Here is a 71,818-nt window from a genome sequence, read left to right on the forward strand (position 1 = left end):
TAAGCAAGACACGAGAAGTAATTCTGCCACTCTACTCCGCACTGATTAGGCCTCAACTGGAGTATTGTGTATTTCAGGAAAGATGTGGACAAATTGGAGAAAATCCAGAGAAGAGCAACAAAAATGACTAAAGGTCTAGAAAACATGACCTATGAGGAAAGAGTGAAAAAATTGGGTTTGTTTAGTGTGGAGAAGAGTAGACTGAGAGGGGACATGATAACAGTTTTTAAGTTCACAAAAGGTTGTTACAAGGAGGGAGAAAAATTGTTTTTCTTAACCTCTGAGGATAGGAAAAGAAGCAATGGGCTTGAATTGCAGAAAGGGAGGTTTATGCTTGACATTAGGAAAACTTCCTAACTCTCAGGGTGGTTATGCACTGGAATAAATTGCCCAGGGAGGTTGTGGAATCTCTGGCATTTGAGATTTTTAAGCACAGGTTAGACAAACACCTGACAGGGATGGTCTAGATAATACTTAGTCCGGCCATGAGTGCAGGGGACTGGACTAGACGACCTCTCGAGGTCCCTCCCAGTGCTATGATTCTGTTCTGCCTTCAGAGGTGGGTTTAGCATGGGGATGGCTGTTTGCGCTCAGACCGGTCCTTGGCCAGTGGAGCCGCAGGGTGCTCCCGAGCTCTGTGCTGCATGCTGCGTGCTCTCAGGTGTTAACAGAACTCGGTCCCTGCCCAGCGTATGGGCCCATACATCCCAGGCTCCAACCCACTGGGCCTCTGGGCTTGGCCTAATCCTAGAGCCCAGCGAGGAGCTTCAGCGCTCCTGCACATAGGCATTCTCCGCCCATGTTGGTCCTCGGCTGGAGCTGGCCCAGCTGCTAGCTCGTTGGCAGGTCCGGTGATGGCATCGTTGCCAAGGGGATGTTAACGACTCCCCTCTCCAGCAGCACAGGCCCATACTGGTGCATAGATTGGGCAGGCCACGGACAAGCAGGGGAGGAGATTTGAGTATCCCTTGCCTTTTGGGCCATGACTAGTGTCCTTTTAGCACCAGGCCCTGTGCATCTGCTGGTAGCTCTGGATGGAAGGAGCCATAGCCCCACCTGCTCCATCCCTTGCCCCATGTTAGGAACATCCACCACTCCAACAAGTACAGTTAGAAATGAGTCTGGGTACCTATGGATCCTCCCTGCCCCTTCACCCCCTTAGCAGCCCCCCAGGGTCTCCAGGAGGGGTCTCCCACCCAGCGGCTTGGAGAGGGGGGTACTTGTGGCCTGTTGCCCCAGTTCTGAGCACTCCTCATCAATGAGGTCTCTGCCGAGAGGAGCAGGCTGCATATCTGCCTTTATGACCCGTGAGTCAGGGTCAAGAGGAAGGGGCATGGAGCCATCCCGTGGGATTGATGCAGAGGGTTCAGTAGAGCTGGGCCAGTCCCCCAGCGCTGGGCATGCCCAGCTGTATGAACCAGGGAACACCCCCACCAACACGGCAATAAGCAGCACGGCTGAGCTCTGAGCCCGTGGAATAGACAAACCACAGAGCCCAGTCAGGAAGAACCAGCGAGCACAGTCGAGAGCGAAACTTGTGCGTAGGTGCTTTTCCAAATGGAGCCGTCCTGCTGCCTTCATGTTCACAAATGACCCATTGGGTGTGTAAATGTGAGTGGCTCCACTGCACAGACTCCACAGCGACGTAGATGCAGGGCCGTAGTTAGAACTGGGCAGCTATCTCCACACAGCTTCCAGGCACAGCTGCTTCCGCACACATTTCAATTTGCTTCATATCAGTGCTGGCTTCCTCCAGATATCCCAGTGAAGGAGTCGATTGGCTCGAGTGCCTGTGGAAACAGCCCTACGCTGCCTGGTTGGGTTTTCTCATGATAGGACCGGCATGGCCAGGGCCGAGCTGTGCTCGGGGCTGTACAGACACATAGTAAGAGACACTATCATGTCATAGGGAGGAGCCGTGCACACGCGAGATACAGACTAAGAACTAGCTGCAGACAGTGCCTGGCAAATACCTGGGCTGAGGGGAAATTCCCATGTGAGCATAAACTGGCTGACAGTGTGCGACCAAAGAGCCTAAATCGTTCGGCTCGCCCCACGTGCCGTGGGTCACTGGCTGAGTGCTGCTGGCAGCCAGACACCTGGGAGAAGTGGGGTTTGTGGGGTGAAGGTTTAGGGCCTTTCCCAAGGTTAGCTCCTCTGTTGGACCATGCTGTGAGTCTCCTGCCCTGAGCTGCGCGTCCTGCCTGTCACGAGGCATGGTCACAGGGCTGGTTCATTCGCCTGAGGAGCTGTGCCCATCATGTGTTCCAGGCCCCATCACCACAGCAGCATGTCCCACATTGGTTCCACATCTGCGTTTGCCAGAGGGAGGGCCGGTGAGGCCAGCAGCCCATAGACCATAGAGTCATTCAGAGGGGCTGTCTCAGGGAACGGGGAGCCGCCGTTCATGCAGGCTCCCTGCTGTCGTGAGCTGGGGGCGTGAAAGGCACGATCCACCCGGAAACGTAGCCCAGAGCCAGGCGTGAGGAACCGAGCTGCAGTTTGGTGGTTTCCGTGACCATTATCCCTGCGCTTCCTGGGGCAGGGAAGGGGCTGGGGGGCTTTCTCAGCTGAGCTCATCCACCAGTGTCCCAGCAGGGAGAAGGCTTTAATGAGTGGGGAAAACCTGCTTTACTTGTCAGACCCCAATCGCCCGTGTCAGTGCCCTCGGCTCTGCTCCCAGGCTGTTACTGGCCGTGGCGAATGGCTTTCGCGGCTGTGCTGGGGACCTAGCTGTGTGCTTCGCCTGTGGCAGTCACGCGTGCTAGTCAGGGCCGAGGTTATTTACTGAGCAGTGATAGTGACGGGTCAGGTTCAATGATTCCGTATTTCCTCCTCGGCCGCAGTAGAGGGGCTGCTTGAGCTGTGTAACGAGGTGCCCGGGGCAAAGGGGGCGTTTGCTCTGGACTGAGGTGTCCGGAATGGCTTCTTCAGCCTCTGCTTGTTTGGTTACTTTGGAGGAGAGGGTGTGAGCGACCCTAGTGACCAGAGCTAGGGCCAGGGGAAGGGGAGTCAGGACTCCTGGTTCTAGCCCTAACTGCCACTAGGGTACGTCACTTATTCGCTGTGTGCTGCGTTTTTCCCATGTGTCCAGCTGGCGTGATCATCCTTATGCCACTTAACTAATTGCAATTACCTGGCGATCCTGGGCTGAAAGATGCCGCAGAAGAGCAAAATATTTCAGTCTCGATGAAAGAGCACGTGCTCAGTTGATTGGTATTGGAAGTGTATGAGCCACGATTTGCCACACGATGGCAGTGTTACCCTGCACTTACAGCTCTTCTCAGTGAAACCTCTAAGCACTAATGGTCAGGCACAGGGCATTTCCTGGGGATTAATGCTGCTTGGGAGGAGCTGATGGCCAGAGGTTCATTGGGGGATCCCAGCCAGCCATAAATCCTCAGGAAAAGCCCTGGGCTGTGGCTGTTATTGCTGTTGGAAGATGGATTTCTGGCAGGGAAGCGCTGTGTCCTTTGGTCTGTGCAGGCAGGGCATCTCTGGAGACAAATGCCCTGGTCACGAGCCAGCCGGCCAGGCTGAATCCTGCTGAAAGTCACGCTGGGTGTCAGAGCGAATCACTGCCCAGAAAAGGCCTCGGGAGCTGACGTTAGAAAGTGGCTTTTTGCAGGGTACCCTGAGTTCTGCCGCACCCAGCCAGGGTCGGTCGTGTTCTCGGGGAAATCAATGGCAAAGCTCTCCAGGGGCCCCCTGCACAGAAGTGCACTAGCTTCATGTGAGGTTTGATTTTCCACATGGACACTCTTTTGTTCCAGCTTAAATCCGGTTTATTTCTGTTTATTTTAAATCAATTAGGAACCAGTTTAAGCTAAACTGAAATAAGTCCCACTCGGGGTGAAATAAGAGCGTCTACTTGCGGGATTGCACCATCTAACTAAACTAGTTTAATTAAACTGGGGCAAGTTTGTGTACCCACTCCCTGAGAGGAGAAATATTTCTCCCAGCTGCTTTATGTGATAGATAATATGTTCCAATTTATCTCAGCACAAGGAGCTACTTAACCTGGAGGAAGGAATTCCCTGCATCCCCACTGATAGTGCTGCTGCTGGTTCCACTGGCCACACCAGCATCACTCTGGGAGCTTGGCTATGGACCAGTGCTTGGAAATGCTAAAGAGCATTTGTTCCCACTAACTGAGAATTGCTTTTCCATTTATTCCTTAGCACAGGTCTGGATTATAATCTTACACTTTGAACTAAACTGAGTTGTTGGAGGAAAAGCGAAAGAATCAGCAGGGCTTGGGACACACCCCTGCTTTCCCTCAATGAATGTTGTGCAGAGTATTGAGCTGGCAGCAGATAGCAATGCTACAGACTGAAATGGCCAGTTTGTAGTGGAAGAGGCAGCAAGTGTGACCCTTTGCTGCATCCGGTAGTGGCCTCCTCTGGCCAGTGCACTGGGCAGCGCTGTGGGAGCAGGGCTGTGGGCAGGCTGGGGAGAGCTCTGGGCAGAACACAGAGGGGCTTGGGCGCATGCATGGAGCCAAGAGGCACAGTGCTCACCCAGGTACAATGCGTCGCTCTGTGTAAACAGCTCTGGGTGCCGCACCAGGGAGCAGGGCGTGTCCCCTTTTACCCTGCACCGGGTGGCGAGAAGGGTGGGTCTGAGCCCAGAGCTCCGCGTAGTGCTAGTGCCGCAGCTTTAGCCCACTCCCTTGCAGCATTGTCACTCTCTCTTTCTGTTCCGCTCTCTAGTATGACTACAGCTTCAGGACAGAGCAAAGTGCGGCTGCCCGGCTGCCCCCCAGCCCCACTAGAGGTCAGCAGATGCCACAGTCCTGAGGAGCGAGGGAAGGCCGGCTCCCTGGAGACGCGGCGCGTGCGCACAGATACTACTGATGGCAGGCGAGCCCTGATGAGCAGTGTTACTGGAACCCTTCTCGGCAGAGGGACACTTTTCTAACGACTTGCCTTCCTTCCTGCGCTTTCCCCCATCATTTTGTACATGTTGTTTCTGAGATTTGGACTGTGTTAACCCTTTCTGCCAGGCGCCCTCACCCCTTAGCCCTGCTGGGGCAATTCCTCGTCAGGAGTCCCTTAGTCAGAGCTTGACAGATGGCTTCCTCCGTTCTCCCTGCTTTATAGCACCTGCTGCAGCATGCTCACTGCAATACAGATCTGGAGTGAAATGCTGCAAGCCATGAGCCCCAGCTTGTGGGAATCTGGAGAGATTCCCAGCAGTGAGCCCTGCTAGGATAGAGTGTTTTGGGAAATGAGGCTAAAAATACAGCCAGTTAGTCCACAACTCACAAAATGCACCAGCTTAGACTGGGAACTGCCCCAGCTGCCCCTCTCAGTACAGCAGGTTCTCTGGTTTGTGCAGGGTCAGCGGTCCAGGGCCCGTTCAAGTCCTTAGATTAGCAAGCTAACCCTGAGTAATGGTAAACCCTTCATCTGCCTCTCCAAGTCGACTGCCCAACAGCTCGCTCGTGGCCAGGATACACCTGAGACCCTAATGGTTTTTGTTACTTTCAGCTCACGTAGCCAGGGTCGCTCGCTCAGTTCCACTTAGGGCTCTCTCCCAAGTCACTGGCAAAATGGAGTAGCTCGAAGAGCACAGGGATCTCAGTGGCGCCTCTCCCTGGCACAAAGGCTGCGTGTCCATTGCCTGGAAGTAGAGGATCGTGGCAAATGTTGCGTAGTTCTCTCTGGCCTATGGAGAGCAAGCCAGCCAGACCTCTGCAATGCCATCCTGACTTCTCCCAGCCACCCGAAAGCTTTGCCATGGCACCTGCCCATAAAGTGCGCATTGGAACCTGCCAGTTACTTTGGCAGTTTTCAAACATTTGCCCCTGCTGGCTGCTAAAAGGAAAGAGATTTGTGCGCCCCGTCCCTGCACACTGCTGCACTCGGGGAGGGAAATGCTAAAGCCTGATCATGTTGGACAAGGCTGAGATAATTCCACTGGGCAAGTGTCTGATGCATTAAACCCTGACCTCAGCATGCTCACAAGTGGTGTCCCTGGCTCACTCCTGAGTCAAATGCATGTCTTGGTGAAGTCTGTTGCTGTAATAAGTTCTTTAGAAGCATTCATCTGAGCTCTGTGCTGCTTTTCAGGTCTGCTGTGGACAAAACTACGTTACAGCAGCGAAATGGCATTTTTTAAAAGTAAGTGTTAAAGTGTGCAACTTTTTGTATTGTAAAAGACAGATTGTCTAACCCTATTAAAATGCAATTGCCATAGTAACAAATACTGGTATTGTAGCTCTGGGTTTGGGTTATTCGGACCCGCTTTGCACTGCTTTTGACTTTCCTGAGTTCTCTAGTCTAACGGAATGTTGACTAATAGTAGGTTTTGTACTGTTGGTTTGTGTATTTTGTATTTGTACATATGTAAAATATTTCTTGTCAAATGATCCATTTCTGGTTTCAAAGCACTGTACCATGTTTCTGGGGGGAAATAAGTGCAAAACACCATAGCATTCTGGGTAGAACCCGATTCAGGTTCTCTGCTTTGACTCTCCAGACCAGTCTCTCTTTTACTGACTGCCTCTTAGAGCCCAGCTCTGTTGTTGGAAGAATGGGCGTATATGGTTATAAAAGGGTCAGGTCTGAGCACAAGATTTAAGGCCTGTAATATTTGGCATCAGCTGTGTAGGCCTGGGTGACTCCCAGAAGGTGCTCCTTTCCTTTAGGGTTCCAAAGTGGCTTTTAGTTCTTATTTTCTGCTGCAGGAAAGCAAAGCCAGCCTTTACTGCCAAGCTTCACAGAGGCTAGATTGATGGTGCTGACATCAACCAATGAACATATCACGGAAGCTAGCGCAGTCAGCCTGGTCATTCTGCTCAGGTTCACTTGAAGTTCAAACTCACTCCATACTGCAGTCGTTTGTCCATCCCATCCATCTCTTGTGTTTCCGACCTTTCAGCTGTCTGTAACTTGTCCTGTAGTTCATTGTAGATCAATTTGTAGCTCCCTCCTTGGCTGAGGGCAGCTTTGTGGACGTATCAGTGCGTAGGCGTGTTAGTCTGTATCCACAAAAACAACAAGGAGTCCAGTGGCACCTTAAAGACTAACAGATTTATTTGGGCATAAGCTTTTGTGGGTAAAAAACCTCACTTCTTCAGATGCATCTGAGGAAATGAGGTTTTTTACCCTCAAAAGTTTATGCCCAAATAAATCTGTTAGTCTTTAAGGTGCCACCAGACTCCTTGTTGTTTTTGTGGACATAGTAGCAGGTAGGTCAAGGTTTTCTGCAACGTTGGTCCTAGCCTAAGGATGATAGTTAGTGTCACAGAGCTGCCCCTCCCTATACGCTGAAGCTGGAGAATTAGGAGCTTCAGATTTAACAGCAGGATAGCTAGTGTGGTCCGGAGTTCTGCCATATAGGTCTACCAGATGAAGGTGAAGCGTCTCCTGTGGGAGCTGTCATCCCAATGGACAGTTTCTTCTCATTCCAGGGGAGGCCAGACCCAGCTGCTCCATTGTAGACACATTTCAGTGGGCAGCAGAGGCTGCTAAGAACAGGCCAATGGCCCCGTTGGTTGGACAAAGCTTGGGTATTCCTGCTCTAAATCAGAGCTAAGCCAATATCTGTGATTATCAAACGCCTATCGATACTTGGGGCCACAGAGCATTTTCTTGGCACCCTTAGGAATTTCTGTCAGAGGCTGCAGCATTTGGTTCAGCAGACTGAGCTGTGGAAACCACCCAGCTTTGGTGAAGCTGAAATGTTGGGACTGCTTTTTAAAACCGATCTGGAGCTTTGCCATCCTGTTTGTGGGAGTAGGTTAAAGTGCATCAGTAGCTCTTCGCTCTCAGAAACTTGAGTTGATGCTATAAGCTGCTTAGCAACAGTGACAGTGCATTTGTCCTCAGCACCTTCTGAGAGACGATGCACACACGACACATGCCGAACTCTGGGACAAGGATTTGTTCAATGGAGGCTTCCTCCTCCCCTCCCTCTCCCAGCCCTTGCAGAGCTGTTTCAAAGCTGTTTCTCTGCAAAGAAAGGCTGAAAATGAACATTTGACCTTTACATTTGTGCTTGTGCAGTTTGCCAGTGACATGTCCGAGATTTTCTGTGCCATAGGCTTGGCCTGCACAAGAGTGTAGGGCAAATGGGGTGTGTTGGGTCAGGATCCATGGATGGTTGGTCAGAACTTCTCGTGCACTCTCAGACCTGCTTGGATGGCTGTGAGTATTTCCTTAGGCAAGAGGGCTGAGAGTGCAATGCAGGAAGCAGTCTAAGCAGATTGACGATAGTGCAAGTGATTTCCTTTGGAACTCATTAGCTATGGGGTGCTCCCCCTCTCCTTTCCCCCCCCCTCCCCGTCTTTGCAGGCATCACATCAGTATTTCAATAGGCAGGTTTTAATTACTGAACAGTAATTTTCTTCTTCAAAATAACTCCATGCCGGGCTGGCCCTGGTTCCTAGTGGTTACTGCCTTCCACTGGCAAGTGGATTTCCCATTACGTGTCTTACTCCCCACACAAGGTGTGAGTTCTCCAGCATTGGCCCGTGCAGTCCCAGAGGAGGGAGTGTGTCCGCTGCTCTGCACTAGCCCTGAGATTGAGATAGGAGTGGCTGCAGAGGGGTCATGACCAGGCCTCCTTGACAGAAGGTGTGGGGGTGAGTGGATGTAAAACAGAAGGGCTGATTCCTCCTACCTGTAACGAGTATGTCTTGGTCAGCCCACATCTATCCCCAGAGCAAGCTAAGGCGTGTGCAGCTTCCACTTGGAAGAAGAAGAAATTACTTTGCCAAATAATCATGAAATCTCCTGACACTGCTGAGGAGACAGTGCTGGGGAAGTGGGGGCTTGCTTACAGTCAGATGAATTATTAACAGTGATGCACTGCCCTGGGATTTCCCAGGGTGATGCTCCCCTAGCAAAGGGCAGAACTGCAGCAATGTATGCGGATAGCTCCTGGGCCAGCCAGGGAACTAGATTGTGAAATCCCATGTAGTAGTAAGAGAGAGGGACGGATTTATTCCCAGAGTGATGTAGCCTGTGAACATTGTGATAAATGCGTGTAGTTAATTAGCTGATACATTCCCTCATCACATAGCCATAGTCATGTGGGATGAGACTGCTCCTAACCCTCCTTCCATTGCTGCGTCCCTTGCCAGGAGTTCGCTCTGAGCAGGTGCTTTGTAGGGACAGTCTGTTGTGACCCTGCTGTGCTAGTTAGAGATCAGTATTCTGTGGTGCTGAGTTTATTTGGGTTTTTCACCAGTCTTCTAATTTCTCAAAACTAAAACTATCAAAGACAGAAGAGGCTGAGCTGGTCTCAGCACGTCACAGTTTGTAGGCTTGTTGGCGGCACCTCGGAGACCCCGTGACCTGCCCCCACCCCTGTATCTCCAAAGGGGTGTTTAGCCTGAGAGAGGTAGGATTGGGTGTGGCTGGCAAAAGCCATTTCTCAGCCACTCTCCCCCAAGCAACCTTTGTCTTCCTCTGCCCTTCCTCCCCTCTGGCCCACGCTCCCCTCACCTTTCCTTTCCTCCCAGGCCTCACCTGGCTGCATCTTCACACTCCACTTTTTGCGAATTGAATTTCCGTACAGATTGCTTAAGGAACTGGATGTTCTGCTGATCCCACGCTGTGGCCTGGTTTGTCCATCCCAGATATCTGCTCGCCTCAGTGCTGGGGCATGCGTCTCACCAGCATTCAGCGGCAAGGTCCTGACTGGCGAGCTCAGCTTGGGCCAAGGGCAGCCATCTTGCTGGGAAGTGACAGAATGCATGGGAGCTAGGGATAGAGATGGCGTAGAGCTGAGCTCCAAGCTGCTCTACGGGGGCCTTAAACCACCTGAAGAACAACACTGAGGTTTGGTATTTAAAATGGTTTTTTAATAACTTCAAAGCCATTGTTGAATCTAATAGAACTGGATTTGTGGCCACTTTCCCTGAGCTCCCAAGAGCTGAGTGCAAACAGCTCCATAAGATGGCTGCCTCCTGCACTAGGCTTTACCCCTTTAAAAAAAAAATGAGCAACTGCCTTGGAGTGAGAGGAGCTTTGCTGGTGGATTCTCACTCCATGGAGCTGAGCAGAATAACTCCAGCTTTCCACGGGAGGAGAGAGGCCTTGTCCCCGACACTGACTCCTCCAGGATTTATGGTCCCCGTTATGAGTTTCCCATCATGCATATAGGGAAGCATCAGCCCTGTGCTGAGGGCCAGCAGCAGGCCAACATGTCCTCCAAATAGCTTAAGTGGGACATAAGTGATGCCTAAGTCTTCTCTGGATCCTCTGCATAGGGCTGAATTCTGCCCATCGCAGAGGGGGGTGCATATCATTGTATTAACTATTACCTCAGCCTTTGCGCCTTGAAGAACCACTTTAAGGTAAAGCTCTCTCTGTGGCAATGAAGAGAGAGGATAACAGGACACACTTCAACACTGGTAATTCTGAGCCATAAAAGTCAGACGCGGTTGTCAATAGGGAAGTGTGGTGCTGCTCAATTTCATCTGTTCATTTGGTACAGGGAAACCAAACTGGTTGAATCTTTCTGGGTTGTTTGTTGTGAAACGAATTCCTAACAGCAGCAGTTTTAACTGTTGTGTCATAGAAATGGAAAAGAAAAACCTTTTATGCAGTTGTGAAATGTTTTTAAGATGCTGCATTTTTGTTGGGCTATTGGAAGTGAATTTACTGTGCATTAACCTGATGAATGTTCTGACTTTTTATATTTATTTTAGATCACCCTCCTGTATTTTACAAAGGGAAGTTTCATTGTGTGATAACGTCGTCTGTATTCTTAATATAATTTGCTAAATAAAAGTTTGTTTTAACTGGTTCACTCTCCCTGATTTTTTTTCTCTCTAAAATATGAATTTTAAGAAACTTAACACACCCTTAGGAACAGAGGTGTGTGTGGCACGACTCTGGCCTGGAAGAGTGAGAAGGCATCATCGAGCTCCATGAAGATCCAGTGGTCGTCAGCCTGCTGTGGAGGTAGGACACAGAACCATCTGTGGTGGTGTTGGTTTCAGTGATGAGGACATCTTAGGCCATCTGAACTGAACTTAGCTCCTCTTTCCAACCCCAAAAAGCCGTCAGATAATAAAGACTTTAGGTCACAGATGATTTGTGTTCATTTGGGCCAGTGCCCTAAAACTGAGAAAGCAGCAAAGAGTCCTGTGGCACCTTATAGACTAACAGACGTTTTGGAGCATGAGCTTTCGTGGGTGAATACCCACTTCGTCGGAAGCCTCTAAAACTGAGAGGCTCCTAGTGCTGCAGCTGCTGGCAGTTGGCCGCTTCTAACTATCAAGGTGGACAGGTTGTGCCAAACCACTTCTCCGCCTCCACCCCATCGGTCTCATCACTCTTCACATCAGAGTCCAGATCTGAATGCTCTGAAAATAGTTGAGAGAAACCAAGGAGAGCAGTGAGGTGAATTTACACTTATTCTGAACTGAACCACTGTGTAAATTCCTTGGCACTGCTCCATGGAGTTGCCTTTATCATTTCTTGATGAGATTACAAGTTGGGTTGATAAAGGCAGTATGTCGATGTAAAATAGTTCTGTAAGGCATTGACACCACACAACATTTTGATAAACCAGAACTATACCAAATCAACAGGGCACGTTATCAGTAGGGCCCTACCAAATTCATGGCCGTGAAAAACACGTCACAGACCGTGAAATCTGGTCTCCCCCTGTGAAATCTTGTCTTTTGTGTGCTTTTACCCTACACTATACAGATTTCACGGGGGAGACCAGTGTTTCTCAAACTCTGGGTCCCGACTCAAAAGGGTGCTGCAGGGGGGTTGCAAAGGTTATGGTAGGGAGATCGCAGTATTGCCACCCCTACTGTGCTCCTGCCTTCAGAGCTGGGCACCGGAGAGTGACGGCTGCTGGCCAAGGGCCCAGCTCCGAAGGCAGCAGCACAGAAGTAAGGGTGGCAATACTGTGATCTCCCTACCATAACCCTGCAAACCCCCTACACACACACACACACACACACACACACACACACACATTTTGGGTCAGGACCCCTACAGTTACCACACTGGGAAATTTCAGGTTTAAATATCTGAAATCATGACATTGACGATTTTGAAAAGCCTGTGACCGTGACCTAGACCAACATAGACTGTGAACTTGGTAGAGCCCTAATTATAAATGAGGCTTATAGATCTCAAAATGTCATTGTCAATGGGAAATCATCGTCAAGCAGGTATTTCTAGTGGGGTTCAGCAGGGATCAGTCCCTGGCCTTATGCTATTTAATATTTTTATCCATAACCTGGAAGAAAACATAAAATCATTTCCAAAAGAGTTTGCAGATGTTGTGACATTATCTGGATCTATATGGTCATATTTTAATATCATTGCAACCACTGTTATATATTTGCAGCAAATCTTGTACAAAGGTGTCAAGTGAGGTGTCTATGCAAAGGCTATGATTTGCTGGTTATGATTATGCTATCTGTATGCATGTATCATTTTTGTATTTGAAGTTGTAAGTATTGGCTCTATACCTGGATTTCAAATGTTTGCTCCTGGGGTAACACCCACAAGGTAGCCAGCCAGCACATCTTGGAGGGACTATTCAAATTGAGTGGCCCATCAAAAGAAAATTTAACTGACAATGGACCATGGGAGACGCCTATCTACACTTAACAGAATTTCCTGCTGTAATTAGGCGAAATGCATGGACATGTGACTTGTTGCTGTAAGTTTCCACAGTGAGAACAATGGGATTCCCTCCACATGGCTGAAGCTGTAAAAGACCCTGAAAACCCCTCCATTTTGCCCCTTTTCTGCTCCAGCCTCTGCACTATGAACTTACATGAATGGAAGGATTCTAAGCCAGGAACTGAGGACCTCTCAGTGATTTGGAAACCAGAGACTTGGCTTAAGACAGCAATTTATTCCATCACTGCTACAAGCCTGAACCAAGAACTTTGCAATTATTGGTGTATTTGGTTCTGTTCACCAATTGTAACTTTCACCTTTCTTTCTTTTTATGAATAAACCTTTAGATTTTAGATATTAAAGGATTGGCATCAGCGTGACTTTTAGGTAAGATCTAAGTTATATATGGACCTGGGTGTATGGCTGGTCCTTTGGGATCAGAAGAACCTTTTATTTGATGCAATTGGTTTTAATAACCACACATCTCTAAATCCAGTGGTTTTGGTGGTGATACAAGGACTGGGATGCCTAAGGAAACTGCTTTTATGACTTCTTGTTAGCCACTGTGGTGAAACAGGCGTTTACTTTTGTTTCTGGTTTGGTATATCTTACGGAAGAATATCCATCAGTTTGGGGGGGTGTTTGCTCTATTTCTCAGCAGTTTGTCCTGAATTTGGCATCCTCGGTTGTGGCCCACAAAGGCACGGTAACAGATGTCCCGAAGATTGGGGGAGTGGTAAATGATGAGGACAGGCCACTAACACCGAGTGATCTGGTTCGTTTGGCTGGATGGGTACAATCAAACATCATGCATTTCAGGGAGGTCAAATGTAAGGTCATACATCTGGGAACAAAGAGCATCGGGCCATACAGACGGGATGGGAGACCTCATGGGGAAATCCAGGAATCTGTGCTGAGGGCTTGTAAAAGATATTGTTCTCCCTGACTCACAGCTGAACAGATGCCCATGCATTCTCTTAAGGGAAACTGCGCTGTTAAAGGTGCTTTCTTCTGAGCGAGGCATGCAATCAAGATCCTGACCACTTGGTTACGAAAGATCAGAATGTATCTAAATTCCAGCCCTGGTCCATGCATTCGGCCTCCCTAAATTCACTGTGAGTTGTATTCTCAGAGCAATTGCCCACTTAACAGCACAGTGCAAAATGTAGTTATTGCTGAGCAGACAGCTGGATATTTTAGCGAATCTACAGCGATCTTCAGACGCTGTGCGCGCTGTCCAGTGTGCGAACCATATTTGTAACCAGCCCGTCAAGGGACAGAGCAACACCAACTTCTGAAGCAACCTATCACATGACAAATCCTTGGCCCGCTCAGGCCAGAAGCAGCAAAGTTCATTCAATCACACACTAAATGTTTCTACTGAAGGAACATCTTGGTGTTAAAGGTGTTTTCTTAACAATGGCAGACTTTCTCTATCTTGTCCATTTCCTCCTGCTGCTACGTATTTCAGACTCATGAACTGAAGAAAACAATAAATATTTCCAGCAGTTAATAAATATTTTGTGTGTGCGCACATCAGCAAAACTAGCAGAAACGCCTCTATTTAAGGTTGCCTGGCACTTTCATTATAAAACCCTCTTTCCAGTTGCCTGTAATTTTGCCAAACTTTAATCTTTCAGGCTGCAATTTTCCATGCTGGGTGTCTGCCGTAAGCTGGACATTTTTTAAAAGTTTCATCTAAAATGATTCAGCCGATTCTAAGAACCAGAGTAGGGGAGATGGATTGTTTTGCTAATGTTAAAGTCTTACAACCATTTTGTTTATCTCCAGGCTGTGAAACGGGAATTTGAAATTTGATGGTGGGTGTCACCCTGGTGTTAGAGAAGTGCCTTTTTCTGTCCCTGTGAGTTACAAGCTTCTGACAATTGTCATTTGCATATGCTCATTAGAGGCTTGTTAGAGGCTGGCAGCAAATTCGCTAAACAGTCCATCTGTATAGAGTACGCTTAACCCCACGGGTGGCATGAGGATGCTCCAGTGTGGGGCTGCAGGAACAATCAGTTTCACACATACAGAATGGGAAGAGACTGTCTAGGAAGGAGCACAGCAGAAAGGGATCTAGGGGTTATAGTGGACCACAAGCTAAATATGAGTCAACAGTGTGATGCTGTTGCAAAAAAAGCAAACGTGATTCTGGGATGTATTAACAGGTGTGTTGTGAGCAAGACACGAGAAGTCATTCTTCCGCTCTACTCTGCGCTGGTTAGGCCTCAACTGGAGTATTGTGTCCAGTTCTGGGCACCGCATTTCAGGAAAGATGTGGAGAAATTGGAGAGGGTCCAGAAAAGAGCAACAAGAATGATTAAAGGTCTAGAGAACATGACCTAGGAAGGAGGCTGAAAGAATTGGGTTTGTTTAGTTTGGAAAAGAGAAGACAGAGGGGACATGATAGCAGTTTTCAGGTATCTAAAAGGGTGTCATGAGGAGAAGGGAGAAAACTTGTTCACCTTAGCCTCTAAGGATAGAACAAGAAGCAATGGGCTTAAACTGCAGCAAGGGAGGTTTAGGTTGGACATTAGGAAAAAGTTCCTAACTTTCAAGGTGGTTAAACACTGGAATAAATTGCCTAGGGAGGTTGTGGAATCTCCATCATGGAGATTTTTAAGAGCAGGTTAGAAAAATGTCTATCAGGGATGGTCTAGACAGTATTTGGTCCTGCCATGAGGGCAGGGGACTGGACTCGATGACCTCTCGAGGTCCCTTCCAGTCCTAGAATCTATGAATTGCCCCTCCCTTCTGCTGGGAGTCGCTGTGCTGATGGGCTCCAGAGCTGAGAGCAGGAAACTCTACCATGATTGGTCCATTGATGGGCTGGTTGCAGATGTGGCTACTATGCTGGAGAATGCATACAGCTGGATACTTCAGCACATCTGCAGCTCTTCTGTGCACTGGATGCACTCAGGCAGCACAGAGGGATAAGCAGCAGAAGGGAGACAGGCCTGGACAGGAGTAGAGGAGACAGGGGCAGACGAGCCTGTAACCACTAGCTACACTCCCCTCCAAAATTTGGAACATTACCCAGGATTCGTGAGTCTCAACATCTAGCAAACGTTTATGAAATTCACTGGCAAAATGTGTCTCTCATCTCCCTCTTGGTTGATCTACATTGATAACAGCCTACAACTACTACCAGTTACTCTGTGAGCTCAACGTCAGAGGCTTGTGCTGTGGATCTAAAGGTCCCTACCCTGTTGACGACCCATGTGGGGTCAATATGGTTCTGCAGGATGGAATTTCTAGGTTTTCTTCAGTTTGCTTTTTTTAAAACCTTAGAAATTGCACCCCAAAAACTGTTAAAGTTGAAAAATCAAACACTCAAAAGCTGGAAAAGTCAGAATTTAGGGATTCTGTGGAAAAACAGTGAATCACATGAATCATCTACATATTTCCTGTCATTGAGCATGTGCCAGTTGTATGTAGCTGTGACTGTGTTGGGTGAATACTTCCAGTCCATTGTCTCTTCATTACAAAGTTTAGCGACCTCAGAGTCCTTGTAATTAAAAATGGTATTACAAAGCATCCCCAAAAGGGGGCCAAATCAAAGTTGCACAGGCAACCATAAATCTGGCTTTTCCCAACATTTCAGGGCTTGGCTTTGCAATGGAAACAGTCCTATAACGTAAGGGTGTGTGTGTGTGTGTGTGTGTGTGTGTGTGTGTGTGTGTGTGTGTGTGTGTGTGTGTGTGTGTGTGTGTGTGTGTGTGTGTGTGTGTGTGTGTGTGTGTGTGTGTGTGTGATGCGTCCCTCAGTCCTGTACTGAAAACCCTTTGCTGTATCAAGAGCTCCAGGATTAGCACTAATGCCGTTCACAGTGACGTGTCGCATTGGGGAAGCTCCGGCCTCACACTGCCAAGGATTTCTGTTGGCCGAAGTGGCACGATGCAGCCTGCTCCGTATGGAGCGTGTGCAATAGGAACATAAATTACAGGACTAGGGAGCACTCTGTGCATCTTGGGGTGGGCTCGCTTGTCACCATTCCAGAAAGCTCAGTCAACAAGAATTCGCTAAGTCCAAACTTTCAACCTCCCTCCAGTTCCCTGGCCACCGCTTCCTCCCAGCACATAGTGACTTGGCAGCACTGTGGCTTTTCTTCACCCAAATGGCCACCCACAGAGCCACTCTCCGTTCCAGCATTTCCTATTTGAAACTGGACAGACACCGTGAATCCAGGCTGCATGTGGCTCCAGGTTGGTCCCTGCCAGAACTTGAGAGCTCTCTCCACGCCAAGAGCTGCACTAATCAGCTCAGAGTTCCAAAACCTTTTTACAAATGTTATAAACTGGAATTCTGCAGAGTTTTATAATTAACTCTGAACTACAGCCCCGCTCTGAGTTATGGGGCACTGCCCGGCTCTTACAGTTCACTGCTTCCGCTGCACAGAGCTGGGCTGCACTTCGCTTGTTGACTCCCCGGTGAAAAATATTTTAGTTGCACCAGAGGGATATTGCTGGGGCTGGCACTGAGCAACGAGAGACGGGGACTGAGTAGGAGAAAACATTTCCTAAGGTGAGATCTGTTCGATGGTTGGCTCCTAAAGGGAGTGGGAAGAGGCCTCATTGCTGAGCCATGGTTGGAACAAAGCCTTGAAAGACATCCATGGTATGGAACAGCCCTGCCTTGCTTGGGCAGGGAGGGAGAGAGGGGTGGTAACATGGCTCTTTTATCTCAAATTGGGATGATCAGATTTCATCCTATTTTTTCCCTAGGAAGCGTAATGGAATAAGCTGCTCCTCAGCTGCGCTGCCTGGCAAGTGTAACTTCACTGCTTGACGTGTCCCCCATGGCTGGAGAAGGAACTTCAGGTCCCGACTGACCTCCCTCTGGAAGGCGACTGTGGGGTCACATGGTGTTTGGACTGAACAGCTGGGAACGATGCGGGGATGTGGCCGGCACATCACAGCCGGGCGCCACTGGAGCCTGTCCCCAGAGGGGTCCCAGCGCCCCTGGTGTGAGAGTACCAGGGCACAGGCAGTAGCTATGGTAATACCTGCCCAGAACTCGGTGCTTAAGCCTGGTCCCTGGCACTGAGGAACTGGGAGTTCTGCAGAGACAACGTGCCCAGAGGGAGGGAGAGCCCCATGTCACTCCAGAGACTCCTGCGGCAGATGTGCAAGGAGGAGGGTGGAGGTTTGCCATGAGGCGGAGTCCGAAGCAAAATGTTTGGTGCTGCAGTGGACTCAGGGTCTCCAGGGGAATTTCTCGTCTCTGCCCAGAGGGTCTCTCCCCAGGTGCTTCTGGTGCCAGCAGCTCGGCAGTGCAAATTGCAGGTGGCATCTACATCTCCCGGAGCTGGGAGTGGCCCAGTTGCGTATGGTGGAGGGCTTTATGCGCGGGACACTGCCTGGGCATTGTCTCGTTGTGAACGACAAGGACTAACAGCCATACGCTGGCCTGGGAGCAGATCTCCCTCATTAGCGACATATCGCTCTCCACAGTGTCCTTTCACCCAGCACTGGGACAGCGCAGAGGCATTGTCTGGAGTTGGGACCGGTGTTGTGAGTGGATAATGAATGTCCTCAGGACCCTCAGAACAAGTGCAACCTTCCCCGTGTCACCGTGTGGGTGGGGAGCTCCAGAACCCAGCCTAGGTGATGTGCCAGGGCTGTTTCGCGGGTGCAGGGTGACCTGCCGGTGTCAAGCTATGGCCGCCCGTTTCCATCCGGGCTCTACGCTGAGGTAAATGTTTACAGCTTGCGCTGCCACTGCAGCCCCCCGCTGCAGAGTAGGTGAACAGCCAGGAGGCTGACAGCAGAGATTAACTGAGTGCGCATCACAGGCTTAATCCCGCTCCTGTCAACAGCTACAGCCCACCTGAGGGGTATCAGTTATATTGGCCATAACAGGAACATGTGTCTGTGTATGGACAGCAGCAAAACTCCAACCGCGGGGGGCTGGAGAGACAGGCAGCCCCAGAATTCAAGACATGCCCAATGAAGAGGTTTGTTTTTCGTGCTGGAGATTTACTTCTAAATTGTACCCAACTCAACCCAGTAAATTGTGACCTTTGGCTTCTTCTTTCACCCCACTCCCTCTTGGTAACTCAAATATTTAGCGTCATCTTTGAATTCAATCAGATGAATGCCTGACTCTGAGATTCTCTTCAGGCATTTTATTTTAGAACCTCCTTTTTCAAATCAGCACTATTTCCCGCACCAAAAAATAAGAAACTTCATCTTAGAATTGCTGTGAGCGCCTCCCTAGCACCTGCTGAATGGGCAGGCCAGTGGGAGGAGGTGGGTGCGTAGGATGTAAAGCAGAATTAGCCCATCCCACACTTCTATGATTGAGTTCTTCTCCTACTGTCCGTATGATGCATTTAACCGCGAGTCCTTTCTCAGGAAGAGTGCTGTGCTCCGGTAATGCCTGCGAACGTCAATGCACCTCTCGCTACTTTACATGGCCAGCCAGCTGTACTGCCTTCGAAGTGTGAGGTTCTGCATTTCTGGGCAATAGAAGTGCAATGTTCTCACCAGAACGAGAGTGTCAGAGAATCACGCAGGAATGTCTCCAAAGGCCAGGGCGCAAGTCGCTTTCATTCAAAGTCGTATTTGTGTTTGCACACACACACGTACAGGATGCAATACCCTAGACCAGAGGTGGCCAACCTGAGCCTGAGAAGGAGCCAGAATTTACCAGTGCACATTGCCAAAGAGCTACAGTAATACGTCCGCAGCCCCCGCATCAGCAACCCCCTCCGCTCCCAGAGCCTCCCATCCCTTCCAGCCCCACCAATCAGCACCTCCCCCTCCCTCTCCACACCTCCTGATCAGCTGTTTTGTTGCATGCAGGAGGCTCGGAGGTGGGGTGGGAGGAGTGAGGGCACGACAGGCTGAGGGGAGGGGGCGGGCAGGGGGGCAGGGCCTGTGGCAGAGCCAGGGGTTGAGCAGTGAGCACCCCCGGGCACATTGGAAAGTTGGCGCCTGTAGCTCCAGCCCTGGAGTTGGTGCCTATACAAGGAACCACAGGTTGGCCACCCCGCCCTAGACTTTACCAAAATCTCTGTTCTCCTGGCTTCTCCTAGTCTCCCTCTGCTCTTTTCATTTCCCAATAGAGCCATTTTTGTTGAAGTATTTTTCAACCCAAAACAGTCTGTCTTTCCCAAGTAATTGATTCCCAATACTTCCCCCTGAAACAGTTTCAGCCCCGAGGCTCTGTTCTGAAATTACTGTTGTCACTAGGTTCATCGCTGGGGGACAGGTAGCTACAGTGGAAATTAACACCCCACGGTTAGGAACTGCACATCTGTTGTGTGGGAGCAGGAGAAACTGCCTCAGCGGATCACCTTGGGACGATGGAGCTACCTTCGTCCGTTGCTTGGCAGAGTGAGGTGGTAGAAAAGCTTTCACTGGGCATGTTCTGATATGAGCTCACACACTTCCCATAGTGCTGGGATTTTGGGGAAGGAAGGTACTTTCCTGTCTGCTGCAAAACATAACCTGCCGGAGATGATAAAACCAGTGCAAGGGCTGCAGATCCCTGCCTGCCATGCTGCTCCCTGCCAGCAGCAAACATACAGAATTCTGAATGAAATTGTCTTTTGTTATAAAAACCTAAGCCAGTTTGCTCCATAAATCTCTGCTCATTGAATCATCTTCTCCCCTTCAGCTGAAGTGCTATTCTCCGTTTGATGTTTCAATTACTCCTCCTCAATTCCTTCCTTCTGGGACAAACTACAGACTTTAAACCTCCACCCTGAGGGATTTATTGGAGCAGAATACAGAGCTCAGTTGCTTGGGTCAGAGACATGATTTTCCCCTGAACTATCAAGGAAGATTTCAGTCTGTGGCTGCTTAAGGGGGTTGGACAGGAGGGAAATGGCTGGCTGAACTCAGTTCACATTCCACTCCTGATGGATCTGGAACTTGGCAATCCTCATACTAGCTGCCAGGAAAAAAAAAACCCAGGCACGCATACAAAATACCATAACTTGCTGTGCACTTAATGGCACAAAACTGAAATGCTCTGAGTTTCTATAATCAATAGAGATAATGAATTGAGGATTGCATTCAAATGAACTAGTTATCTTCCATGTGCCACCAGTATTTACAAATACTTGTTTGCGGTCTCCTTGCACAGACCTGTACCCGGTGCAAGTGTAGCAAAGTCAGACTTGTCTCTGGTTCTGCGGTTTGTTTTCTAAGGAAATGGAATAAATGAATTTGAACATTGAAGGCCGACTTCTGCTCTGTTTGATACTCAAACCACTGAGCGCTGCAATTTGTCTTCAAAAATGTCACTGCCGCCCAAATTTTAACCCCCAAACAGTCTTTGTTTTGTAAAAAACAAGGAACTACATGCATGAGAGAGAAAGCCAGCTGAAGGACTCTGGAGGCCTGGACACACACTTTGGGGATTTGATTGGTTGGTTTTGGTTTTCACTATGGTTTGTTTTTCCTACAGTATTGAAAATTAACTTGCATTGGAAATTTTTTTCAGATATTTGCCTTTTTAGCACATCTCTCTGAAATGATTGATAAGCCACCTAACTGATTGTCATGGCCCTGGAGAGGGAAACATCTTTTGCAGTTTAATATAAAACCCTCTCACTTCTCAGTTAATAAGTGTTGAAAGAAGCATAAATAGAAATAACACAGGATTTCCATGACTAACAAGATGACCACATCAGTGAATGTTGTTTGGGGTTACAAATGACTCAGCTTTTGCCTCCCTAGGGTAAGATGTTTTATTCCATTGCAAGAGAGGCTGCCAACACTACTTTGAAGGTCTGACAAACTCAATATAACTTGTGTTCAAAACTCGGAAATGTTTGAATGCACAGTCAAAAAAAATAAAAAAAAAACTTTTAAACTCTACTCCATGTGTGCAGATTTCTTAAAGATAAAGGAGCCCACAGCTTTATCCGGCTATTGCTGACTCTTTTCTTTTCAAAAGCCTTTTCAGATGTTTTCACTTTTCTGCTTGCTTTGTTGAAAGATGTAAAAATTTAAGACAACCACAAAGTAAACATTTCAAAACTTTCTATTTTGAAAATTAGTGACATTTTCAAAATCCCTTGAATTCCATTTTCAGAAATGAAGATAATTTCTTTAATTTAGTTGACAAATCATCCAGGTAGATTTTTGTTTATTCACAGCCTTTCTTTTATTTTTCAAAGAAAATAGATTTATTATTTAATAGAAACACTAGATAAGTAGATGTCTTTTTCAAAATAAAGCAGGTTTTCTTTATTAGAGTGAAATAGTAATGAACTCATCTGCTTCCAATATTTATAAAGAGTAGAGAAGGCCATTAATTCTACTGGTTGTGAATAAAACCATCTGTGATTTCTTTCCATTTGATGTGTTTTGGTTTTAATATACATTTTTCACAAATAAGTGCAGGGTTTTTTTGTGAAAATGTCACATTCAGAATCTCATAAAGAAAGAACGCAAAGAGGGGGAAACGAAATGTTTTGTTAGCTAAGTAATTTCTCACCTTGCATACAGAATAAAATCCATGCCAACTTTAACACATTAGGCGACAGAATTACACGTTCAACTCTAATGCAATCCATGACATGTTACAAGGCAAATAGAGTATGTTTTGAAGCTTGTTTTCCTTTGGGAATTAAACAGCACGTTTAACCTAATCTGTCCTGACACTTGAATTATAACATGATGAGCTTCTTCAGAGAAGCATAACAGTAGATGCCTCCTTTAAAAGCAAAGCAGAAGTTAATAAAATGGACTAGATGTCAGGGAAAAAAGTCTAATCAAATCATGGTGTAATTCTCTAGAGAACACAGGTTCAAGTTATATTTTTTTCCACCAGAAATCTTGGAAGTCTAATGACATACTTCTTCCCAAGGTGAAATTTGACCTCTAGAATTTTGCTTGATTAAACCAAAAACTGTGAGAATACCCCAAATGGGACCACTTTGTAGTTTGACTTATGAGTGTTGGATCTAAATTAAAATGAGTATTCATCCAGCTGCTCTGCCAGACGTCATTTTACGCACTTCCCAGCAACTTGCACTGTGGAGTCTGCACTGCATTGTAGTTGTCCTTGTTGTCATGCTGAATAACTGGTCATGGTGCAGGTTACACACACACACACACACACTCTCCCATTTCCCTCTCTCCCTCCTCAGGAAACTTTGCTGAGATGCAGTGATGGTTAAAAAACAAACCCAAGGTAATTTTCTTTAATGACTCTCTTGACAAGCCCACTTTAAATGCTGGATGTTCTGCAATGGGTGAAGCAGATATCCTTGAACTATAGGATTATACTACAGGGGCCTGATCCAATGTCCATTGATTTTAATGGGATTCTGGATCAGGCCCTCATATTTTAATCCAACCCCATCATGACCATTTGGAGAGACTTAAAACATTATGTTGCACAAAAGGGTAAAACTTCTCAGCTGATGCGCTCTGTAGCAATCCAAATGATGGAACTGTGACAGATTAATTAATCCCAATGATACATCAAGCAGAAATTCTGCAAAAGACTCTTGCAGCCTGGTCCAGGGAGCAGAGGGTGCTCGAGCTGTTAGTGGGAAGGTCTGAGTTGGTGCTCAGCGCCATAAGCCCAGGAAACTCTCACTAAAACAAAGCCGCCCCTTAATAGGCCATTTCACAAACAAGCTCCCTGTTTCTAGCACACTCTACATGCGTTTTATGTAGACCACCTGTTTGTTAATGTGACCTCCTTTGGTTCTAAACAGTGAGAGATCAGACAGGATTTGCTGGGACCCATGAAGTGATCTATAGGCTTCAGCTTTGCTGCAGCTGAAGCTAAAGTTATTGATGTCTATTAGCAGTCCGGTTATTAGGGGAAAGCAAAGAGGGCTTTCAGGGAAACTTGCATTAACATTAAGTAGGACCAGATAACTTTGGCGCATGTGGTATTAGGCCTAAGCGATTGTACTGATGGTGTGTTAGTGATGATACAATACCTCACTTAGAAATTACCATTGTCATTAAGGGACTGTAACAAGATGCACATAAGCCCATATGCAAAACCCTTCTTATTTAGTTTTTCTCTCCCTCTCTGTTATAACTAGGACTTCAACTTCCACAAGTCCAGAGGTCCTGCTCAGGAAGGCGTTACCCAAGACAGATCTGCAGCTCTCCTTCCCAATGGATGCCCAGTCAGCCCAGAGTCTTCCATTTCATACTCCCCTATTCCCATCTTCCCAGCCCCTCACAGAAATCCCTCCTACCTGGGCAAATCATGAGCTGGAAGCTCAGAAAGGTCAGGCCTGTGGAATTTCCCTCATCCAGTGACCCTCTGTGCCCTGCCCAAGAGGATCTTACAGCCCCTCAAAGGAGTCCCTGACACGTTTCTGACAGACAATGGCTTTTGGATTAACTGGAAATTCTCAGGAAAACATTTCCATTGTCCTCAGTTATTTGGGGGATTCTTATTTAAAAAATGAAAACCTCTAAAAAAGGAAGGCAACAAAAAGAAAGGGGCAATGTTTTTCTGTGTCTGTTGTTGTCCTGTGCTATGGGTTCTGGCTGAGTCACTGCTTGTGCTCTCTGCTCTTTCCTGGAGCTTTGGTTACACATATTACACAGAGTTTTTCTATTTTCAGCTTTGTTTACTCTTGAGTCATCTTCTCTTTACCTTTGTCAAAGCTCACAGTGTAAGCAAGAGCTGCTGTGTGGCTTAGGTAAGATGAAATGCCTTTAGACGGTAGTTTGAATATTATAACGTTATTTTGCTAGACTTATTTGAGTCCTGCTGTTGTGGGCTGTAAGAGCAACTGTTAAAAGCAACTGTCTGTGATTTAAAGTTTAAAACTAACCCATCCCAGTGTCTCGGGGCTTTCAGAATGCTGTCTCCAGCAAGCATTGATGAGCCCACTAACAACATAGAGAGGATTTAAGAAAAAAGAAAGAAACCTCGAATTGTAAAAAATAACATATTGTTAGTTAGTTTCCAACACGTTCTATTTATTGTACACAAAGCAATGGACATGGCTCGTGCAGAACCTTATGTGAAGGACAACCTGTTGCTGTCTACGCGTTAGACATCTAGAGTGGCCTATCAGACAAGCTAAGGAAAGCAGGCAGTTCTCTGTGTGGGCGTGTAAGCCTCTCCCCCTGAAGTCTTTAATTGCAATGGGATGTAGCAGTTTGTGGAGCTGGCAGCTTTCCTGCTGGGGACTGTGGGGCCATCATGCTGCTGCCAATGGATTTTCTTCTGGATTCTGCAGCAGGAGGCCTGCGCTTTTCTGTGGCTGCCTGAGTTCTGGACTTTTCTTGAGAAAATTACATCAACGCACATGCACAAAGGAAAGAAAGAAAACAGGCCTTACTGGTTCAGTATTGAATAGCAGACTGATAAAAAAAGGTCTTACTCAACTTGCTCATATTTTATTTTTTAACTTAGTTGTGGTCCAGAATTGAAGGGGAGATGCCTGTCCAGACAATGGGGCTCAGTCTGGCTGTCCAGTAGCCACCTGATGCATTTGCTGGGGTAGCTAGTTGTGTTTGCCTAGGCATAGGCACCTGTGCGAAGCCAGCGCTTCCAAGGGTGAATGAGATGATATTGGTGGGGGAGGCTACATTACATGTGTTTGTTAAAATTCAGAACAATGGTAGCCAAATAAAAGCAGCATAATTCTACTGCTTAGTACCAAATGTGTGTATGTCTAGAAACCCAGTACTGTATCCTTTGGAAATGAGCACTTCATACATATACCTGGTTTACTCACATCCCTAAGGGACTGGCACAACCCCAAAGGGGAAATACTGAGGGGAAGGACAGGCAATGACATTTAATGGCTGTTGTGGGAGAGTTTGTGTCTCCTCCCTAGAAAACCTCTGCTGCATGCATCACACATCTGCTACTTTTCATGCCAAGTCTCTGACGTATTATATTTGCACATTCTGGCCCTAATATTGTAATAGGTGCCAATGAAAAACCATTCAGCAACTCACTGTATGTGAGAAAGAGCTGGAAATTACAGTGGGAAAATGTGTGTGCGCGTTTCGAGCAGTGAGAGCAGAGTCAGATACACATAGGGTGTGGGCAATAAAGCCAAAGATCCAACATGACTCATTAATTCCCCCTTTCAAATTCTATGTCACAGGTTGAAGAGTGAAAGATGGGTGTCACCGTGTGGCTGGCCCTTTAAGGGAGTTGAGCCCAGCCTCACCTGTGATGGATCAGCTGCCTCCCAGCTGAGACAGATCAGCTAGGACTCTGGTGCTATAAACCCAGCAAGCAGGGCTGTGGGCTGGAAGGGTTCTGGTGGAGAGTGGAGTTGTGCCTGGGAGCAGAGTGACTCCCAGGCAAAGGGTCTCTAGGAGAATTGGAAAAGAGCTTCCAGGAAGCTCCTGGGTCAGGGTGGGGGGGAAGAGCAGAGTCTGTGGCTGACCCTCAGGCAGGGGGCCTGGAGTGTGGAAAGCTGTAGGGCATAGATAGGCCCCTGGGGAAGACCCTGGATTGGGGGCAGGGGTGATTGATGTAGGATTTGTTACCAGGTTTATGCAGAAGAAATAAAGCTGAGGCCCTGAGCCAAAAGGCCTTGCTCCGAGCCTGGGTGTGGCGGCAGGGCTTCCTGGGCTGAGGGAGCAGGCCTGGGGCTGACAACAGAGCAGTGGGAAAATTAACTTGTGTGTGTGGAGCTTAGTTAAGGTCAATGAACACACAGACAGCTGCTCCCTGGAACAACCAAGGACATTCCAAGAGGTACCCAAGACCCTGCTCAGGCACCCAAGCAGTGTCCCTGCTAACTAGTGCCTTGCACGCGAGGTGCTGTGCGCTCCTTGGGAGCTGCCAGTTAGAGCATTTTGTTTCAAAAGTATAATCGGAGTCAGTATGGCACAGGCCACACGCTCCCTTTGTTGCTGAACTGGACAAATTAAATTGTATCAGTTTGGGGTGGAGGAGGGGCTAAATACACCCATGTTAGTTTCATTTTCACCTTAAAATGTGACACCTTTGGTGCAGGTGGCTTCACTAAGTAGGTCACAATGTCGGTGTCTCAGAGCAGAGCCCTAGGTGCTTTTTCATGGCCCGAGGTTGCGGGAACACTATGCTTGGCTTGCGTACTAGATACACTGAAGCTGAGGGTGCTAGGCTGTCACTGTCTGCACACAAGGTGCCTGAGATGGCCATAATGTCTGTAGGTTAGAACTGGTTTATCATGCCCACAAAACACCCTCAGACACTCAACCAACAAGCCAAATGCCCAAAGCCAAAAAGTACATGGTAGAAAAACTTCACAGCATCTGGCCAGCCCCTGCTGGATCTTTCTGTGGTCCCCAGATCACTGGTAGGACACATGCAAAACTTTGTTTCAAGTACAGTATGAAGAGTCCGTTTAGGGATGGGGATGGGGATTGCAGGTTAGTTTCCCTCACGAGGGGAGACAGGTATTAGAATGAAATCTGCCTCCTCTTGCCAGGGCTTCTCATGAGAGACAACTGTGGTGCTTGGCAAAAATAGCTCTGCAGCCTGTCTGCATTTCCCAGCAGGGTGCAGATTCATGACATCCCTGGTTTCCTTGGCGTGCAAACTTGTACCTAATTTCTTCTAAAAAGGGCCCGAAGGAAGTAAGCAGATGTTACTATTAAAAGCATTGAGTATCAGCAGCTCCTGAGATAGTCAGTTCCTTAATTAGCTGATCAGACTGTGGAAAGCAAGGTGTTTCCCAACTTCTTTTCATTTCAGTAATGAAAATAAGACCTCCAAGGTTAAAAGACGTCTTTTAAACTGCACCAAGTTTATAGGTTGCAAAATGTTCTTTAATCAGCATTTCCTTAGAAGGCCTAAGCACACAGTCACGGGAGTAGGTGGGATATGAGGTGGTACTGCTGGGAAACATTAGCAGCTCTAATTCTGAAGCATTTGCTGCCATTTCTAGCGGCTGAATACTTGGTTTCTCTTCACAATAAACTCATTCAAAATGGTCTCTTTAAGCCTTAAACCCATATATATCACGATGATTCGCATTAGCTCTGCTCCCAGGAATCTAAACACTTTCCAACATTATTTTAACATTGTGAAAATGAACCCTATTTTCCCCCCCGCCCTCCCAGTTTTTCATTCTCCATTTGACATACTTTCATCCTCAGGTGTTTTCCAAGTCTGGCAGGAGCCAAAATATGCAAAAGTGGGCATCATAAAGGGGCCTTGAAAGTTAGAAAGTGTCCCTGGGTCGCTTCTCTGTCTTTGCTCCAGCCTCATTGGCAAGCCTGATGTCGGGACCCATCCATGCCTAGAGATTGGCTGGCAACCTGCTCCTACTATAAAGAGCGGGGAGGGGAAGGAACAGCAGCCATTCTTCAAATTCCACAACATCTGAGAGTGGGCGTGGAATTTGGTTAGTTCTTTCAGTTGAAGGGATATTTAGAAACTGGAAGGCACTGTCAGTTCGATTAGAGTAAATGGAGGACAGGTAAGATTTTGAGCAGAGGTAGCAGCGCTACAGGACAGTGGGGCATTTCTTTAGGTGCTTTACAGTTAATATTAAAAGAGTTTTTTAGATCCAAGACCCAACCAGTGTAAGCTGAGAAAAACTTTCCTGGTAAAGTTTGGTTCTTTATGCTCAAAATGTGACCAGACAAAGTTTAAGGGGAATATTCAAGGGGAATGGGGTGTGCGCAGAGGGCAAGTTTTACTACCCAGCTCTCCCTGCCCGCTCACTTACACAACTTTCAAATAGGAAAAGCCAAAGCCGCCTCCAGCTGAACTAAGCTTGGCACAGGCTGGGGAGGGGAGAGGCACCCGTTCGAAAGCTCCCCCCCCCCCCCGAGGAATGTAGGGCAGCAGCCTAAGCAAAGCCCATGAGAAGGATTTAGCTGTGGATTCAGCAGTCCAGCATCTCTGCAACACTTCCCTCTTGCCATGCATCACCTGGGTGTATAATCATGGGTGGATGTATTTGAGCATGGCTATAGTTATAACAGCTGACAAGTAGTAACTGCTAGAAATATGTCTGTGTGTGCACCAGTGAGGAGGGGGCATGTTGTGATAAATTGACCCTAAGCTGAATTGTTTGTTTCTGATTTTAAAGAGTAAAATGTTTGGGTCTTGGGGCAGTGGTGCAACTGCTGTTTGTGTGTCACCATAACTTGGGGGTGGGGGATGGGGTGTTAGTTTTGTAATTTTTTAAGGCGGCAATTTATTTACTTCACTGCTGCTTTCTCGAGGGCTTTCTGACATGCCCTTCATTTTAATCCTAATCTGTGTCATTGACTAAATGTACCTAGTGACTCACCAAACAGAGCCCAAAATATTTGTCAGAGTTCTAAGAAGTGTCATTGTTTTTCTCGGTTTCCTCAGCCTCTGCCCCTTCTGGCTTCAGCCAGGTCTGGAAGCAGAAAAAGTGAAATGCAGCTAGTGAGGCTCTCATGAAATCTCACTGCATGGAAAGCAAGGCATACTGCAAAACCCCTGTGGCAGTCTGACCGTAAGAGCTACTGATCTACCCACCCATGGCTTTCCTAACATGCTTACCCCTGTGGTACCTTAGGTCCAGCCTGGTTTATCTGAGTCAGGATACTTTACTTCAGGCAAACCTCTAGATTGCTTGAGGTTCTCCATCACTAGTGAAGTACTGTGCTGCTGAAGGCTGGTGGGTATAGGTCTCCCAGGGATCTTTCATGGTGCTAGGAGAGCCATTGTCAGCTCAATGGCAGCTTATCAGAAGAAAAACGGAAAAGGATCAAAAATAGAGGTTGAACAGAGATTCCCTTTCTCTCTGAGTGTGTCTGATGTTCAGTGCTCATAGCAGTACGGCTCCTGGCACCACATGCATTGCCACAAATATCACTGAAGCTTTGGGGTTGCTTTGTTAAATCATTTGGCACTGAGCACTAACACACAGCTTTCCCTGAGATAGCATGGCTCCTTGGGATCTGGATAGCCAATGCTCCATCTGGAACCCAACCTGATGAGCTACAGGTCAGCCCTACCTTCACATTTTCCTTCCTTTTACAAGTTTAAATCAGACATTGGCCATTCCTGGGGCTGAGATGTGTGAGGGGAGGAGAGGATTTCGTTTTCTTTCTTTTCTTTGTAAGTTGCCTGAGAAAACAGTCCTGGGATGCGTGAAAGCATTTGGGGCTTCTCGTGTCAGTAGAGATCAGGACAGGGATGATTCTATTCTATTCTGTAGAGATTCTTACACCTACAGTCTTGCAAATCTGCTTTATCTCCACGCCCCATGTTTGCAGATTAGATGTGGATACAAATTTTGTATCCACGCAGGGCACTACTTATACTGGGCTTGTCACTGTAGTATCTGAGCATTCTGTAGTCATGCATTAAGTGATGGCACCGGCACGTGTATCATGTTTGGTCTCTCATCAGCTCCCTGGGGGGGTGGGGGGAGAGTGTGTGTGCAGTAGAGAGTTTTGCTTAGTCTCACTTAGTTGTCCCCTGTTAATTTCAGAAGAGTTAGGCCTGATTTTCACCTGGGTAAATGAGCTCCAACTGTGGCCCTTTATGCAATAATAATACTGACCAGCTGCACCTCACAGAGGTGTTGTGATGTGTGAGCAGTTTCTGTTAGCAAATCACTTTGAGATCTTTAAGCGAAAGATGCTGTTGTTCTGCAAATGTGCCATTAAAAGGTAGAAAATTTAAAAACCGGAAATGCCGTGTTTTTTCCACCACTTACTGCTTCCACATATTCAGGAAACTCCATGTCCTGTCATTGCAGACATTCTCTCTATGCTAGACTGGGGAATGGACCTGGAAATGCCTTGGGCCTCCTCATTCTCTCAGTTGTGCATGTGCAGCCCCCTCAGACATCCCTGGAAGTTACACACACATACACCTGACAGGCTAATTGGGCAGCTTGTGGGAACTGATGATGCTCAGCATTAGAGAGGAACCTGGCAGTGTCACAACTAAGGCCTGGTCTACACTAAGGGGGGGGGGGGTCGAACTAAGGTACGTGACTTCAGCTACGCGAATAGCGTAGCTGAAGTCGAAGTACCTTAGTTCGGGCTACTCACCCGTCCAGACGCCGCGGGAACGAAGTCCGCGGCTCCCCTGTCGACTCCGCCACCGCCACTCGCTCCGGTGGAGTTCCAGAGTCGACGGGAGCGCGTCCGGAGTTCGAACTATCGCGTCTATATTAGACGCGATAGTTCGAACTCCGAGAAGTCAAACGCCGCCTGTCGACCCAGCAGGTAAGTGTAGACCTACCCTAAGGATTCAAGCAAATTCATTCTCTCGAAAAATGGTGTGTGTGTCGGGGAGGGGGGGGGGGGGCGATAAGTAGCTAAATATTTTAGTTTAATTTTTAAAAGAATATAAAAACATCTTTATCTCTAAATATCCTTGGCACAAAAAAGAAAACATTCACTCTTATCAGATTCTATCATTTAGCATTTTCTTACATAGTTATATAACGTTCAGGAAAAAACAGTTTTCTGGACATTGAATAAATGAAACGTGCACATAATTTTGTGGTGGGAGGGAAAGGGAGCATGCATGCAAATATGGGAACTATCAAAATATTATTCATACAATGAATGCATTATACAAAATGAAATTATTATTTTTAATCTGGTGCTGCCAGACAGCTAAGAGGCGGAAGGCACCTTTGTGCCAGACCCTTGGCTAGAGCAGAGACGTGTGTAGTGCACGTTGGGGTGGAAAGGTGGCATGTAGCTCCCCTGTGCCCTCTCCCAGTCCTGCATATGTTGTGTACAGGGCCAGCCCCCAGCCAGTTTAGCGCAGTCCTCGGCTGATCTAACTGAGACCAGCGGCTAACAGCCCCAAGGGGCTTGGTGCACATCGGAGCATCCTCCAGCCATGCCCGCTATGCTGGCACCAGGGTGGGGGACACCATAGGAGCCCGTGTATGGTTCTTTGCCACTGGAGGATCCCCATTGCACTGAAGTGATCATCTCAGAACTGTATACGCCCGCTGAAGGCCAGAATCTGCTAATATGGCACAAAGCACCCATAGCTGTATCGCAGCATCTATCTCCAGAACAACACTCATCTGAAGCTCACAGACAAGGAAACCAAGATACTTTACACATTCCCACTTGTCTCTCAGGTTCCAAAGCTCAGAATATACTGAAAACACATGGCAAAATATGGCTGTACATCCCACAGGACTGTTCTGAGCTATACAAGGGGTATACTGTGACTAGCCTTCTCTAATGCAAACACAGACTTGGAAAGACTTCCTAATACAAAACATTAAAATACGCCTGATTTGGGAAGCTGTGGGTTGGCCTCCTCAGTCCCAAAAGATAAGCCTGTTTGTAACCCAAGTCTGAATGACGTCCCTTTGCAGACAAAAACAGAACCAATTTCCCATATGATGACGCTTTCTCTCTTTTAGTAGAGTATCGATAAACTGCAGCACAATCAGTATAATTTCATACTGGCATGCGCCTTAGAACTGTGACTTGCTGCAAAACTCAAGCTATGGATTCATTAAGAAGACACCACCCAGAATAAATCCAGAAGGATTAAAGTGGCAATTCTGAACTATTCTGTTAAAACGTACCATGCCACATATTGCATTTGGCTGTGTGCATGCTGGTTAGGTCACGGAAACCTTATAGTGCATGAAAGCATTTCATCTAACTGAAAACAACACTAGATAGAGGCATGTTTTTATATTCAAGGATCTATTCTGGAAAGTGGAATTTTGTGATTTAAAAAAAATTCAGGAGTCCATATATAGTTTTTGTCATAACACCAAAAGGGAGCTAGTGCAGTCTTTGTCAAATTAGAAACAGGCTTGAGTATTAGTCTTTACGCTGATGGTACTCAGGTATTAATCCATTAAAGTAATCAAAAGAGCTTAAATAAGAATCTGAAGGCTGCAATATATATGTCACTGAACAAGCTGTAAAACTTCCTGAAAAGGTGATTTCAAAGCCATATTGCCCAAGGTTGGCAAATTGCATATTTAATTATTTTGTCAGTCCCTCTTTCTACTCTAATCTTTTGGTAAAATACCTTTAGACATATGAAATCAGTTAAGATAATTAGGCTATGATGGAATTAGGTGTTACTTGATTTTTAAGAAAGATACTATCCTCTGCCTTGGTATAAAATGTGTACAGAGCCCAAAAGCTAGCCTGTATTGTAATGTTTTCTTTTCTATAAAGATCAAAGGTCTTTAGCCCCTTTCAAGATGTCTGCAGAATTTGTTTCCTAATTATACCACATTTACTTACTTGTGTGCTGGGACATCACAGTTAACTCTTTGATTGTAAAGATGATATTGGACCTTCATCCAGATGACGGCTGGCTAGCAAAACCCTTGCATCTCTAAATTGTTTTTTAGATTACCCTGGCAACTCTAATTCTACTATTTTGACACAGTGTTTGCTTTATTTTTAATACCCAAATCCTCTCCAGAAACAATTTGTTTTTCCTCAGTACGAGTTTATACTTTCATTACTCCCTTTTACAAGTTTACATACTCTTCATGAACAAGAGTGAACTAGTCAGGCTTTGATTTGCCTGGGAGCTGGAATTGTTCTGACCCAATTGTTATGCTCTTTCCATGAGGTGGTGCCTGAGTTTCTATAAAAGATTTGGAATTAGAATTTTTTGGCTCACTTCACTGACTTTATTTTTCCTCAGCAAGAGAGATATAAAAGCGTGACAGGCCACCCCAGCAATGTGAAAGCAGGCTGGACGGTTTGCAGTTTCAGTTGTGAAGTTACAAAAATCAATTTGATTAGAATAGCATGAAATCTATAAAATAAAAAGCTAAAACATTCATAGGAAAAGTCTAATATGAAACATTTTTAAACAATGTGTTTTATTTAGTTTTTATCCATTTCCTTTCTCATATTCTTTTGAACTTTTTTGAATCTTCTCATATGTTTCCTAATTACATTTGCCTTCATGATTCCCGTCTCAATATTTTTTCCCTTCTACTAAAAGTCTTTTAACATGAAACATAAAAACACCATGCCCGGCCTTTTTGAGAGAATATTTGGAAAAACAGTCAATATAATTCAGAAATCACAAGTGCCCACAAAACAGTGGAAAATGAAGCTAATGCGTAGATACAATAAGTGAGTTTATTTAAGATTTTCTCCTTTCTGGCAGCTCCAGAAACCTGAAAGAGACTGTTAGTATCTTCCCTTTATTTGAAGATTATAATTCCTACTATTTAACCTTTTTAAAATGCTACTGACTTAAACTGACAGGAAATACAAATTACTCTGTTTGGACGTGATCCTCCAGGCCCTAGAATTATTAACTGGTGTTAGCAGGCATTCGGCACATAGAGGACTGGCAGGATTGGTCCCTCTATGAAAAACAAAAATGGAATTAATGTTTCTTTCCCCCCCTCCCTTTTCCCCTGGAGGGTGAGTACGCTTTGGCATAACAAACATTTCTCTTGGTAGCAGATACAATGTGCTCCAGGGTGAATATTTTTCAGAAATCTTGAGAAAAATTACCTGCTGGCAAGGCTGAGGCAGACCCTTCTTGCATCTAGTGAAGCAGCACTCCTAGGAGTCTGCGCCGTAAGATGTGACAGAAAACTGCGAATAATGGCAGCCCATTATTACTATTGGCCTAGATTTCCAAAAGTGACTGGTGATTTTGGGGTCTACCCTGAAACCCCTACGAGGGGCCTGATTCTCAGGCGCTGGCACTCCGCACTTTCTGAGAGTCAGGCCCTTCTAAGGGGTCTGAAGTTGAACACTGAAAATCACCAGTCGTTTATATCTTGGCTTTTATTTAGACCACCTGACTCTCTTGCTAGGGTAAAATTCAGCTCTGGTGGCATCTCCATGCAGGAATGGAGATCTCGGGGACTGGGCTTTGTCCATCTGGGCTCCCGAAGCACTGACCGACTGTGCATTTGTACGTGCAGCCATTCCTTCCCCCACCACTAACACGTACTATGCTGCACCAGGGGCCGGAGAGAAATTTCGTCTGCCTGTGGCACCTTGTCATTACCAAGGCCGTAAGCTCTTTGGTGCAGGAACTGTCTCTTTACTTCAGGTCTGTACAGTGTCTGGTGCAAAGGGGCCCTGGCTGGGATCTGGAGAAATGGCTGTTTTACACATTAATAATCCTGTGGCTATTTATCTGTTTTCCAAGAAAAATGCAACCTGCTACTGCTTACTGACAAGTTTAAAATAATCCCCACCTCTTCTAGTAGCCAGTCCTAACGGTGGAGTCAAGATTTCACAGTACTTTTCACCAACAAGATCTCATCCAATTTAGAGACAAACTAAAAACTGAATGGATTTTACAGAAATATCTGGGAAAGGCAAGAATATCTCCTGTCACTGTTAATATTCTCCAGCTTCCCTCTGAGAGGGGGCCAGGGTGGACAAAAATCAAGGATTTTTTTAATTAAAAACATTAGATTTTATAGTTTAAATTGTTTTTCTATTTAAATGATGTTATCCTTTTAAAACAATAAAACTATTTAATATTAAGTTTGAAAGAATGACAACTAATATAAGGCCTAAACTTACAATCTATTAAAGTAATTTAAATTATTTTTTAAAAACAATATCCAAGCAGTACATGTTTGCTGCCCAAGTTTGAAAGAAAGACCACTGAACTGCTGGAAATCCTTGAGTAGGCATCTGGAACCAGAGTTTGTTCAAGAATTAACCCAGCTTTTGACAACAGTAGCTCAGAGATAATATTTTCATTTCAGTTTATTCAAGTAGTTTAGTTCAATGACTAGTTCATTCAGAGTTGAGAAACTGATAGGAATTTGAAAAAGCAGGAAAGCATGTTTTCCTCTTCTAATCTCTGAGTAAAAATGAGGTGTGAGGATGAGATCTATTACTTCTAAAATTTTGAAGGCTACAGTGACCAGAAAGTATCAGAGGGGTAGCCGTGACCAGAAACAATCACAATAATTCTCTAACTATATTTACATAGTTTACATTTACTTCCTTTGTTAATAAGCTGGTTAATTTTAAATGCAAAATATATTTTGATAAACTTTCTTTTGTCCTTTATTATATCCAGCACATTTGAGGAAGTTTTATTTAACCAATAAACAATTTTAGAATGCTGGTTTTTTGCTTTTTAATTAAATTTCAATTTCTATCTAAATGTAGCTTGACACAAATTAATCAGCATCTAGTAAATAAGAAAAGCATTATTCACCATTTTCTAACATACTACAAATGTAAAAATTAAGAATCTGAATAAATTTAAGTTATGGTACATAACTGCTTAAATAAATGTGCACTGGTATCACATATCCTCCCGGTTACCAAAGAGTAGTACCAAATGTAGTGGAAAGGCTGTATCTAGTTGCTAAATAACCTGTTTTAATGGTTACCAAGCAATGAGAATCTACCTTTCTTTAGGAAAATAACTAAAAAGTACAAATGCAAAAGAAGATTAAAATCCATCATTTAAATCAAGGTTTCCTGTTGCTGATTTAAATCACGATTAAAATTGGTGTTTTAAATCACCTTCAATCCACCCTGGAGGGATTCAGTGCATTGCTACACATGTTGCTGCTTCCCTTGGTCTGGCTGAATCAGACATTCCTAACTGACTGCAAACTCTGTCTTCATGAGGACGTGGTACACAGTGACTGTGGTGATCATTCACTTTTCCGTCACATCTTTCATCCCACAGAACATCAGAGTCTTTTGCCCTGACGTGATGTTTTCGCTCTACAATTTGTAGTGGCTTCTGACATTGACTCACATGCAAATAAATAAATCCATGGGATTTCTAATGTCCTCCTCACGCAACAGACTGATTCTGAGGTTTCACCTGAAAGACCTCCACATGGCAACCGACATGGAGCTCTGGGTAAGAACCAGGGCTGAGCTGACTCTACTGATATTGTAACCATTGATTCCATGGAGTTATCACATTACTGATGCTTAGAGCATCACATGACTGCAGCAGTAGTGTCATTCCCCGCTGCTCAGAGGGGCAGATGATTGCGCTTTGATAGCCTATAAGAATGTTGTGGTGTTGTCTATCCTGTGATGCCGTGTAGCTAACTTGCCATGCAATGCTGTCCAGCCTTCAGCTCCAGTTTTTTCATTGTTGTTGTTTGCTTTTTGGTAGGGGCCAGGTGTTAAAGTTAGAGGGAGCAAGGAGAAGTGCATCTCGCCTGTCTCTACTCAGAGCACAGGGAGATTTCCCCAGCCCCCCGGCAGGAAGAAGCAGCTCCCCTCCCTTGTTGGCTGGTGCAGTGAGAGTTCCCCTTCCTGTTTCAATCTACTTTGGCCCCGGTAAAAGCCCAAGATTCATGTCCTGATTGGCCTGTGAGCGCTGCCCTGGAGCTGTATCCATCGGGCATGGAGTGCTCCCTGAGAAGCGAGGACGTTTGCTATTTGTAATAATTTCTTTAGTCCAAGGGCCTCAGTCTAGCCTCATGCTATGTTCTCTTCCTTCTACTTCTCTGGTTTGAATGGTCCATGAAGACACAACTTCTAATTCCTTCCCACCCACTATCATCATTTTGTCTTTCCCCAGACCACTTCCACCTCCTCTTCGCCCCAAGCCTTTTATCAGCAGTGCTCAACTGCTGTCAAGGAGTTCCACAGCCCCCCAAAAATAATTATGGTGTGAGTGTCTGCAATTGGATTGCCATGGCTGCGTCCTGGGGTCACATCAATATGTGATGACATCACATAGTGGCATAATAATATCACCATATTCAGTGCATTAGCTGTCATAAAGCAGTGAGAGGAGCACGCTCTCTCTCTCTCTTTTTGGTTATTTTGGGTTCTGCCGCTCCACATGTATCCATCCTGACTGCTCAAAGGGTGGCAGGACTGGTGGCTGCTTTTTGTTCTTCTGGATGTCAGGTGCTGGCAGTTTCCATACCACTAGTACATATACTTAGTGCTCACATGTACCAGGCAGTGGATATAGCCCTCCTGTGATTGGGGCTCATATCACTCTGAGTCCTGATGGCACCAAATAGCTACACAAAGCCAATTGCCCCTGCTTTACATTGTCCAACACACTGTTATCCCAAGCAGCCTTCTCCAGAACCTGATTCATTGTGTGTAGGTGAGCCTTGAATTAGGAATTGCTTCCTGCCTCTTCGGAACTTCAACTAACCATAAGTCGTCCCTATTGTCTGAACTCAAGCTATTGTCAAACACAGACAGCAGGCCTGCTGTCTTCCACCTTTCCCCTTATACGTGTGAATACCAATGTCCCAACTGCCTGGGACCGCTCTTCATTATAGTCACATCTCGGCCATTTGTTTTCTGGGCTGCTGCTGTTCATCATCATCTCATGTAACTAGCTTAGCTCCTACTCCTACTCTGAGCCTCTTCCCTGATCCTGGTGGCCTGTGCAACTTTTTCTGCTGGTCCTTCAGAGATGCCTTGCAAACGACAATGCATCTTGGTCTCATTCCCGGAGAGCGGAATGCCACAGGTGAGTCCAATTACCACAGTCTCCCAGGCTCTTAGGCCCTGGTTCAGTAAAGCACTTTAGCATGTGCCTAATTCCTTTTGCCTTCAATAGGATTAATCATGAGCTCAAGTAAAGCATGTGCTTAGTTCTATTGCTGGAATGGAGACTTCATTATCTTTACCCTAACAATTATTTTTCCATTCTTTGCGCAGCATTAAAGTTAACTATTGTTTCCCTTTCATTTTCTCTTTTACTCATTTCAGTTGGTGTTTGCTTTAGGAATCCAGCATTCTTCTCCCTATTTTCCATCTTACCCTTGGCCTCAGCTCTTTGCACAGACACATAGTGGCTGGTGTTCAATCTTTTCTCTAACATTTGTTATTTATTCAGGCAAGACTTCAAATTTGTCTTGTTTCATTATTCTCAGTTTGGGAGTGGTTTTCTCCATAGCACTGAATATATTTTTCCATTTAATCAGTGATTAATTATTCAGCTTCTGCTCTTCCGAAGCTCTGCATCTGTTGGTATGTCTGTTTGCTATTCTTCTTTTCTTTGCAAAGCTTTCAGTTTCAGCAATGTTGACTTTTTAACTTCATGTTGCACTATCCCACATATTGGCCCAATTCAGTAGAGCATCAAAAGAACTCAAGTGTCTCCTTAAAGTTAAACGTGCCTAAATGCTTTCCTGAATCGAGGCCGCCTTCTGTCCAACCAAGACATGGCCAGAGGGATTTCAAATGAAATTTTCATTAAGAAGCCTATGTCACTTTTCATGGAACAATCAGAACATTCTACGGTCCTTGTTTTGTATCTGGGTAAAATTTTCCACAATGCCCTGCACACGCTGCGAAGAAACTGAGGGATGCAGGAGCCCAAGTCCCATTGAAGTCAAAGGGGTTTCCTAAGTGCCTAAGTCTCTTTTGAAAATGGGACTTGGGCTCCTAAGACTCAGTGCGTTTGAAAACATTTAGCCTACGTCTTATTGAAGGACACGTCCAATTGCTTCATTTGCCTGCTTTTCACAAACTGTATTTGGTGCCGGATACTCAATGGGCTGCTGATGGATTTTTGATGAAGGAATTTCATGTGGTCTCTTCTTGAAAAATTTCTGTGTGAGCTACCAGAAATCCCCAGGCTTGTATCTGAATTCCACCTGTAACACTGCCCTTTTGTCCATAGTTTGTGTAGCCTAGTAAACAAATATTCATGGGGAAAAGAATGAGTCTTGACGATAGAACTGTCATTACAACTGTCTGTCCCTAAACAGCTGGACTTTCATGTTCAGGTAAAATATATAGAATATTTAATTTTGCAGACTAACTTGTCTGCCTCAGGGTTTGCTGGACAGCAATGGTTAATATTAACTAGCTAATCTTTAGAAACGTTTCCCCCTGGAAACATCTCCCACTTTCCCATACCTAGTGGTATAATTCTCTGCTTCTTGACATTGTTAACATTCCAGTAGCAGTAGATTAAGGAGACACCAATAAAGGGATTGTGGAGCAACAATGAGAGAGTTTTAATATATGCACATATAATTAATTCTGTCTCTAGGTTGGAATTCTACTGACATGCAGTGTTCTTATTCCTCCAATTACAATGATGAGCCAGAGAGCACCTCCTTTTAAAACAAACTTTTGAGAGAAAACCATACAGAATTGTTCTTCTTTGTATAAATAATTACAAAACTCTGCTATATAACAAAAACTTTTTCAAAATGAGGAAGTTTTAAAAGAAATCTACTGCCTTTAAAACTGTCGTTTGTACTACGAGGCTGATAATTATTTAAAGTAAACTTTAACATTTATGTCTATTAAATTTAACTTAATTGAATAAATGAATACGAAACATTTAAGGTTAGGAAAAATAATTGTTTATAAAACATACATTAATTCCATGAACATTCTTATAAGTTCACACTTATTTTTTATTTTGTAATAAGGAGGAAAGAATCATGCATTTTTCCCAATGCTTTAAGGCATTTTATAATTGGATTTTATGCCATAACTTAGCTTGTACGGTTATAAGTATATTTAAAGATATGTTAAATTCATCAAGCATTCACTTGTTAAGCTGGTTAAATATAATTATAAATATTCAAGCATTTACCTTGTTGTGACTAGGTGCAGCAGACACCCTTAAGGTGAGACTCAATGATGTTCGTATGCTGAGCTGAGAAGAAGCCCATGGAGGATTAGGGTGTGTTAAGTCTCTCTTCAGACAGGTGCACAAACACTTCCCCCTTGTAGGTGCTACCTGCTCTTTACTGGACATTTATTACAAGTCAATGCAATTTCACAAAGCACCTGCATGCAATAAAAACCTATTACATGTGTGAGGCCTTAAGGAAATTAACAGTTCCTCCCTAGGGATGCATATTTTGTTAAGATGTTTATTACAGATGAAGTGGTCCTGGGGTAAAACATTAACAAGTTGTAGAGTGATAAAAGGAATTTTATCATTTCTCAGTGACATAAATAGGAAGAAACATTTAACTAAATCTATAAAATTCCTGTTTCCTAATGAATTTGCTTTAACTATTTATTAACTGGATCAACTGGCTGAGGCCACATTTGTTTGTTTGTTTGTTTGTTTTTTCAAAAAGCAAAATAATTCTATGACCAAATGTGCTCATCAAAATCTGCTACCAGAAATAAAGAAAGAAAGAACAGTTTGCACAGAGGAAGGAACATCAATAGTCTGTTGTGAGATTAAGGAAAGCACAACTTTAAAAATCAGTTTGCTGTTGTCAGATTGATTTAAGCATTAGATGTAAATTTTACCTTCAGTATTAAATTATAATAATACATTGAGCTCTTACATATCATCATATTTTGTGCCATAGTCCAGCAATTTATTTTTGGTTAGGATTACAAAAGCATATTATTTTTTTAACACCAGATTAACCAAGTTTGTCTGTGCTCCATTATTAGAGATGAAAGCACTGAGTACTGCCTTTGGACTAAGAATGCTGAATCTAATTGAATTATATGAATGTAGTTAAATGTCTACTTCAGAAAGGCTATATTCACTTTCAAGATTAGTTACTTCAAGAGTTAATGGGCTATTTAAACAACATAGTCCAAGAGCCAAACACAGGTGGGCTGTGTTAATAACTTTATTTAAACCGCTTTTCCCCTTTGAGAGGCACAAGCCATCCATTAATGCATTCATTAGAGTTTATGGCATAGTTCTGCTTTTTTCCTAATGACACTATCCAGACTCAAACTTGCTCAGCTAATTTAGCCCAGCTGCCCTTTGCCTCTCAGCAACAGGTCTCTTGTTCTTCAGTCATACATGCTAAAGTGTCACAATGATTAGTTTTTGTTGCATTGCTACTCTTTGCAATATTGTTTTGTGTATTCTTTGCATCTGAGCCCACTTTTCCTTTGGGTATTTTCCATATGGCTCTGGGGAAATGCCCCACCGGGCAGCCATTGGAAAAGGCAGCACAGTGTAAGAGCTAAAACCAAATTCCCGACAGTGCTTGCATTCCAATTTGATTGAACATAGCAGTTTATTACTTGCCTCTAACTAAAGAAGCTAACAAGATTTAATATCCAGTTCTGCTGCAACTATTTGTAACAGTTCCTTGCTATTGCCACACCTTCACCAGTTGCCTGACTTTTCAAAGTGTGTTAAACTGAGTCCAAAGATGTTTGTCCCCAATGACGTTAGAGTTGTAAAATATATAATTGGGGACTGAAGTGCTCACTTCCACCAGTAGCTAAAACACAGGTAACCTGTGTCTGTTTAGTAACTAATTCCCCAGGTACTAATGAACATCACAATGAATAAGAATGACCAATGTGTCACTCTCAGATTAACAGCCAGGAATTGCACATACAGAGTATAGACTCAGCCCTGTCAGCTGCTGAAATTTGCTCAGTTTATTTGGGGACTTTTTATCAGATTAGGGTTTGCAGGTCTAACATTCCTGGGATTTGGCTTTCAGGCAACTTGTATCCAATTTGAAATAGCCTTAACTTGCTCAGATCTCAAGCAATGCTGCGACTTCCATTCTGTTTACTGCAGCTGCTGTTCCAGTAAGATCATATGCCCCCTAGTGTGTATTAAAACCTGACAGAGGTAACGGTCCCAGTGGACGGCGTTGGGTGAATTCTGGTTGGTGCTTGATAAAATATGTACGATGTTCCCCAAGTTGGCTCTAGTGTTCTTTTTCACCTGAATTTAGAAAGAGAATCTAATACACCTCTATCCTCGGGAGCCAAAAATCTTACCGTGTTATAGGTGAAACCGTGTTATATCGAACTTGCTTTGATCCACCAGAGCGCGCAGCCCCACCCCCTCGGAGCACTGCTTTACCGCGTTAGATCCGAATTCGTGTTATATCGGGTGGTGTTATATCAGGGTAGAGGTGTAGTTGATACAAGTATGCAATACACTGTAGGTATAAAACATGGTCTTATTTCTATGGAGGTGAATGATATAAATAAAGAACCACTACTGCTCTACTCTGCCAACGTCTCTCTATTGAGGAACTTCCGTTTCTAGTGTTAGATTGTAAACTCAGTGGGGAGGCAGATGTCATTTTATTAATCTGTAAAGCACATGCGCCCCCTGGCACTGTATAAGCAATAACAGTAATGGGTGCTGCCTATTGCATTGCTTTGGGAGAGACAGAAGTCTCCCCTTCTGGCAGATGTCGTCCCTCTATCGCGCACTGTCTCTGGCGCCTCGGAGGGAAACGGGCAGCGTGCACGGCAGTCCAGGCTTGGAGGTGACTGGGGTTCAACCAGCAAGACAAAAATTGTGCTGACTGGCTATGGGGAAATGCGGGGGGTACGGTGTTTTCTTAGGGCCTATCTGGCATCTTTATGCTGCTGCTCCTTTGGCGTGAGCAGGGAGCCAATCTTTGGAACCTGGCAGGGCTATTTCCACTGGGATGGGGAATCGACAATACGAGTCAGGTCTGTTTATTTACAAGAAATGTTCACTCAGTCCTGCTTCCCTGAACACACCGAAACAAACAGCGGGCAACTCCTTGCTCAGAAATCCCTGAGGCTGCCATGCCAAAGAGCGCTGTGCCCGGGCTGCATTCCCCCCCCTGCGTCCTGCCAGGGTCCCGCTCACACCCCTCATGGCCTCCTGCCTCCAGCACATGCAGCTGCTTCTGTGTCCTCACAGCTCAGCTTTGATCTGCCATGAACAGTGCAGAGCCTTGGGCATGGCCTCTGCAGTGTACAGGGGCTGAACGGCTCCTTCCGCTGGGCCTGAAAGAGTGCTTGGCTCCAGTGGCTGTAGCGAGGCCTGTGATTATCTCTGGACTCCCCTGAGGGCAGCCATCAGCACCTTTCCGAGTAACACTATAGTCGGTGGATGCAGGAACAGCCCTGATGATTGACAGCTGATGGAGAACTCTCTGTGCATAGCAGAACTCACTGGATTTCCTACACCAGCTGCCCCCAGTCTGCAGTGGAAGGGGTCATGCCCGGCATTCGGGGGCAGTCTGTGGGTGGAAAGAAGGCCTGATGGAGCCAAGCTCTGATATACCTGGTCCTCTATGGGCAAACAGTCCATCCTTTATACCCATGGCATAGACAAGAGCAGGGCCCTTGGCGATCAGGGAGCCACAAACAGTTCCCTGCATATGCACCGGTGCTTGAGGAGCAGAGCCCCTGCCTTGACGAGCTCACAGTAACAAAGGAGTGCATGGAAGGAGGAGTGTAACACGCAACCTCTCAGTGCTGCATGGGCCACCCTGTGCACAACGGGGTGGTTCTAAAGCAAGGCAGCTGGCGGGTTCCTGCATGAGCACTGGGAGCTCAGGGCAGGGCCCTGTGGGTGAGCAGGGATGCAGGGATGTGAGGACGGGGCCCGTTCAGTTCTCTTGCATGGTCTGACGGTGAGCACCGCCCCCTAGTGTCAGCACCATGCTCAGAATCTGGCTGTGCTCTGGTGGCCTGGTCTGTGGCAGGAGCTGCAGGCCTCACTCCACCCCCCATCCTCCCGTCTCTGCCTGTGCTCACCCGCATGCACCACACGCAATCAGAGCCCCAACAATGGCTCTGAAGCTGGGTTTGAACACTGCTGCATAAACACTTCAGCTCCTTCTCCTGGAACAATAAACATTCCTTGGCAGCACTGGGCTGCAGTTTTGGCAGATTTTCTTTAAGCTCCTGCTTTGTGCCCCTCCCATCTGACTGGTGGGCTCCAGGCCTGGCTGTTTGGTTGAACAGAAGAGCCTGAGGTAGTGAGGTGAGCTGGCCGGGACAATCCCCTTCTAGCTCCCAGCTGGCTGCAGAGCCTGTCTCTGGGATGATGGGAGCTGTCTGAGCGCCGGCAGCATCTGCACTGCAGATCCATTGCCCCAGTGTGTGCAGCTCAGACGGGGTGATAAGGTTGTATCCACAGAACGGGCCTGTGAGGGGGTGTCCGCCCCACCCAAGGCTTGAAGGGGTTTAGGGGGCCAGGTGGGCCAATTAGCTCCCGAGGCTGCACCTGGAGGCGGAGCCTGGGAACAGGTTATTAATTAAAGGAGGCTCAGCAGGACTGGCACAGGAGGGGCCTGAAGAAAGCCCAGGAGCTGAGAGCAGCTGTGGGCTGCAGGGAAGCCGTCTGCAGTCGCTCCCTGGGCCGGCAAAGCCAGAGAAGGGAGGGAGGGAGGCTCAGGGGAACGGCAGCGAGGGATGAAGTAGGGCAGCCTTTGGCTGCTGAGGAGAGGGCCCCTGGCTGGCACCTGGAGGAGAGGGGGGGCTGGGGCTCCTGCCAACCAGACACTGGGGAAGGGGCACAGACCAGGCAGTGGAGAGCGGACAGCTGGGGACAGTTCGCCTTGAAGATTGTGATACCCAGGAAGGGAAGGACCATGGTGACCGGGCCAAACGGCCAAGTCACGAACAGGCAGCTGCAGCTCCTGGAGCAAGAGGGGCCTCAGGGTGAGAGGACGATGGGTGGAGAGACCCAGAGGAGGGCGCAACACCTGGAGAGAGCTAATCCCAGGGCGACCAGGAGGAAGCCCCTCTATCGGTGAGTGGATCCTGTGGCAGGGCCACAGAACTAAAGAAAGGAAACAGAGGAGGATGGATTCCTCCAAGCGGAGCAGGCTGCAGGAGCCAGAGCTGCGGTAGGTCTGGCCATGGGGCGGGGGGTGCAAATGCCTGTGTCTCCATGGGGAGGAGGCAGCATAGGCCATCCGGTCACATCTGGCGTTACTGCCACTCATTCTAAAGGCCGGTGTGGAAAACGATGGCCCAAAGAGAGGAGTGCAGCCTCCTCCGAGCTCTCGGCTCGACCCACACTGATCCCAGCCTTGCACAGAGGGAGGTTTCTGCATGGCAGACAGAGGGACACGCAGCTGATGGAAGGGAGGTCTTTGCAGAGCCGGGAAAGGCAGGAAGTGAGACATGCGTTTGGAACAGGGTTGCCAGGTGTCCGGTTTTCGTCTGGAACACTTGGTCGAAAAGGGACCCTGGTGGCTCCAGTCAGCACCGCTGACCAGGCCGTTAAAAGTCTGGTTGGCGTGGGGCTGGTAGGCTCCCTACCCGGCTCTGTGCGGCTCCCTGGAAGCGGCGACATGTCTGGCTCCTAGGCACAGGGGTGGCCAGAGGAGCTCCGTGCGCTGCCCCCATCCCATTGGTTGGGAACCACAGCCAATGGGACCTGCGGGGGCGGTGCCTACGGGCAAGGACAACACACAGAGCCCCCCACGCCTCCATCTAGGAGCCAAGGGACATGTCACCACTTCAGGGAGCCACCTGAGGTAAGCACCTCCCGGAGCCTGCTCCCAGCACCTCCTCCTGTGCCCCAACTCCTGCCCCAGCTCTGAACCCCACCCCGGAGGCCACATCTCCTCCCACATCCCAACCCCCTGCCCCAACCCTGAGCCCCTCCCGCACCCAAACTCCCTCCTGTAGCCTGTATCTCTCACTCCCTCCCATCCTCCAACCCTCTGCCCCACCTCGGAACCCCTCCTGCACCCTGAACCCCTCGACCCCAGCCCAGAGCCCCCTCCTGCACCCCAAACCTCATCCCTGGCCTCACCCCAGAGCCTGCACCCCCAGCCGGAGCCCTCGCCCCCTCCCACACCCCAACCGCCTGCCTCAGCCCAGTGAAAATGAGCGAGTGAATGTGTGGGAGAGCAAGTGACAGAGGGAGGGGGGATGAGTGAGTAGGGGCGGGGCCTTGGGCAAGGGGCGGGGCCTCAGGGCAGGGACTGGGCAAGGGTGTTCGGTTTTGTGCGATTAGAATGTTGGCAACCCGAGTTCCGAATTCCCATCAGGGTGCGCTCCTTTCCGGAAGATGGCAGGCACGAGGTTCCAGGCAGGCAGGCTCTGTCTGTTGTATTAAATGCAAAGTACATGACTCAGTGTCTTCCTTGCTCCTTGTCCATCTCAAGAGATGCAGAAATGTTTTACTGGGAAGTAGAGACGCTCCAGGACTGAAATACCACAACGAGCCTAGCAGGCTCCAGGTGTCTGGGCAATCCAGTTCTTCTGGAACGCCCGAAACGCTGTGTATATGATGGGTGGGTGGGTGCGTGTGCATGCAAGTGTGTGGGAGAGAGAGATCCTTTCCAACTTCTAATGACGCTCCAAATCCATTCATAAATGCCTTCCTAGCACGCCTCACTTATCTGTGATCAGCAACATTACCCCATTTCTGCTGTTATTCCTCCTCGCTGCTGCTGCTGTTTGCCATTGAGGGGGGAGAGGTTCCTCTCTGAAATGGCTCTAAGCTGCAGATAAATAGTCCCTACTGGTTTGTAGCAGACATGCCTGCATATCTCTTTGTACCAGGCATGGGTGTGTAATATTGTCACCGCTTACTATAATGTTTCCCGTTTAAGCAGCGAAACACATGCCAGGAAGTAGGGGCCGGATTCTTACAGGTGTTTGGGTGCCAGTGAGATCTGCCTAGGCGCCTGGCTCCCACTGAAATCCAGTGACAAGGGGACCCCTCAGCCAGCCTGGCCCACTCCTGCCTTACGCTGTAGGCAGTAGGCTCTCACTGCACACAGGCAGGCAGGAGGTGGGAACTGGCTGAGGCACGGTTAGGTCCTGGATCCTGCAGCAATGCTCATGCAAAGTGATTCTCAGGGACTATCGTGTCCAGGGTGCAGGGGCCTGGCTACCAAGGATGCTCACAGCAAAAGCTGGTGACAATGAGCCTGTGACCAAAGCGACCCCACATCTGCCAGGCCAGATTTCCAATGAGGCGGCCCCGGTGTTCTAGGGGCGCCTCACCTCTCTAAAACTGTGTGCAACATGGAGGTCAGCCGGGGGGTGGGGTGAGAAGATGCTGTGCCTATTGGCACATAAGGTGCAAATCCAGCCCGGCCTTCAGGCATCCTCCTTGGCTCTAATCCACACAGGGCTTTTTCACTGGCCCCTGAGCCCAAAGGCCATGCAGTTCAAGAACGACCCCAGTGGCTGCACAGCAGGTGCAGCATGGGAATGGAATGGACAAGCCCATGCATGTCCTCCCTGCCCCCATCCCCCCTGCATTTTAACCAGTATTACCTTTGGCACATAATCGAAATGACCTCATTGGTAATACAGGATCTGCCTTTGAGTCCCTCACAGTTACTGGTTCCTCAGCTAGTCCATCCATTTCTCCTCTGAGGCACCCTGCAGCGCAGCCCTGCAGCAGCTGGTCAGAGCTGTCATCTGCAGGCTCTTCCGCCCCTGTGGAATGCGTCTGGCAGGGCTCTGCCCAGGTCACAAAGCCACTTCCATGACTGGCTGTCTGGGTGGCAATCTCAGCCGGAAGGCTACTGAGTCAATGTGCCCGGGAGGACGGCAGCCCACCCAATCTGTGCGTGGGAAGCTAGTTTTACCAGCGCACCTGTCTTGTGGAGAGAAGGTCTCAGGACTGTTGTCTGTCTGGCACCTTTCCCCACCATTAACTCTCATACAAGAGAAGAGCGAAATTGACTCTCCATTTGTCACTCCAGGGTGCTGTCTAAAGTACCGATTGTGCTGTGGCACCTGGACAGTGGTGTAAAATAAAGCTCTGGGTACATGCAGAATTGCACCTGAATGACTGAGGAGCAGAGGTCTCCTTGTGTCTCAGTGGGAGGTGTGCCCCTGAATCACACAGGTTCGTCTGAGAAACCCTCCCAGACACATCCTTATTCACAGCTCCTAGACACCTCTCGCTTCCCACCAGTTAGCCTGCACTGGTGGCCAGGGGGCCATCATGGAACCCTGCAAAAACCTAAAGCCATCCCATAAATTGTGTACTGAATGCTAACATGATATACTGTGACACTCTGGGCTGATAACACAGATCTTACAGTTCATTAGAGGATTTCTTCTGAGGCCATAAAAGCAACGGAGGGAAAAAGAGAGAGGCAGGGCTCAAACATGCATAAATCTCCCTAACTACTGCTCATATATCACAACCTGTAAACCTGCTGGAGAAGGAGATTGTAACAATAACCTCAACAGAATAAAACATTTTCCATACATCTTCATTTTTGGGTGGTCCTAATTTTGTCTTTGATTTATCATGATTTGCTTCTAGTTTGGAAAATAATTCTGTGCTCATACATCTTACTTATAATTACATCCCATGTGCTGTCCTGCGGACCCATATCTATGTTAGTGTCCTTATGTCCTTACAGATTTTGAATTTTAAAAGGAAAAAAATTGCATAAACAGCTGTTCACTGCTCCCTTTAAATTCCTACAGTAGGACTGGAGCTGCTGTTTTCTGCTCTAGTTTTTATTTGTTTGCACTAGTCACATTACATAAACTAAGATGCACAGTACTACAGTCACGTAATACAGTCTGAGACTAAAGGGTTTCAGGCATAAATAAATATATGTCCACCAGCAAAAACGAAAGTAATTCCACACATAATTAACTCCTCCATATTCTCCGTCATAACTTAAGAAAAAAAGGTAATTAGCAGCCTTGATGATGAAAATCGTACTGCAGGTGAAAGGATTCCTTTGTCTTCTACTCCGGAATGCTCTCCTTGCATTGCGAGAGCCGTGTGGGGATGTACTAATGAAATGAAATGACTGTACCCCCATTTCTATGGTCCTGGCTTCTCAGCATGGGCTGGGACACAGCTGTGCAGATTCAGGATCTCATTTTAAAGCAACCACTAGATGTCACAGAAGGCATGTGGCCAAACACTACTCTGCAAAGGACAAACGCTCCTCACATTCAGAGGCAACGTTCCACAGGCTAGGGAATAGCCAATGCATGAGCCTTTCTTCCTCTCCTTGTAGGGAAGGGGCTTCTTGGGTGGACTTTTCCTTACCTATCCCCACCCCTGAACCTGGCCCGTGTGTGTGCAAAGGCATTTGTCACTTCCCCACTATGGATGGGTTTGGTCACAGAAGGCAGCATGGTCCAGAGTGGTTAGAGATGGGAAGCGGGTTCTCTCCCTGGCTCCAGTGCACTGTGTGACCTTGTAGAGAGTGGTAAGGAGATTTGTCCCTCTCCCCATTAGGGTAGGTGGAGATAATAGAGTGGGTTGGAAAAGTGTTGTGAGGTTTTTTTCCCATGACTGAACAGCTTTAATATTTACTCCCCTTTGTTGGGATTCCATGCACGACACAGCACTTTCACCCCAGGATCTCTAAGGATCATGTGTTAACAACATTATAATCACAAATAATCTGAATACGTTTTCACCAACTGCTTCAGTCCAGGTGCTCTCCTCCTCTTCAGCTCCCCAGGAAATTCCATCCCTTTCCTGCCACTCCACAGCATCTGCTGGTGTGATCAGTGACCGCTCTGACACACATGCCCCTGGGGTGATGGACATTCTCTAGTGACGGCCCATGATAAGCCAGTCGGGTGTGCAAAGGTGAAGTCCCCCCGGAACCCTGCCCCAGGGCCCTGGGAGGTGCAAAGTGGGAGCAGCAACTCTGCACAGAGAGCCTATGCACAAGCCCTGCCAGGGCTGCTGGTGGCCCTACTCTCTAGCAGTCCCCATGGCCCCATGCTGCTGGCTCTGGGGACCCCAGTCATGGCTACAACATGAAGAAAATGCACCGTCTGAGCCTGGTCCCTCCTTCGGTGTTGGAACCATGGGGAGGCACAACATCGCCTAGCTGGGATCCCCCACCTGTATGATTCTTTGGACTTCTCTGGCTCTGCCTCCAGCCTAGCTCCCCATTCAGCCAAGCTTTGGGCTCCTGCATAACGTACAAAGCCTGCTAGGCCCAAGAAAAGCCTCCTGAAAGAACAACATGGCTCGGCTCCTGCGCGTGGAACATGCCCCTCGAAAGAGTCTCCACTTTGAGAGTGACTTCAATGGCTTTCCAACAGCTGCAGCCACGTATCTGAACACCTCTGGGTGATACTTTAGCAACAGGAACCAGGAACTGGTGCTTTAGTTGTCATCTCAGCAAAAGACAATAATGAATACGGCCATTCCGGGCCCAGGCCGAGATGAGAGCAGATCCCCAGTGCTTTAGCATCCAGGGCTTCCTGTCCACGGTGCTATGAATAACTCCATTCAGTGCAAGAGCTTGGAAACATTTCCCCCCCTTTTTAAATCTTTGGTGTGAATTGCTTTATTACTTCAAGGGAGCTGGGAACTGAGAATCCTGCTGCTGATACTGGCTCTGATGCAATTCATCTGAAAGCAATTGCACTACAAATCAGCATTTGTCACACTGCCCAGTTAATGAGCTTATCCATGGTCTGGAGAGAGACAGGGCAAGAGGCAGCCCTGTTTCTAGGGATGGGAGACAATTTATAACTTTCCATGCTAGCTAAGTCCTGGGTCTCTTTCTGAGAAAAGCCTCGGGCTGTGCCAAGGCTGATGGCGTGCTCTGAACGGCAGGATAAAAGCACGACGTAGGATGTTACAGCCTCCGTAGTTAGCATCCCAAACATCTGCTGCTGATGCGGGTTACAAGGGCCGCAACAGGAAAGACAAAAATATTATTCAAAAATCATGTGATCATTTTAGAGCTAGCCGCAGCGACAGAGCTTCTCTGCTCAGTAGCTGCCACGCCACCCGGGGGCTCGCAGGAGAGCCTGGCTCTGGCAGGGTGGCCCTGTCGGGACTGCACAGCCTGGGGCAGGGCGCAGCCCTCCCCACATTTCCTCTGTCTTCCATCACTCAAGACCATGGGCGGAGTCTGCCCTGCGTAGCCCAATTTCCATCCTGTGCTATTTACAGACCGGCCTGTGAGACCTCGAAAGATGGGAATCGCAAACAAACAAATATTGCTTTTATAATAGGGCGCCAGTATAGCCTAAAGCAGAGAGCTGGGCGTCAGGACTCCTGGGTTCTGTTCCTGACGTCACCAGCTTTGTGAGTGTCTTGGGAGCCCCAGATGAAAGGGGAGCGACAAGGTCAAACCATTGTTATTGATTGATATTGTATGTTAGCATGTTATTGTTTGCTGCATCTAGGCGCGTCTCTGGGGACGGGTACTGAAGAAGCAACCACACTGGAATCGATATTGGTCCAAATGAGGCCAGTGCTAGTGAATAGAACTAATACAAGAGGTGGAGGCTCGTAACCTGGGTCTGGAAATAGTCTGACTGTCCCATCACCCGCACATCTCGTCTAGTGCTCAGTACTTGTTAGGCGAGCACACTCCTTACCAGTGAGTGGGCAGCATGTGACAGATGGAGTCTGGGGTGAGACATGGAAGATTATCAGATGGGTTTGTGTCTTTTTAGCTACATTCTTGCAGAATGAAATTTCAGTGCAACACGTCTCAAGGCAAATCGTTCATTATTCTGCCAAGCACCCTTCCCGAAAGCACGTGCAATGTTATCGGTGGTACTCGGGGAGGATGATCTGCCTGCAGGCACATGGACCCGCACCAGCCAGCCTCTGCCCGCACAGCCATGCTTTCATTAGCATGGCTACTCTAAGTTAGTGCTGGCGTCCCTTCGGGGGTGGCCTGTTCTCAAGCGGAGCGCACTTGTGGGCTGGAGGGCTTCCAGCAGCGAGGGGATAGGGTTGGGGCAAGAGTCATTCCATCAAGACTTGGCTTCTGTTTCCTTGACCCTAGCATAGGCTCCTCATGCTGCCTGCCTGCCTGCTGCAAGGCGTTACCCTCTCCACAGCTGAGAGCAGAGCTGCTGGGGGTACATGCCCAACATCCAGTGGGGAAGTGGGAGGGGCAAAGAAGAGAGCCCCAGAGGAAGGCAGGATGAACAGAAACTTGGAAGGAGGCTGATGGAGGGAGCAGGACCTTGTTTTATGTAAAATCACCTGCTGTGCTGAGCTTTCCCCATTCTTAAGCCTAGAGCTTAATGCCGCTGCATTCCCAGCCTAGCCGGCTAGCTGCTTAGGGCAGCCAGCCCAGATCTTTCTTTGCCCCTGCCACCTCTGCTTCATTGCACAGCCGTTTAAAGCTTTGCAGAGACTGCAGGGTACTCAGGGGTGGAGGTAAAATTAATGCTAGCAGGAGCCTCAACGAAATTAGCCCAAGCAAAGAAACAAAATGAATACAATAAATAAAGTGCACTTTGTCCCCTTTCCCTTCAGCTTTCGGGTAGCACTGGCCTGTCGCTCTGCTCTCATCTCTGCCTAGCAAACGGAGAGAGCCCCGTGCTGCACACACCATTGTATCTGTAGTGGGCATTTTATACTGGTGCGTTTGAATTGCAACTGACAGTGTGGCCTGCAGACGGCTACAGGGAGAGGCTGCTCCTTTCCTTTCTTATGCTGGGTATTTATTGTGGCACTGGCTGGTCAGACTGTTTTGATAGTACATTGCAGTGGGGCAGTGAGCGCTGTGCTCGCATCCCTCCATTCAGAAACCACAGACTTGGAAGCCCCAAAAATGAAAGTTAAAACTAACACAAATATCCAGATCAAATGTAAGTTCAGAAAAAAATGGCAATCCCTCGAGCACATCAGTCACAAAATGCATCAAGCCCCACCGCACGCATAGACAGCAAACCCCCTCCCCATTCCGCAGCACCTCTCACTGGAGCGCGTGTTTCCAAACGTGCAACGTATGCAACCGAGGACTTAGACACTAACTCCTCCAGTGGCAGCCTTCAGACTGCTCAGGCCCCATGTCTGTGCCGTCATCACTGGGTTCCGTGCAGCCATCTTACAGAGCCACCTGCTTCTGAGATGTGATTGGAGGTCAAACAGCTATCGACTGGTGTTTAGAAATCTGTACAAATATTTGTAATGCCACCGTCTGACACATTTCAAACTGACCCTGCCCTGTACATGCGCTGTATTAATTTGGGGAACATTTATTAAAATAAAAAGTATGTAATATTAAAGTGCTAGTCATTGCTATAGGGCATCCCTGTAGGGTCTGATTAGAGGTTTTCCTATTTTCATACCAGAATAGGCAAGTTTTAGGCCTACACTATCTTACCTTGGGATTGAATTCAAGTAATTTCTTTCCTTATTTCTGTTGCTTCTTCATCTGCAGATACTTGGCAGGGTTTATGCAGATGAATCAGTGTCACAGCCTAATCATTAATGCTCTTGATGCTAGTGTGGTGATTGGGCCTACAAATTTATCCCAATTGTGAGCTCAACTGTGAAAAGTGAGTGAAAGTTCATAAAGTGTCACAATCTAGAACAACACATGGCAATGGGGAAACGTGCAAAAGAAAAGAGAGACTGAATTAATCCAACCAAAAAGGCTTCTTGAGCTAACTCAAGGACAGTGATAGGCTCATGCCTGGTAAACAAGAACAGTGTGGGACTGAAAATCAGTGAACCAAAACTGGGGTGTCAGAAATCAGGGAGGACAAAATAATGCGGGGATGGGCTCTCTTCTACCCATCACTCCCTTTTAGAGGTCATAAAAAAAGAGACTTTGGAAGGAAACTCAGCAAAGGGGGAAAGCTGGTGTCCAGAATGCTGGCTGAGTGAAAGATGGAAGAAGGGGAAGGCGTGAGTTTCACCAGCATGGCTGCCACCCCCACTCTCTCCTGGGAACTGAGAGACATCCTGACCAGACTGAGCCAGAGAAAGGGATCCACTGGCTCCCATTAAATCCCAAACACTGACTGGGATTTGAGACTTTGTCACCCCACCCTCCTACTGTCTCCTTTTCCTTCCTCACCTTAATTTTTTGCTTTCCTATTCTCCCCTGTTGCCTTCTCTCTAGGAAAAGTCTGGTGGAGCCAGGCAAGACTCTGTATTTTGCAACACTGCTGTCAGCCTTGACCAGAAAGAGGCAGCTAAATGCAATGCCCAAATCAGCCCCACACTGGTACAAGTTTGCCAGGTCTCAGAGTGGCTGATAAGACGGTGTGCTGGGCCTGTGTTTCTCCAGCACTGCGGTTGCAGATGAAAGTTAACATGAGAAACAGAAACTGCATTTTCAATCTTTGCTCTTCTTTTCTCTCCCCTTTTGTGTCTGTTTTGTCCCCGTAGGAAATGGGATTGAACTTCAGCAGCAGCTCCAGCCCATCTCAGCTCACTTCTTTGCCCTTCCCCAGGACAGATGTTACTATCTAAGAGCCTATCAGACAGGGGGGTTCTTTCTGAAAGCTTTCTCCAGCTGCAGGGAACCGGACCATGGGCTATGGTTCAAATGAAAGCCTTGGTTAATACTTCACATTCCAAACGCTTTCACCTTTTTCTTTCCTGCCTTTTCTGTATCTTTAAGAAAAGGTTAAAAGGATTTGAATGGTGTGTTTGCCATGGCACTAGGAAGGCTGAAGTCGCTAACTGCCACACCCTAGACGTGTTAACAGCTTGGACTATTTGGGCCCTGGATTCCATCAACGTTAATACAAGAGAACCCGTGCATCTGCCGAGCCCATCTGCCGAGGAGGCACCCCTTGAGCCTACAGCCATCTTCAATGTCCCCTGATCAGCCAGGGTAGGATGCTGAAATTATAACAGTGTGTGACCCAGGAGCTTTCAGCTGCACCAACAATGAAAGAGTTAATGCAGTAGTTAAAAAGATTTTTAGCATGGGCCTGAACTGGGGACGAAAATCCATTACTCATAACTCTTCAGAAACCTGTTGCCTAATTCTTCGCTCTCTCTCATGATTTACAGAACACTACAAAAAGGAGAAGCACTTTGCAGTTGGTTTTTTATTGCACTCTCCAAAGTGAAGAGTTATTATTCAGTGTTCAAGCTGGACAAATGTGTTCCAGTGTTTTATGCATCCTTTTCATCTGATCTGGCCCCATGTCTAGCCTGCCCTCCCACTCCAAGCAAGGAACTTAATGAGTTTCTAAAACTGACTGCAGCTCAAGCAGCCCGACTGTTGCACCCTTGAGGGGTTAAACACTCTGAACCTGTACAGGTAAAAAGAGCCGTTCTCCATCAAGCTAGAGCCGATCGTGAGAGGGTTGGGGCGGGGGCAGCCCCGTGCTATTCCCAGCTGCTTGGTGGGCAGCTTTAGCAGCTTTAGGAGGAGCAGGAGGCAACTGGAACATGTCCAGCATGGTAGCCCTCATCTGTGTCACCATGTTACTGTTGCCATCAAAAATGCAGCAGGAGCTTGGCTGGTGCTGTTTTATGAAAGCAGGCGCCACGCACGTGAGAGCTGCCATGCTGGACAGGTGTGTATGGGGCAGCCTCGGAAGGGCACAGTGACTCTATTTGATTTTCCCACAAGAGCTCCCGGCTCACTTCAGTGCAGCCTACATGGGCCAACAGCAGACTGTGGCAACTGGCAAGGGCGGTTCTTTTTGAGCTGGAGCCAGATAAACCCCGGCTCACACCCCTCAGTGCTGGAGGACTGACGGATCCTCTCAGAATCCCACTCGGTTTGCTGTTGGAGGGAGTAGCTGAGGGTTTTATTGATTATTCTTTTCTTGTGACTAGTTTCCTACCGAAGACTATTGCAGAGAAAGCTACTGCACCTGCAGTCTCTTTCCTACCGTCCTGCCAGCTCCCCTCCCTGTGCCCCCCACCACCGAGGCACTGTCAGGAGAAGGTATTTTAATAGCAAAGGGCTCAGTTATGCAAATGAATAAAATCTGTGCAGTAAGTAATGTCCTGCCGGGCCCATGGATGTCAGTGGTGTCACACCAGGGTCAGACTGCAGCAAGCCAGTGATGTACCAGGTCCAAGCGTTCTCCAGCGAGTCCCAAACGGTGCCATGGCCCACCAGTGGTCTGTGAGCTACTTGCAGGTGGTTCCTGGAGACCTGGATTCTCCTCTGCAGCTGCTTTTATACAGCTAAAAACACTTAGCCATGTTTCCTCCCATTGCACACAAGCAATGGCTATAGCTGCCACAGGGAACTGAGGCAATCAGACAATTAAGACAGGCTCCGTAATTGGAAAAGCATTTGTGAGCCTCTGCTGTAGCTCAGTGGCACTGCAGGCAGAACCCCAACAGGAGCTAATTTTTCATTCTGGACAAGAGAGTTATGAGGTACAAACGAGTGCCCGAAAGGTTAGTAAAGTACGCAGGCTTAGCAGCAGTGATGGGTGTGTCTGCTGGGTGCAGCATTAGCCGGTAGGGCAGGCAGCTCCTGCTCAGTGTTTGTCACAGATCAGAAACACTAGCCCTTTGACAGATGCCACGTAGATCTTCATTTCCAAATTCACCCATCTGAGAAACATCTGTGAACTTAGGCTGGCAAATCTCAAGGAATGCTCTGCCAAGTACTCCACTTCCTCTTTTATAGCTTTGTAATCCTTGCTTTGGATTCCTCATTTAAAAAGAATAGAAGTGTGTGCAACTTTTCAGGAAAGCTGTGTAGATGCAGGAGGAGTTTTTGAAGAAAAGATTCATGGCATGAACAAAAAGCAGCCATGCCTTTTACAGACAGGCCTCAGTGCTTTAAACACTTATGAGCATCAGCAAGGAGGGGAAAGCAGATTAAAGAGTTGGAGTTTAAAGGGCTACATCTTATTAGAAAAGACATAGGCTTCATATTTCTCTCTGCTCTTATAAAACGAGGGTTATCCACTTACATCTCAACAAGGATCACTCACATGCAGACAAGTCACAGGGTAAGAAGCGCTTTTCTTAAAGCTGTTTGTGTAACAGTCACTGTTGTTTGTCAGGAACCACAAAAGGGTGCTCAGGGCTCAATTCAGAGACGCATTTGACAGTTTGGAGACGTAACTATTCCATGCTTCTCCCTTGAAATCCCACAGGAAACAGGCTTTCTTGCAGGATTTTCAAAACTTCCCCATTTTCAGTGGTGACATAAATACCATGAAAATAGCTCTGGGGTGCTTTGGTGTTTCTGCTTCTGGCCCCAAACCCAGAGGATCATGGAAATTTAAACAGTTACCTAAAGTAGTGGAACCCAGGCCAGCTTGGCTTTTCCTTTTGTTCCTCACTTTAGCTGGCTCAATTTACCCCTCCCTAATTGTAATACCCAAGAGAAGAACTTCTCGAAGTACAGCCCACAGGCCAGTGCTCCTAGACAGTTCTTTATTAGCTCCATGCACGTACAATGGAGAGATCCCCAAGCTGTCATCACTGCATCTGCACCATCAGTACATCCTGCTATTGTTATTTGGGGGCAAATCAGAATGTAAAATATGTGACAATTTTTTCTACTTTTAAAATGCAGCAAAGAGTCCTGTGACACCTTATAGACTAACAGATGTATTGGAGCATCAGCTTTCGTGGGTAAATACCCACTTCGTCAGACACATGACCCACGAAAGCTCATGCTCCAATACGTCTGTTAGTCTATAAGGTGCCATAGGACTCTTTGTTGCTTTTTACGGATCCAGACTAACACGGCTACACCTCTGATACATTTCTGCTTTTGTTTGCTATAGAACAGAGGCAGAAGGTCAGGGTGATGGGGCAAGATGGAAGGAAAGGACTGGTAGGGGCCGGGCAGCTGTATCCGATATGCTGCTTTAGTTCTGTTCTGGGTATTGTTCCTATCATCTGACTCCAGCTCAGATGCCCCTCTCACCGGCATCACACCACTTCAATCCCATTTCTTTCAGTGGCATTTACACCAATATGAGGTTGGAACCGGACTCCCTGTAGGATAAATGTGTAGAGGTGCACTCACTAATTCACCAGTGGGCGTATAATGCGCTTTTTGCTAGTTACCCTTTGTTTGTTGTCTCCTTCCAGTTTCCTCCCATGACTAGGTCCCTGGTGCAATCTATCTTTAGGTTCCTAGCTTCCCCACTTGTAGTTTTCCAACCTACAAGACAGGCCACATAGTGGAAAATTGTTTTTCCCTGTGGCTTGGCAGAGAGAGACCAATGTTCTCCACAGTGAACATGGCATCTCAGTAGCTGCTGTTGGAAGTGCCAGCCAGTTCCCAAGCTGCGTATCTCGTCTGGCAGAACAAGAAGACGATACACACTGCAGGCAGCAAACTGCACGGCTGAGCCAGTGGCTGGCTTCGGGGCTGGGAATAGGGACCCCGGAATCTCTCCTGCAGTGACCGCGTACTGTTCCACATTCATACGTGAGGCACGTTCCTGTCCCCTCCAGCAGGGAGCCAAACATGTCTGAATCCCATTGTGGGGCTGCTGGGAGCATTCAGAGTAAGAGCATTGGCATGTACTTTGGGTCTGATAGGAATCTGCCAAGGTGGCACCTGGGCCATAGGAGAGGGAAGAGAAGTCAGTAGGGAGCTTGCTTGTCCCTCCATCCTTGAAACACTGAGGAGGGACTTGGGCAGGAAACCCAGCACAAGGGCAATGAGACAGAAAAACAACATCCGATAATCAGCAAATAACCAAATAGGGTTATCCCCTTCCCCCGCCTCCTCCTCATTTTAACAAACTTCCCTCCTTCAGAAAGGATTGATAACTCAGGGCAGGAATTCCAGCAACAGGAGAAGCAGCAATTCAGGGAAATGTCAAAATCTTTACTAATCCAATGACCTTTTTCAGACAGCGCCTGGATATTGCATAAAGCAACACTCACATCAGCTGGGGAATGCCGGTGTTCATAGCTCGTGGAGTCAGAGGTTTCTAGGCACGAAGGCTCTCAAGTTCTGACAAATTCTCTGTTATAAACTCCCCTTGTCTCCAGGTTGCTGGGATCAATCCGGTTAGGCCGGCAAGGCCCTTGGAAGGAATCCAGACTCAGTGAGTCGCCAAGTGTACAAACTACACAGAGAGATTCAAAGGGACAGAATAATCCCAATCACCAGTCTGACCTAACAGGGGCGGCCACAAGGTGGCCAATACGTGTGCGGAGCTTCCCACAATAGCAAGCTGTTAATAAGGATCACAGGGAAATGTTCACAGGCAAGAGCAGCCTGTGTTTGCCGGGCGTTTGGCAGGAGCAGTCTGGCTGTGAGCCTCACACGGAGCTGCTTTGCCACGAGCTGCACACTGACTGAACCTGGACCTAGGCCACTAGCTCAGAGCCAGCAATTCAGTTGCTTTTCCAAAACTGAGTGCAGATGTGCATCCACAGGCACGTTTCAAACTCCCAGACTAAACCAGCACCTCTTCAGGCAGAAGCAAGAAGCAAGAGAGGAATGGGAACTTCACATCGTTCACAATTAACTCAAGGAGCATAGCTCCATCTCCTTCCCAGAATCACGGTAGTGTCTGCCTGCTTCAGCTCTCTTCGCCCTGGTCCCACTGCATTGCAATGTCACAGCATCAAGCAATAGCCCCAAGTCATGACTAAAATGGCCAAGGGCCTGAGACACCTACAGTTACTGATGACAGTGCACGTCCCTCCGTGTCTGACCTGGCACCAGGGATGTGGCAGCGTCACACCTTTTCAGCCACATCAGTACTTGGCTACAGAATGACAGACCTTTTATGAAACAGACCAGAGAGTAAAGAATAGAAAGGGCTGTCGTATAAAATATTTCTGCTCAATATTCCTGAATAGTAATACTAATTTTTATGACAATACAAGTCAATAGCTGATTATTGAGATATACTGACCTGAGCTGTAGATACTGACTAAGACTTTTTACTGAGTGCAATCAATCTTGATGTTCACCAACACGAGACCTCTAATATTTCATGCATTCTGAATGTCTTCATCAGCGATCTCTGGAGATCTCTTAATTAAAGCCATTAATTTAAAGTGTGTCACAATTTTTTCCTTTTGAAAAAAAAGGTTAAAGGGGAGGTGAAGTTGGGGATCCAGAAAGTTACAGCTTGTACGTAAATTCTAGTTTCCATTGAATTCTGTTTGCCCAAGGCTGCCCATACTTCCATATGCAATGTGCTTGGGAAACGCTGGTTCAGAAATCAGTGGACTTGATCCCAGAAAACTGAAGCCTCGACTCACCACCTGACAGTTTTCAGCCAGTCTGAAATCAGTATTATTCTCGTGAGTGTAACAATTCAGAGCTCAGTCCTACTAACCTTTAGTCATAGGAGTAATTCTGTTTCATGGGGAAGGAGCCCCATTACTGGACAAGGCTTACTCCCAAGAGTAAAGCGTTTGCAGGATCAGGCCCATAACACAAACTGGGAGGAGAATATTCCCCAGAAACAATTCACAGCCTTTTGTTTCAAGAGATGGGTTCTTCTCTCTGCCTCTGCACTACCCAGCCTTATGGCAAAGTCCTACAGTTAGTGCTTTTCTGTAGTTTCTTTGAACAACCCTAAGGAATACTATAACAAGGGTACAGCTTCCTATCATATCCAATAGGCTGGTCTAAAACACCAATAGAAAATGTCTTTTCTATTAAATTCCATGTGCTTTTCCAGGCTCTCGAGCCCTGATAAATTCCTGTTCTCCCCATTACTGCTACAGGATTGGTCCATAAAGGAGCTGTTCACTAAAAGAAACTGCTCCCTGACAGTGTCTGTTGCTATTCATTCACAAATCCCCAGCTCTCCCACCCATCCAGACCCTCCCCACCCAAGTCACTGCCCTGGGCTGGGGCAGTCTCACCCCGGAGCAGCACCTTCCATCTCAGTCACTGCCTGCACCCCGTTTCACACCATCTTCACTTGCCCTCCTAAGCACAGGCCCCAGTCACACCAGCTCCCTCACATCACTCTCCAGCCTCGCCTCTGCCTTCCTTCTACTTCAGCAAATCATGTATGCCCCTGAGGTGGAAAGTTGAAAACAGTCCAGTGCATACACAGGAGCCGGTACGTGCGTGGAAAGTCACTGCGCAGCTAGAACTTACGTTACAACTAACATAGAAGCAAAAAACCCCACCCTTAGGCCTGGCCTACACTACACATACGAATGTCAACCAAATGATGTCAGCAGATGCACTACAGCCTTGTCCCGCCAATGTACGTGCCCTACTACACCGACATCATAACTCCACCTTCACGGGAGATGTATGGCTCATGTGGGTGTAGTTAGGGCGACGCAGGGTCTGTGTAGACACGGTATTACTTACATCGGCTGTTGGCTGTATTGTAAATGTCAGGGCTCTGTGCTGGGCTGTGAAATAGACAAGAAACCCAGGCAGCTAGCACCAGACTGCCCCCAGGCTCCCCACTCCCAGCCGGGCTGCGCCCACCCAGCTCCCCACGCAGGGAGCCGAGAGCTCCTGGAGGGGAGCTGTGCAGAGCTGAGAGCCCGGGCTCTCAGCCCCCCACGCTGTCCCACTTCAGTCGGTGGCAGCACTCCTGGGAAGGACATGCACCACCAGCAGAAGGAGGGTAGTGGAGTGGGGACATCAGCCACCGCAGTAATTACCTAACATAGGTTGACTTAAGTCCATAGTGTAGACATGCCCTGCGATAACAGAGTAAGCAGCACCTGCACAGTGCTTGGGGAGCAGCAGCAGCAGCAGCAATCCTCTGCCCTTTCCCTGGTGCCAGGAGCAGCCCTGGGCGATGGGTGCGGATCGGATCAGGGCTGACAGCAAACTGAATTTACGGGAGCTGGTGTGGCTGAGACAGAGTAAAGGAGCCTTCGGGCCTTCAGGGCAGCCTGGAAGGCAGAGCGCAGCGCTCAGGTGGCAGAGCCCTGTGTGATGCCTGGAGAGCCCACGGTGAGGGGCCTGCACCCCTCTTTGTTCTGCAGGACGGCTCTGCCCAGCTCGGGGAGTGTAACGAAACACACTGCAGATCCCAGCAGCCAGCGCTGCTGCAGCTGCCATAGGGTTAGTCACTGATGCAAACACAGCCTGAGGCTGCCGGAAAGGGACCCGTGGGCGTGAGGGTGCAGTGTTGAGAGCACAAAGCCAGCGAGCCATCTGGAAGGACATGGGACAACTGGGCATCTCAGCCAGGGCTTGGGAGTTTATAAAATGGGTGAGTCAGAGCTGAGGGGTGGAGCCTCTCCCCTATGGGCCCAAGCACCCTAGGGGAATCAGGGATAATGGTTTAGAGTTGCTGTTTCGCACTCTTCTGGGGTTATTTTCATTGGGATTCCTCTGTGTGTTCGCGATCTGAGATCCAGGCTGCAAGTGAGACTGAAGCCAAAGGGGCAGAGAAAGGACCAGCCCCAAGACTTGAGTGTGATAAAAAGTCCCTTCACACCCCTACCTAAATGGGAACCGAGCTCTGCCCATTATTGCCGATAAAAAGGGGTTGAAGTCAGGTTTGGGCCATCTGCTGGGCTGCAGCTCTAACTGCACCGACAGCCTGACGGCATCACAGCGCAGGACGGGCTGCACAGCTGACGTCAAGGTTAACGTCTCACAGGCATGGGGATTGTATAATAGACAAAAATACGTCAGAAATCAGGGAGAGTAAAAGGGTGAGAAGCAGGTGGACAGGTTATTTAATCCCCCCAAAAAGCGAGACACATCCTGATTCTCCACTTTCTTTCCTGGGGCAAATCCACAGTCATTCCATAAGTGTAAAACTGGCGTAACTGAGGGGCTAATGAGGCCCACAGGGCAGGCATCAGACTCCCAGCAAGCTCCTGCTGGCAAGTGTCGTGTTCCAAAGCTAGCTGTGGCTGTGAGGCAGGGTGCGGCAGTAATGACACCTGATGGCGGGCTGGGGTGGAGATCCGTGGCCACAGAGTGTGTGTGGATCTGGGTGAGAAACACACCTGAAAAGTGGCCCTTCATTGTGGGTGCTGCAGATTTTGGGAGCCCAACTTGTGACACCTTGGGCCTGATTTTCAGAAATGCTGAGGCCTGCGGCTTTCCCATCGGCCCCGAGCAGTCTGGGTGCTTGGCCCTTCCGAAACGAAAGCCCCCACCCCAAGTCAGTAGGTGCTTCTGGGACTGTTTGTCCCTCACTGTTAGGAGAATAAGAGGGAGAAAGCTTGGCTCACCTGGGTCCCAATCCTTCGAGCTGATCTGTGTGGCCAGGCTGAGCCCCCTGCAGCCACAGGGTCCTCCCCACTGAACCAAGACTTTTCTAGCGTGATGTTTATACTTTGTGTGGTTTGAGTGTCTTGGAGCATGTGAGTATGAGCGCGAGAGTGTGCGAGAGAGAGAGAGCCCTCGTGTCACAGAGCTGCCCCACTGCTCTCACAATGTGAATGCTGCACACTTCTGTCTCCCTTGTGCTCATGTCCCCGCTCTCCTTTTCTTTCCTCTGTTCAGCTGATGGGTGGATTCCCCTATTCCAGCAGCACTTGGGGGGTTTGTGCTGTCTCCACCCCCTTGGAGTTATGAGTTTCTGTCCTACCTAGACCACAGGACCCCTTCTCACTCGGGAGATCCGACTTTGGATGGATCCTAGGGACAGGGCAGAGTCTATGGATTTCCCACGTACAATCTGCAGCAGTAACTTGGGGCGGGAAGGGGTTGGTTTGTTTTGGAGGAGGGGTAATTTTATTTTTTATTCTAAAACAAGCCTTTAAAGGAATATTAATAGCCTACAGGCTACCACAATTTTCCCATTTGTGCAGGCAAAAGCATATTGATGGAGATGTGCACAGACACCCCCAGGCCCCTGGGGTTAGAAATCTTTCACAGGAAATTGTTGTTTTCAGACAGTTGAAAGCAGATCCCTTCTATTTTTAAGCAAGTGCAAGGGGAAAAATAGGAGCTGCTCAGGTGTGTTAATATCATTACCTCGGGCTCAGGCTCAGGCTCTGTCTTGGTGGAGCTTTCAATAGCCTAGTTGGAAAGACTTTATAAAAGACTCAGGAAAGCTGTTTTTAACAAAATTCTCCCTTGAAAATAAACCCCAGTAGGTTAATCACGCAGTGAGGCTTTCAATTATTTTCGGCAGCCAAAGGTGAGGACATAAAAGAATTCAGCAGTGACACAATTGACGTCTATGGTGGGGTCCAAAAAGTCCTCATTTTCAGAGACAGCAGCTGCACCTTGGTAATGAGCCCCAGAATGGAGCAACACATGTCTGTGGCTTGGACTTTGGCGTGTTTCGGTGCTGCTAAACTGTAGTCAGCCATAGAGCCAGCCTGGTCCAATCAGCCTGCTAACAGCTCTAGACAGCGTTCCCGTCCTCACTCTCCAGGCTGGGAGCCTTTCCCCTTGGCTCCATTGCCATAACACCCAGGGAAACCTCACCTAATCTCCTTGACCACATCTGTGTGTCTACTGTGTGTTCTTTTTTTCTTCCTGCCAACAAGGAAGGCAGTGTGTTTTCTTAACATTGGAGGGCATGATTTATAAACAACCATTAATGCTCCTTTTAACCTCTTTTTTCATTGTTTAAATTTCAAATTTTTTGGATGCAAACTCTTTAAATCAGTTCAATATGCTCTGAAGGGCTATGCTAGAATTCAGCCTGAATTACTTCCAAATGGAAACACTTAGAATGTGCACACACACACAGAGCACTTCAGTCATTTCAACTGACTCTCCGCTGTGCATATAGCTTTAAATAATTGAAGTGTTTCCAATATTTATAGATGCTTCTATTTGGCGGCGATTTGGAATTATGGGCATGTTTAGAGCAACTTTAAAATATCGGGTTATTGTGCAGCACATTTTATAAGGGATTCACTCTGGATTTAACTGGAGTTCTTGTGAAGCCATTTGGAATGGCATTGAAAGCCAAGTTTGGTGAACCTGGGCTGAGGGCTGACAGAACCTGGGCCGCTGGAAGGTTTTGGATGGAAACTCACTGGTTTCACCTGATCCTCACTTTGAGTTTGCAGAGTTATTTTAATTTGAAGCTCCAGCCCAAATTCAGAGAGTTCTGAACCCAACCCAAGGTTTGTACAAACCCTCTGGACTGGAAGCACAGAGTATTGCTCCTTGTGGAAGGTGGCAGATAGATGGAAAACTAGTCAGAGCAAGAGTCCGTTGCATTTTAAGAGGCCCTAACTACTCCTCCTTGAAGTGCTTGTGATCTCTCAACGGCTCTGTCCTGCCTGTGCTCCCCCCTGGTTTTGCTTCCATATTAAATCACAACATGTCGGTGCCATATTGCTTCAGTGTCACATGGCAGCTCAGTGCAGGCTTCAGCTCTGCTTGCAAATGAGAAAAAATCATCAGACGAGAATGGAAAACTTACACCTAAACACTGTAACTGCAAGATTTGTCCTCATGAAGTTTTACTGAAGTGAATGCCTTTAATCCATCCAATATAAAATTCCATAGGTGTGATTTTTACAGTTGAAAAACGACTGATGTAAGAGAAACAAGGTTTCTTATACAATAGCTGCTTTCTCATGCAATAAATGTGCCTGTCTAGAGCTATCTTGGCAGAATAGGAGTTTGCTTCCCTTCTGGCCCGCCAGAACTTGGGCTAGATTATTTGGAAGATGCTTGGCTGTCTTTCCCCTTGTCCCTGCAGGGGAGCCTCCCACTCATTTCCAGGGAAAATGACCCTCTTTGTAGGCATGTGAAAAATCTGCTAACTCACTAAGCAACTGCCACCGCTACTGATGAATGACTCAGAACATGTAGCCAACAAACCAGCCTATGTCTAAGGAGAGCTGGAGATTCTTTGGGCAGGATGAAAGACTCTCCTGCGGTGATGGGTGTGGGATTGACTAGACAGAACAGGAGGTCCCTTCCATCCGTAATAGCTATGCACCCTTCAGTGACATTCTTATACGTGGTCTGTACTGCAGACTGTAAAATCCAGTGCTCAGATGGGTGCGGGGTGAAGGGATGGTAGGCCCCAGACACAGGATCAATAGCCAACCCAAATAGGAATCATAAGTACCAACAGCCGTGCTGCTTGTAATCAACTTTTCCCCCTTTTCCTACCAGGAAGAGTGAATGTGTGGGTCTGGCATCCAGAACTCTGATGCCCATTTTGAGCAGTGGGATTTGAAGTGATGTCTGGCATAACCACCTATATCAGGCAGGTACTCATACACACACACACACACATGCGTACACTCACATTTGTACCAGATGAAAATCCCACACCATTTCAAACCAATTAGCAACATTGAAGGTTAGAAAGTGGCAAGATTAAGGTGACTTGATCATAGTCTAGTGATAGGGCTGCTTGAAATATTTACAACAAAAAGATTTTTAATCAGAAATAGGGTTTTGTTAAAAACAAAACCTCTAATTAAAGATCACGTCAATGAACTATTTCATTATTCAAAAAAATTCATAATAAAAACATTTTTAAAAAGCACAAGGATTAAATCTCATTTTGAAAAAGTGGGGAAATTCCACTTTCAGTTTTTTACCCTTTTGTTTTCTCCCCCTCTTAAAAAGGGGAGAAACTTGTGGGGGGGGGGTTAAGTGGTTGAAAGTGACTTTACTTCTTTATTTTTCCACACTGGAAGAGTGTGACTTTTCACCACTTTTCCACGGGGCAAAAAGGGGAAGAAAGTTTAAAAGTGAGTGGGGGGGACCCTCTGAAAAATTAAAAACAAAAAAGTTTAAAACAATATCTTTTCCAAACAATACTAAAATTTCCATTTCATTTAAAAAAACTTCTTTCCACTTTTTTCATCAAAAAGTGAAAAAAAATTCAACAAAACAGTTTGTTAAAAACGTTTTGAAAGAAAACAAATTATCAAACAAAATAAAACACAAAACCACATTTGACTAGTTCTGCCTAACAGATAAAGTCACAACAAGATCAAAGACAGGCTGGAAATTGAATCTAGACAAATTCAAACTGGAATACGGTGCACATTTTAGCAGTGAGGTCAATTAACCATTAGAACAGATTACTGAAGGATGTGATAAATTCTCCATCTCTTGGAGTCAATAAATCAAGATCTTTTAAAAAGATATGCTGTAGTACAACCACAAGCTATTGAGCTCAATGCAGGGATCAGTCAGAAAAATTCTATGGCCTGTGATATACAAGAGGTCAGACTAGATGATCAAAACAGTCCCTTCTGGCCTTGGAATCTATTAACCTGTGCATTTCCATTTTCTTTCTTTTCTTTTTTTTCTGCACATTCAAATTTCAACACAAGGAGTTGATTTTATTATAAAAATGGTGAATTCCTACCTTGGAGTAGCTTCATAAAACATCACAATTTCTTACAAAGCAGTGTGTGTGTGTGTGTGTGTGTGTGTGTGATTTTATAACATTTCTCTCTCTCTCTCTCTAGTAGTATTTTATCTTTGCTAGTGTGAAGCTGCAGTTGCTGATGGAAATGGTCAGATTTGGCCCTGGGTCAGATTGGGAATGCTGGTGGAAAACATCAGTTTTCAGATTCAAATCCTCACCAAGCAAAAATTGGTGGTTTCACCCAGCACTAATGACAGAGCAGCTGTAGCAGCAAAATGTGCAGCAAAGGGGAGTCTGGGATGAATAGAAGAACCATTCAGCTTTTCAATTGTAGTTTTAGCAACAATGACCCTTCTGTTCTTATTTATGTGTCAGGTAGTGGCTGGCTAAAATATGAAGTGCCCTCTGTTTCACCTGGACCCTTCGCACCTTTCACTCCTTTCTTTTCTTTTCTTTTAACCAACATAGACCAGCAAATGGTTTGTTATTTAATATACAAGACAGAAGGAAAAACAACTGCAGCAAACCCCTTCTTCTCTGAATTGTAACCAATGTATTTTAAACATTTGGTTACGTAATTTCCAAAAAAATTCACCATCTTCTATAAACAAATATGTACAGCCATGCCATTCCCTTTACAATTATACGATTTCGGTTTCTACCTGTATTTTAATGATGTATTTAGGATTTGGATGTGCTACTTAAAATCCACCAATTCAGAATCAAATAATTAAAAATGTTAAAACTCTAGTGCCCCTGAATCAATGCGTCTGGACTCCCAGTCAAAAACTTGACATGAAATGTAACAATGCAACAATCTAAGCAAACAGTATCTCATACTTGACACTGTCAAAAACATTATTTTCTCCAGTAACTGAAGCGTGTGTGTTGTATACCAGCGGTATGTAAAATATGTTTCACCTTTTCTGGTTGTGTTTACTAGATATTCTTTCTGATTCTGTTTATTTCCCCCAGAAGGAAGCTGCAGTTTAGTAGTACAAACATTGTGCGCACCCAAAAGAAATGCCAAAAGCATTTAAAACACATGTGTGATCCAATGTTAGTTTAGGCTCAGTTTGAAACATGTCAAGATGCTGCTCAGGGCAGTATTTTATGTCTACCTCTAACCTTCTGCAGTTTTCGTCCTGCACCCGAAATGTAGTACAAACCTCATGACGTTCACACACTCTGCATTTCCCAAATGCCCAGGAAAAGTGACTTGTAGTCAGTCATAGTCAAACAAGAGGTGGACCGTTCCAGCTTTCAGATCATCTTATTTCAAACCCAGAGCCCTGCGTTGATACTGGGAAAGGGCATTTCACATGCAAGACAATTACATTGCTTCAGAGCATGAGGACATGTGTAGTGGGGGCACCTTTGGATTCCATGTTCTGATGGCAAATGGAAAGATTTGCTAAAGTGTCTACTGGAGAGGAGCAAGACCATTCCACAGCTAGTGTAACAGTCGTTTTCCACAACTACCTTGTAACTGGCATGGGGCATTTCATACCTATGACAGGATGGCCATAGCCCTGAAATGTATCCCTCCAGCAGAGCAGCACGTGGCTGTGAATTGGCCTCTGTGAAATAGAACTGCTGTTCACTGGTTAAACTGCCTCCACATCTTATATGCTAGTAACAAATATGTATATAGTGCTGTCCTGAAAGCGTGGTGGTACAGCCACATCTTCCATCTCTCCCTGGCAGCTGGCATCTGGAGCCATGCCTTAGAGGAAGGGATTCCATTGGCCCATGCTGAAGCTTTGAGCGTTGATAAATTTCTATTTGTTTTACACATTCATATATTTAAATAAATAAATGCTGTTGCTTTGAGATGACAAAGGCCCGTTTAGATAAAAGCAAAGCTGGAGAAAATGAGCAGATCTCAATTCTGGACAATGTTGCTGGTTTTGAAGCTTGGAAATTCAGTGTTGTCAGTTCTTGTGATATTTTAGATTTTTTCTTGAGCTCCTGAAGTCACGTGAACACCAAAGACTATCAGCTTTCATTTAACAAAGGGTAAATGTCTTGCAGCAATGGCAGGCCTGGCATTTACACATCACCCCCTCGGCCTCCAGCATCCCAAGAGCACATGCACGCCAGTTTCTTGATGGTCAGCTCCTCCCAGCGCCTAGATGGGAACCTGAGTGTGTCAGGGAAGCGGCAGCCCCTCAAGTGACCTCCCGCTCTGTGTGGGAGAGCCGCTGGCCTGGGGAGGTGGTGCTTTGGCAGGGAGGGCTAGCTCAGTGGTTTGAGCATTGGCCTGCTAAACCCAGGCTTGTGAATTCAATCCCATTTAGGGATTTGGGGATTGGTCCTGCTTTGAGCAGGGGGTGGGACTAGATGATCTCCTGAGGTCCCTTCCACCCCTGAGATTCTATGAAGGGGGGAAGAAGTTTCAGGCAAGGAGACCGAATGGGCTGGAGGGGAGAATGAGCAGGATTTGACCTTATACACAAGCTTACAATGGAAAAAAATATTGGCTTAAATTTTATGACAATTTTCTTTTCATCCTATTGCAGCATGTTGCATCATGCCATACAGCAAGGGCTATTTGATCAGATTTAAAATATGCTTACCACACCCCCATAAAGCCTACATTCAGGCAACACAGGCTTTGGCCAGCAGTGTCGGACTCAACCCTTTTAGTCTGTGATGTGAAAACCGGCTGTTGTTTTAACACTACGTAATATTTATTCAAAATGCATTCCTTGTCCAATTGTGAGAGCATTGACAAATATGCTGCATGAAAACATCCAATTTAAACACTCATTAAAAGCATCACAAGGAATAACAACAACTTCTGGCTAGACATAAGAAGATGCATGCCGCAGAAGACTCATGTAGAAAAAGTATGCACATGTAAATCATCAACTGCAGACTCATGCCCAAAACACTGTCTCCTGCTCCAGCAGGTAGTTCATTAAGATATCCTGGGGTTTAGGCACAACTTGTTCAGTCCTCTTGTGTCCCCGGGGAATCTGCAAACTAGCCAAGCAGCAAGGGACACTGAGGAAGAATGCCATGATCTTAACATACAGACTATACATATTGAGGAAAGTACAGAGGAAAGAGAAGCTGGATTTGCCCAGAGCTCGTGTGTGTGTGTGTGTGTGTGTGTGTGTGTGTGTGTGTGTGTGTGTGTGTGTGTGTGTGTGTGTGTGTGTGGGTGTGGGTGTGGGTGTGTGTGTGTGTGCGCACTAACCTAGTGCAAAGCACTCAGCCTCACATTCTACTTCTATTTCTGTGACCCCCCTGCACAGCCCCAGACTAGGAACCTCACAAGGCCTGAGCTGTTTTAGACACACAGTCTGGGGAGGCCAGGATGCAGAACTCAATCAAACTTACTGATGGTGCTTCACGTTTTTCGTATGTTGTGACCCTAATCTTTTGGAAAGAAGGACGTAGCAAGACCACAGATTCAGGATTCATAGGGCAGGGCAAACTAGTGTGAATGAAAGAAAACCCAACCCAAACCTACCTCCGGAAAGCAAACCAGAATCTTTTTTTTTTTTTTAAAGTTCGAGAGTATTTGCTAAAGTTGCATTGACACAGAGCCCTCCTTTGGATTCTGTGCTGTGACAGCCTGGCACCTCCTGCAGGGGGATGCTGCCTGCCCACTCTCTCTGCGTGTGTAGACAGAGCTGGCACAGACAGCAGCAGAGTGCTCCGCCTGCCTCTCACTTACGGCCTTTCCTGGGGGACTGGCCAGTCTGTTTGTTGTGAGTGTGAGTGACTGTGTCGAGCCAGCCGGACTGCATTTTCCTACAACTTCCTCACCTCAGTCTCCTCCTCCCTGGGCTGAGGGTCACAGACAGAGGAACATCCTGCATTGGTCAGAAATTGCTGAATACTGAAATATCGCTGGGCGCTGTTCATGGCACATTGCTAGCCTGGCCAAATTAGGCTCAGCTACGATCTCTGGGGAACAGTCTGCACCTTTTGCACCTTTGTCCAGACCAAATTGACCATCCTCATGAGGTTCATGCTTGACTAAGTTATAAGTAACCATACAGCAGGGATTCACACACAGGACCCCCGCTAAGCCTGCTTTCTTTCCTAAAGCCTGTTCTGTATGACAGAAACATTTAAAAATCTAATTATCATGCAAAATAATTCAGCCTTGTCCCTCTCTTGCGCTGCATGTTAAATAATTCCTGTATGGCTCAGTCCCAGGGCCCTGACATTAAAGAGCACAGTACCTTGCTTTGTGAGTAGCCTTACAGAAATCAGTGAGACGTCTCCTAGTGAAATACAGCTCAGTGTGAGTATGGGGGTGGAACTGGGCACATGATATTTATCCATTTCACCAAAATGCACAGGTGGCTCAAAGCCCATGCCACATGCAGCCCGTGCCACATGCAGCCCATGGCACAGGCAGCAGAGTAGCCGGGAGGCAGGTGCTGTGGGCACCTCGCAGTCTTTGCTTTCATGACAAGTATCCCTTTTTTCCCTTTTTTTGCCATGTTGCACAGCCAGGACATTTGTGTCGTATCATCGATTGTCTACGCGGTGGAAATGCCCAGAGAGGGAACTAAATGGCTTTAAAGGTGCATGATGTCTTGGACGTGTGCAGGATGCTTTGGTCTCTGGGGAGTAACTTGCTTTCTCACTTTGAACCAGCACTTCTGATAGATTCCTGTATGTCTCCAAGCTATTTGCTCATCATTTACAGCACCCACTTCAAGCCTGAAATGAGGTTACTAACGTTTTCTAATATTTTCTATTAACCGCCTCTGCCATCTTGTAATTTAAAGCACCTGTCTATTTAAATTCTCCTTCTGACCTACTAAATAACCCTGCATGATACATACAATGAAACTAATGGCTTTT

At 46.9% G+C, this 71,818-nt stretch overlaps 1 protein-coding gene and 1 long non-coding RNA gene across 7 annotated transcripts in view; one reads left to right on the forward strand and one right to left on the reverse strand.

The window, feature by feature from the left end:
* The window catches only part of MVB12B (multivesicular body subunit 12B), a 104,028-nt gene extending 93,258 nt beyond the window's left edge, over positions 1-10,770 (forward strand). For 5 of the 6 annotated variants that reach the window (XM_039506207.1, XM_039506206.1, XM_039506202.1 and 2 more), the window contains 2 exons: positions 4,713-6,125; positions 9,529-10,760. In XM_039506207.1, coding sequence (XP_039362141.1) covers positions 4,713-4,799 — 87 coding nt within the window. In that variant the 3' untranslated portion in view covers positions 4,800-6,125; positions 9,529-10,760. Of the gene's footprint in view, positions 1-4,712; positions 6,126-9,528 lie in introns of all 6 variants that reach the window. The other variant, XM_039506203.1, reaches the window with a different exon arrangement.
* A 13,790-nt stretch (positions 10,771-24,560) lies between these two features.
* On the reverse strand, positions 24,561-53,236 carry LOC120386845. The gene is made up of 3 exons (XR_005589940.1): positions 53,194-53,236; positions 40,011-40,207; positions 24,561-24,832 (listed from the first exon to the last, which is right to left on the reverse strand). It is a non-coding gene; the product is annotated as an uncharacterized LOC120386845 (long non-coding RNA).
* Between the last annotated feature and the right edge of the window lie 18,582 nt (positions 53,237-71,818).

Source organism: Mauremys reevesii, linkage group 19, assembly GCF_016161935.1.
Source record: "Mauremys reevesii isolate NIE-2019 linkage group 19, ASM1616193v1, whole genome shotgun sequence".
Taxonomy (NCBI): Eukaryota; Metazoa; Chordata; order Testudines; family Geoemydidae; genus Mauremys; species Mauremys reevesii.